This window comes from Pleurodeles waltl, chromosome 12 (assembly GCF_031143425.1).
Source record: "Pleurodeles waltl isolate 20211129_DDA chromosome 12, aPleWal1.hap1.20221129, whole genome shotgun sequence".
Lineage (NCBI taxonomy): Eukaryota > Metazoa > Chordata > Amphibia > Caudata > Salamandridae > Pleurodeles > Pleurodeles waltl.
In genome coordinates, this window is record NC_090451.1 from 97273452 (window position 1) to 97345540 (window position 72089).

The following is a 72089-nucleotide window of genomic DNA, read 5'->3' on the forward strand; positions in this document are numbered from 1 at the left end:
TTTCACCTCAATCGGTCCATTGAGCTCCCAGTCTTTTTCCCGCAAACAAATTCTGTTGCGGAAAGAGCACTTCATACTTTAAATGCAAATCCAGCACATCCAGATTAAGTCACAAGTGTATACACACTTGCTAAACTAAGACCTTTACCTTTTTCGCCCACAGCACACCCTAATTGTAAAAAGTGAGCCACTATGACCTTTCTTTAACTTTCCCTTAGCGGACATTTGTAGGGCAGCTTCATGGTCCACACCTTCACTATTGAATGGCTGTCTTAGCACACCAGTGTGGGCCAGGCAGTGTTAAGAACACCTTTTCTTACACATACCTTTCACTTCTTTCTCAATTGCCTGTGGGAAAACAATCTAACAGTGGAGTTGATGCACATGCGCAATATCGCAGAGATGAGTCACTCTACCTTGTGACTCTAAAGACTTCTTCGAAGGAGAAAAACAACTTCCACAACTCCGGACCCAACACTAGATGGCAGAAGTATGCAGAACATGTGAACGTACACCTCTACGAGAGTTAAGGAATTCTGGTAAGGTGGTGGAGGTTGGTTAAGGATGACTTTTAAGAATGTTGGGGGAAGATTCGGCAATGATGATGGAGGTGAGGAGAAGAGAACAATGATATGATGTCTGACATGCCAGGGGTTGTTGTAACTGAGTGGAATAAAAGTTCAACTTTATTTACACAGCATCTAGTCACTTCTTAAAATGTTCAGAGAGAACCCAATGTTGATCGGTTACCCACCACCCCAGGACTAATCATCCTCTCTTCCATTACCTAGTTCATAAGGGTACTAGTTGTGCTTCAGTGATGACGGGCACGTGCTACTACCATGACCTCCCAAACAACCCTACTAAATTCACCCTCATTTATCTCACCCTGCTACTATGATCTCCCTAACCTTTCCACAGAATCTTCCCTCCTCCATCCCACTTTACTCATCCCAAGCCCCTGGGATGAGTAAATGAGGGATATACTCCCAATTAACACTTCTGGATTTCTTTCCTCCTCCACCCCTCCATTACTCCTGTCAGTCTAACTAACAAACTCTCATATCCACGGCTCAAATTAACTCATAATAATACTAAAACTGTACTCATATTTCCCGATAATAATCCATCACTAATTCTAGTTGGGTTCCGGAGCAGCGTGCTACTCGCCAAAAAGCGCTGCGATGCCTCGTCAGGGGTAGTAAGCGCTATATAAATACTATTACAATACATCTGACGGGTTTCATGTATATTGCGCACTTCGTTTCTGGCATCAGGAGTGAAAGGAAAAAATATGCTGTCTGCGCAAATGTGTTTGACATCTGCACACTGCCTTTCCTGTAAATATGGCAATTTAAGAACTGGGAAGCAAGGTGAGGGAGAAGTGTGACGTTTTGGAAACGCTGGGCAGTTGAGGGGAACAAGGAAAAGCAAGCACAAATGAAAGGGGTTGCCCCGTAATCAAACGAACAGTGGTGGCGCAGAAAAGAAAGCCCATTTATTTTCACTAAAAATCCAGTAAAGTGCAGATTTATTTTTATTTCATAAAAGTCAAAAGCGTGTCTTGCAGTTACTGCTTGAATGGGCACAGATATCAAATTAATAAAACAGAAAAGGATTATTATTTTCTTATTTGCAGTTTTATATGGCGCAAACACAAACCAAAGGCGTTGGAGTGCTTTACATGAGCAAAAATGAAATCACACAAGGACATGGTTTGCTGAGAATTGAAGGATGTTAAGATGAGGCAGAGACTCGAAGCAAGTCCCCCAGTGCTAGTCAGCAGCTCTGCCCATTACGCCACGTCGTCTACTCTTAGTGGAGACTGCCATTCCTCCTGGGTAAATTGTTTGTGAAGAAGATGAGCGTGGAGTGTAAAGTGACGCCACATCTCTAATGATTTTCATCTTGCACAGTATGTTTCCTCAACCGTACATTTGTGTTTGAAACTGGAGAAAAGTGCATTAAGTAACAAAATTGCTTGTAAGTGAGACGATCCCCAGGTATTAAACAATCTCCTGGAAAAGGGGGGTGGGGGGGTTTAACCAGGTTTGAGTCTCGCAGTCTGCTCAGCAACCTGTGATTCTGGGCAAATCACTTAATCTGCCCTTGCCTACCAAAAATTAATGTCTCCTTCTCTTATGAAACCCGTGCTCATGTAAAGAGTTCCAATACCTTCGGTCGACGGGAGCAGACACCATAAAGAAACAGCGACATGCCCAAACAACATACCGCCACGGAGCGCGAAGCAAAAGAAAAAAGTAGCGCGCAACAGTAAGGTATATGGCCGATCGTGCAATAATCCATGTAACAGAGACAGTCTCCAAGGCAGTAACAAAACAGCCTTAAGGCACAAACGCAAAGCATTTACCTAACAAGCCAAAGGAATTTCGAAAAGCAAGCCAAGGAACCAATTAAAGTGATGGGTGTGGTGAAAGCCAACAGAAATTAATTACAGCATGTCAAGCGACAGCGCATGCGCGCTGCCTATGCTCGACTAAAAGGATGTGGATTTCCCTGTGTGGAAAAAGTGCTAGCCATACCGTTACATCTGAGAATAGCTGCCTTCGCTATAGGATTCTTACAGATTTAGGGGCATATTTATAGTGCCGTAGCGCCACCTTGAGCCACATCATTTTTTTTTTTAAAGTTCATGTGGCCCAACGAGGCCAAAAGCCCCACGCCTTATTTACAGGGTGGTGCAATGCATGCATTGCGCCACTCTGTAACCCTTTGCATTACATTATGCCTGTGCCAGGCATAATGTATGCAAAGGGGGCGTTCCCTCGTTAGGGGAGCTCGAAAAATGGTGTAAGGAAATCTATGAGTTTTCCTTACGCCATTTTTTATGGCACTTTAATGAAATATTGCAGGACCAGGATGGTGGGTTCTGGATGAAGAGGACCTGCAAAAGGGGGTCCAGATGGGTGGCAGGAGGCACCTTTTTGTGGGTGACGATCCAGGTCAGTGGTGATTGAGAGAGCCCAGCTGCAGAGTCCATGAGCTTCAGGAATCCCTGAAGTCACCTAGGAGCTGTTGATCGCCGGATTGCAGAGGGGTCAGGACACCCAACAAGCATATTCAGTGGAAGGTGTGGGGGAGATTTGCAGAGCTGAAGAGAACCAGCAAGGTCTTGGGGACTCTACCCTTGGAGGTGTGTCCGGGCTGACCCTGAGAAGACAGGAGAGTCAGCAGAAGCAGTCAGAGCCCACACGAGCAACCCACTGGCAGGAGGCACAGTGAGGCTGTCACCGCACCTGAAGAGACCCACATAGCTGGAGCACCAGAGAGGATACTGTCCTTGCAGAGGTGGATTGGCAGGGGCTACTTGGAGCCTGAAGATCCCTCAAAACAGCAGTCAACAAGTCTTGGTTGCTACAACAGTCACGGTGTACAGGGGGTTCGGTCTTGGAGGAAGAGGCAAGGGCTCACTGTCTCCCAAGTTGGACAGAAGGCAGAGAGGACACCATTCTCTCTCTCCCCCCCACCCCTTCAGAACCACCTCCTGCACTGGAGAATCTTTGCAAGTCCAGAGGGCAGCAGATCCCAGCAGCCAGACGTTACTGCCTTATGTTCCTGCAGATGCAAGGGAGTGACTCCTTCACTCCAAGATAGATTCCTCCTTGCTTCTTTGGTACAACTGAAGTCTTGCCAACCCTAGAAGATGTACAGCTGTTTGCTGGCAGGACCCGTGGAAACAATGTTGCAAGGAAAGGTCATCTCTGTGTAGCAGTCTTGTTCGGTTCCTGGAAGTCCAGCAGTGATTCCAGTGGCCAGGAGCAGAACAGGTCTTTACAGAGCAGTCCTGGTAGAATCTTGCACAACAATCTGGGGACCCACTGGCAAGGGAAGCCCAAAAAGGGGCTTAGTCACTCTGCAAGGTGACCATCTATCAGAGGAAGATACTGACGTCAGCTATGTACCTTGACCAGTCAGATGCTCCCACAGTCCTTTGCACATCTTGATTTCAATATGGCGGGGCCATCTGGAGAAGCTCTGGGAACCACCATGGGGTGGTAATGGACAGGGGAGTGGTCACTCCCCTTTCCTTTGTCCAGTTTCGCACCAGATCAGGGACCAGGTGTCCCTGGACTGGTGGTGTGGGGGAGGCTACCCCTCCCTAGCCCTGTAACACCCATTTCCAAAAGGAGGAGGTTGCACCCCTAGCCCATAGGAAATCCTTTGTTCTGTCTTCCCCTGCTTGAGCTGGTAAAGCAGCAGGAGATCGACCTGTTGCTGGATCTGTGGTCAGTACATAGCTAAAATGGCTTCCCCACACTTATGAAGTCCTGGGAACTGGAGATTGTAGAGGCACCTCTGCTCAAGCAGGTGTACCCACACATGCAGGGACCTGCAACCTGCTCTTTGGGGTGGAAGGGCCTACCATAGGGGTGACTTAGTAACATGGTGTAGTTACCAGCAGTGAAAGTTTGCATGCACCTTTTCATGCATGCTGCAAATGGCGGTAGTAGGAAAGTACCATCTTTCTTGCCATGTTACCCGCAATTTCTACCCGTTTTGTCAGTATGTTTTGCCTGTCTCACTGGGATCCTGCTGGTCAGGACCCCAGTGCTTATAGTTTGTGGCCTAATGTGTGTATTGTCAGTAGTGCTTAACTTTCACTGAAGTTCTGCAAACCAGAATGTCAGTGCTTATGCGCTCTCTGCTTCCAAATTAGTCACTATAGTTTAGTGACTTCATATTCCAATTGGCACACTAGGCCCACCCCCCTTGTAAGTCCCTAGTATATGGTACCTGGGTACCCAGGTCATTGGGTTTCCAGGGGATCCTTATGGGCTGCAGCATTTATTTTGCCACCCAAAAGGGGCTCAGACAAACCCTTTCACAGGACTGCCACTGCAGCCTGTGTAAAATAGTGCACACACTATTTCACAGCTATTTTCACTGCACTTAAGTCACCTATATGTCTAACCTTAATCTACTGAAGGTTAGGTGCAAAGTTACTAAGTGTGAGGGTACACTTGCACTAGCAAAGGTGCCCCCATGCTGTCCAAAGAAAAATCCCCAGACTTAGTGAGTGCGGGGATACCATTACACATGTGCACTACATATGTCAATACCCATATGTAGCTTCACAATGGTAACTCCCAACATGGCCATGTAAGGTGTCTAAGATCATGGACTTGCCCCCCCCTTTCCAAATCTGGTATGAGGGGCCCAAACCCATGCATCCTGGGGTCTCCACAACGGACCCCCAGTACTGCCAAACCAGTTCTGAGGTTTGCACTGCAGCTACAGCTGCTGCCACCTCACAGACAGGGTTCTGCCCTCCTGGGGTCTGACCAGTTCAGTCCCAGGAAGGCAGAACAAAGCATTTCCTTTGGGAGGAAAGTGTTACACCCCTCTCCCTTTGGAAATAGGTGTTACAGGCTTGGGAGGGGTAGCCTACCAGATACCCTGGAAATGTTTTGAAAGGCACAGATGGTGCTCTCCTTGCATAAGCCAGTCTACACAGATTCAGGAAGCTTCTTTTGTAGTGCTGCAGCAACTGCAATTTGCACCTTCTTTGTCCCAGTGTCCTGGGGCCTCCGTGGGTATTGCCTGGTCATCTGTGGGTTCCCTCCAGTGTTGCGAGCCCCCCTGTCAGAGTTGAAGCACCAGGTCCCTTCTAGTTCCAGGCAGAGCCATTTTGACACTAACCACGACATTGCTTGAACCAAGGCTTGTTGGACGAATCCAGGGCTGCAACTCACCTGCATCCAACATCGACGTGGGACATCCTTTTCATCACACAGGAACCCACAGCTATCTTCTTTGGTGCGCTTCTGCAGACTTCTTCCAACCGGAGAATCCTCTTTCACACCATCTTTTAGGTTGGCAGGGCCTCCTGTCCTTCCTGGAATCTTCTGCAACTTCTGGACTTGGTCTCTCTTTACAGGTCTTCAGGTCCAGGAATCCACCATTTGTCGCTTGTAAAAACTTATCACAACTTGTAGTGTGTCCTCAGGAAACTTGCAGTACTTTACTCCTACTTTCCTGGGCGGCGGGATAGTTTACTTACCTTTGTGGTTTTCTTACACTTGCGGGGGGGGGGGGGGGTGATACTTACCTCCAGTAGGAGTATTGCCTCCAAGATATTTTTGGCCTTGTGTCACTAAATGAAAATGTCACTTACCCAGTGTACATCTGTTCGTGGCATTAGTCGCTGCAGATTCACATGCTGTGCATAGTCCGCCGTCTGGTGTTGGGTCGGAGTGTTACAAGTTGTTTTTCTTCGAAGAAGTCTTTTCAAGTCACGAGACCGAGGGACTCCTCCTCCTTGTTTCCATTGCGCATGGGCGTCGACTCCATCTTCGATTGTTTTCCCCGCAGAGGGTGAGGTAGGAGTTGTGTATGTTAGTGATAGTGCCCATGCAATGGAATGAATAAGTATGTACAAAATAAAGTTTAAGTAATATATTTACAAATGTACAAATGTTGAAGATTACTTCCAAACGACTACAGGCTCCCGGGGAGGCGGGTGGGCGCATGTGAATCTGCAGCGACTAATGCCACGAACAGATGTACACTGGGTAAGTGACATTTTCAGTTCGGTGGCATGTGTAGCTGCAGATACACATGCTGTGCATAGACTAGTAAGCAGTTATCTCCCCAAAAGCAGTGGCTCAGCCTGTAGGAGTGGAAGTAGTTTGAAATAAAGTTCTTAGTACGGCTTGACCTACTGTGGCTTGTTGTGCGGATAGCACGTCTACACAGTAGTGCTTAGTAAATGTGTGAGGCGTAGACCATGTGGCTGCCTTACATATTTCGTTCATTGGAATATTTCCTAGGAAGGCCATGGTAGCACCTTTCTTTCTGGTTGAGTGTGCCTTTGGTGTAATGGGCAGCTCTCTTTTTGCTTTAAGGTAGCAGGTTTGGATACAGTTAACTATCCATCTGGCTATACCCTGTTTTGATATTGGGTTTCCTGTATGAGGTTTTTGAAATGCAATAAACAGTTGTTTTGTTTTCCTAATTAGTTTTGTTCTGTCAATGTAGTACATTAGTGCTCTTCTGATGTCTAATGTATGTAGTGCCCTTTCAGCTACTGAGTCTGGCTGTGGAAAGAACACTGGTAGTTCTACTGTTTGGTTTAAGTGGAACAGTGAAATAACTTTTGGTAAAAAATTTAGGATTGGTTCTTAGAACTACCTTATTTTTGTGTATTTGAATAAAAGGTTCCTGTATAGTAAACGCTTGAATTTCGCTTATTCTTCTTAGAGATGTAATGGCAATGAGAAATGCAACCTTCCACATTAAGAATTGCATTTCGCAAGAATGCATGGGTTCGAAAGGTGGACCCATGAGTCTTGTTAAGACGATGTTGAGGTTCCATGAAGGAACAGGTGGTGTTCTTGGTGGTATAATTCTTTTTATGTCTTCCATAAACGCTTTAATAACAGGTATCCTAAATAGTGAAGTTGAATGGGTAATCTGCAGGTATGCAGAAATTGCTGCGAGGTGTATCTTTATGGAAGAGAAGGCCAGATTTGATTTCTGCAAATGTAGTAAGTATCCTACTACATCCTTTGGAGATGCATGTAATGGTTGAACTTGATTACTATGGCAGTAGCAAACAAATCTTTTCCATTTACTTGCATAGCAGTGATAAGTGGATGGCCTTCTAGCCTGTTTTATGACCTCCATACATTCTTGGGTGAGGTTTAAATGTCCGAATTCTAGGATTTCAGGAACCAGATTGCTAGATTCAGCAATGCTGGGTTTGGATGCCTGATCTGTTGTTTGTGTTGTGTTAGCAGATCTGGCCTGTTGGGTAGCTTGACATGGGGTACTACTGACAGGTCTAGTAGTGTTGTGTACCAGGGTTGTCTTGCCCATGTTGGTGCTATTAGTATGAGTTTGAGTTTGTTTTGACTCAATTTGTTTACTAGATATGGAAGGAGAGGGGGAAAAGCGTATGCAAATATCCCTGACCAATTCATCCATAGAGCATTGCCTTGAGACTGCCTGTGTGGGTACCTGGATGCGAAGTTTTGGCATTTTGCATTCTCCTTTGTTGCAAATAGGTCTATTTGAGGTGTTCCCCAAATGTGGAAGTGTTTAGAATTTGGGGGTGAATCTCCCATTCGTGGACTTGTTGGTGATCTCGAGAGAGGTTGTCTGCCAGTTGATTCTGGATCCCTGGAATAAACTGTGCTATTAGGCGAATGTGGTTGTGAATCACCCATTGCCATATCTTTTGTGCCAGGAGGCACAGCTGTGTTGAGTGTGTTCCCCCCCTGTTTGTTTAGATAATACATTGTCGTCATGTTGTCTGTTTTGACAAGAATGTATTTGTGGGTTATGATGGGTTGAAATGCTTTCAACGCTAGGAATACTGCTAACAATTCGAGGTGATTTATATGCAACTTCGTTTGATGTACGTCCCATTGTCCTTGGATGCTGTGTTGATTGAGGTGTGCTCCCCACCCTGTCATGGAAGCATCTGTTGTTATCACGTATTGTGGCACTGGGTCTTGGAAAGGCCGCCCTTTGTTTAAATTTATACTGTTCCACCATAGAAGCGAGATGTATGTTTGGCGGTCTATCAACACCAGATCTAGAAGGTGACCCTGTGCCTGTGACCATTGCGTTGCTAGGCACTGTTGTAAGGGCCTCATGTGCAGTCTTGCGTTTGGGACAATGGCTATGCATGAAGACATCATGCCTAGGAGTTTTAATACCATCTTTGCATGTATTTTTTTGTGTCGGATACATGGCTTGTATAACCTTGTAAAAATTTTGAACCCTTTGTGGACTTGGAGTGGCTATCCCCTTTGTTGTGTCGATTGTCGCTCCTAAGTATTGCTGTGTTTTGCTCGGCAAAATGTGTGATTTTGCATAGTTGATGGAGAAACCGAGTTTGTATGACATACTCTGTGTGGTGTGAACACTTTGTTAGGGAGTTGGTTTTGATTAGCCAATCGTCTAGGTAGGGGAACACGTGTATTTGCTGCCTTCTGATATGTGCAGCTACTACTGCTAGGCATTTTGTAAATACTCTAGGTGCAGTTGTTATACCAAACGGCAACACTTTAAATTGGTAGTGTATTCCCTTGAATACGAACCTTAGGTATTTCCTGTGCGAGGGATGTATCGGTATGTGGAAATACGCGTCCTTTAGATCTAAGGTTGTCATATAGTCTTGTTGTTTTAGCAGTGGTAATACGTCTTGTAGCGTGACCATGTGAAAGTGTTCCGATTTGATGTAGATGTTTAGTGTTCTGAGATCTAAGATTGGTCTCAGTGTTTTGTCTTTTTTTGGTATTAGAAAGTACAGTGAGTAAACTCCTGTGTTCCTTTGTGTACGTGGTACAAGTTCTATTGCGTCCTTTTGCAGTAATGCCTGAACTTCTAATTCCAGAAGGTCTAAATGCTGTTTTGACAGGTTTTGTGTTTTTGGTGGGACATTTGGAGAAATTCTATGCAATAACCATGTTGGATAATTGCTAAGACCCAAGTGTCTGTTATTTCCTCCCAAGCTTTGTAAAATTGGCTGTCTTCCCCCCACTGGTGTTGTGTGAAGGGGTTGAGTGACTTGTGAGTCACTGTTTGGTTGTAGGGGTTTTGGGACCTTGAAATTTTCCCCGGTTTCTAGGGAATTGTCCCCCTCTGTACTGGCCCCGAAAGCCTCCCCTTTGGTACTGTCCCTGGTAGTTAGACGGTGTTGATTGTGAGGTGCTGGCTTGTGTGGCTTGACCCCGAAACCCCCCTCTGAAGGGTGTTCTGCGAAATGTGCCAAAAGTGCCTCTGCCCTGCGGGGAATAGAGTGCGCCCATGGCCTTGGCTGTGTCAGTGTCTTTTCAATTTCTCAATTGCCGTGTCCACATCGGGTCCAAACAATTGTTGTTCGTTGAACGGCATATTGAGCACTGCCTGTTGTATCTCGGGTTTAAACCCGGATGTGCGCAACCATGCGTGCCGTCTTATGGTTACCGCGGTATTTATTGTTCTTGCAGCTGTATCCGCTGCATCCATAGAGGAGCGTATTTGGTTATTAGAGATATTTTGTCCCTCCTCAACTACTTGTTTTGCCCGTTTCTGTAATTCTTTGGGTAGATGCTCGATGAGATGCTGCATCTCATCCCAATGGGCTCTGTCATATCGCGCTAGGAGCGCCTGAGAGTTCGCGATGCGCCACTGGTTTGCAGCTTGTACAGCAACCCTTTTTCCAGCTGCGTCGAACTTGCGGCTCTCTTTGTCCGGAGGTGGGGCGTCGCCTGATGTGTGCTTTTGACAGGATCTTTAAAGATCTGTTTTGCGTGCCTTAGCATTCCCGGGAGCATAGGCAGGCTTTGATAGGTGCTATGGGTGGAGGAGAGGGTGTTGAAAAGGAAGTCATCCTCGATAGGTTCTGAGTGTAACGACACGTTATGGAACTCTGCTGCCCTAGCTACCACCTGTGCATACGCTGTGCTGTCCTCGGGTGGTGAGGGCTTGGTAGGGTACGACTCAGGACTATTGTCGGATACTGGGGCGTTATATAGGTCCCAAGCGTCCTGGTCATCTTGGCTCATGGTGGTATGAGCTGGTGAATGTGACGGAGTTTGTGCCGGTGATGTATGAGTTACAGGTGGAGGAGAGGGTGGTGGAGTTACTTTCTTCACCACTTTTGCTTGTGGTGTTTGTTCTTGTGTTTGGAACTCGAGTCTCCTTTTCCTCCTGATTGGGGGAAGAGTGCTGATCTTCCCTGTCCCACTCTGTATGAAGACCCGCTTCTGGGTGTGGTCTACGTCAGTGGATTGTAACTTTTCTTCAAATCTGTGTTTGCGCATTTGAGAGGACAGTGATTGTTCCTCTGAATACGAGCTGGCAGTCGGTTCGGTTGCAGGGCGTTTTGGCACCGAAACTGTGTCTTTGCTTGTTTTCGGCTCCGAGGAGAATTCTCTTTTTTGTAGTCGAGCTTTCTCGGCGTCGATCATCCTCGGTGCTGCTGTCTCTGCGTCGAGCAGCTTCGGTTCCGCTGTCTCGGCATCGACCCTTTTCGGCAGCACTTTCTCGGTCCCGAGATTGCTGCGTGCCTGTGTCTCGACCCGAGTCGGACGATCTCGGCACCAGTTCGCCCTTTTTCAGTGCGGATGGACGGTCACCTATTTTATGGGTTGAGCCATGGCCTGTTGGCAGTGGCGTCCCCTGGGCCTTGTCTGTTTTCCCGTGTGGTGCTTGTTTCGACGTCTTACTCACGGTTTCTTCGACATCAAACTCCTCTGAGTCCGATTCATGGATGGAGAAGGCTTCCTCTTCTCCTTGTTCCTCGAACCCACGTTGTCCTGTCGGCGTGGACGCCATTTGCAACCTTCTGGCTCTTCGGTCACGGAGCGTCTTTCGGGACCGGAACGCACGACAGGCCTCACATGTCTCTTCCTTGTGCTCGGGCGACAGGCACAAGTTACAGACCAAATGTTGGTCTGTATATGGATATTTGCTGTGGCATTTAGGACAGAATCGGAACGGGGTCCGTTCCATCGGTGTCGATGTTACACGCGGTCGGGCCGACCAGGCCCCGACGGGGGGTCGAAGTTACCCCGAAGGGCTACCGGAGCTCTTCACAATTCGGTGTCGATTCTATCGAACCCGATACCGAACGAAACAATACCGACGTAGTTTTCCGAAGTTTTGACTATCTTTCCGTCCCGAAACCCGGAGCGAAAAGGAACACGCCCGAACCTGATGGCGGAAAAAAAAAAAAAACAATCGAAGATGGAGTCGACGACCATGCGCAATGGAAACAAGGAGGAGTCCCTCGGTCTTGTGACTCGAAAAGACTTCTTCGAAGAAAAACAACTTGTAACACTCCAACGCAACACCAGACGGCGGACTATGCACAGCATGTGTATCTGCAGCTACACATGCCACCGAACATAAAGTACCTTATTTTTGGTAACACTAAGTATTGTCTTTTATTGTGTATACATACCATGTAACTATAGTGTTGCAGGAGCTTTGCATGTCTCCTGTAGCTCTGCTACAGCTACCTCTAGCAGCCTAAGCTGCTAGAACACTACTAATTCACTAATAAGGGATACTGGACCTGGTATAATGTGTAAGTACCCAAGGTACCCACTACATACCAGGCCAGCCTCCTACATGCAGGCCTGCAGACAGTTTGCATGAGATCCTATGAGTGAATACATACTTCAGCCCAGGGGGTTGTCCATCAGTAACTATCTTTTAGCCACTCTTTCTGTGTTCCTTTGGGAGGTATTGAGGACTCTCTCCATCTTGTCCTAATGGGCACAGTCATATCTCGCTATTAACCCTTGAGTATTTGCTATACGCCAATGGTTGGCGACCTGTTTACCGGAGGTATCTATAAGCTTGTTCTGTGAATTTGACCTGTATCTTAGCTGGATCTTTAAACCCTTCTGTGCAGAGGACAGATTGGCTCCATCGCCAGCTATGGTGCTTGTATGCAGAGGACAGAAGAGTTCTGTCCTCGGCCCAGAGCGGGCAACCACTCTGGTGCATGCACCAGAGGGATTTCCTTTCTGCAAAAACAGCCTCAGGAGGTGGAACATCTTCCCATGCTGTTTTTAGTTTGCAGGGAATTGACAATCAGCATGTGTGTGCATTGCCATTCCTTTGAAAACAAAAGGGAAATGAGCAGATCAGCTCATTTCACTTTCTCCACATCAGTACACGTTGGGGGTATTTCAGCCCCTCGAGCACCAACCCAGACAAGAGAGGTATTGTTGGAATGGGGAAAATCTCACTTTACCACTGGTACTTCTTGGTGGATCCCTGCTTGGGGAATCACTGCAGGAGGAAGATTCCCCAAGCCCCTTCCCCGGCATCTCATCCCAATGGCAAGCAAGAGGACATTTGATTCTTGGGTTTTGATTTTACATATGGGCCAAGAGAGCTTGGCTAACTCAATATTGTACCACTTGCAGTGGTGAGAGGCTGTACTTTTGGACTTGGATATGCTGCTACCTGGAAAAACTTACCAAACCCAGACACTTCTGAAAACTATCTGGGTAAGTTCGGGGTGCTGTGCTTCCCATGTACCCTCCCCCCCCAGCCCCCCCATCCCCCCTTCTACCAGGGTGTCTTCTCCTTCCACCACCACCTTAGTTTCAATTTAAATATTTGACTGCTTTGACTTTATAACAAAGTGCTTAGCAGTAAACCACAACATTTAAATGAGTACTATTCATAAAAAGCTTAGAAACCACAAGTTATTTGGTGAATGCTGATATAAAGTGGGAGTTGAGAAATGACTGGGTGGCCCGCAAGGTGAATGTTACCCATGAGGGTGTAATCTCTGAAGGTCAGCGCACACTCACTAGTAAACACTCTTCCCAGGCAAGCAGCAGTGAACAGACGTATATTCAAGGGTGACTTCCCAGCAGATATACACCATTCTACCCAGACTGGGCATGGCACCATAAATCCATATAATTAGATCTGTATAAAATGTGTACTCTGTTCTAAGAGCTGCTGGCCAGCTACCTGCCATTTAAATCCCTCAACATTTCTCGCACCTTGGTATCTTATTGCTAAGTGCAATGTTTGCACTGATATTTTTGCAATGTGCCAATACCCTGGGCATTGTGGCGTATGATTTAGGCAATTTGAATCCAATAATGAATTTGATACAGAGGTTTGTTGTTTTTCTCCTAACATTAAACAAAAGCTCCAAGCATACAATTGGGCAATATACATCATAAACAGTAGTACAATTTCTTTCCTCTTAGAAAAAAATGTGTAGAACTGCAAATAGTTACAGTAACTAGCCACTCATGAGGAGTTTCCTATATAATGCGCAAAATTTGGAGAGGACAGGCTTTGCGTTAACATGTTCACACAGGAAACTATGGTCAATACTGTACAACTTATTTAATGCTGCCTCAGAGCAGGACTGAGAGGAAGACAACAGCACCCCTCATAAAAACCCACATGTTGCTTTATTTTGGCTAATTTCTTGGGTCTCCTGCAAGAGCGATCCACAAACCATGCGTAACGTCCCCAGAATGGTGTTTTTTTTGGGGGGGGGAGAGAGTATGCAGAGCATGTGTATCTACAGCCACAGAGGCAAAACCAATAATTCTTATGCAAGAGATGGAAATTTAGACTAACGGCTCTTCCAGCCTTCACCTAACAGAAGGTATGGATTATGTGCATTTCATGGGACAGAACGAGAGGTAAAACGGCTGATTCTGCTGTCATGAAATAAGCCCTATACCTTTAAACACCTCTGTGAGTCAACCTCCCAAGGCAGTTATAACACAGGTGGGATGAATAAAATGCCAAAGAAATGCCTTGAATGTGGTTGAATTATCAGCATCACTGAATCCAAATGCAGATTCAAGCACTATGATATTAGCTCATTTCTCCAGGATACATGATAACACTGATTCAACAACCTGTAAAACAGAAGGAAAAAAAAAAAAAAAGTCACTCAACAGGCAAGCCCTCTTAACAAGTTGCACCCTAGCAGCCCAAATATATTTGCCATACCAGTAGGTGTTTTTTTTGTTTTTTTTAAATAGCCTTACTCTCCCCTAAAGCTACATTAATCTTCTTAAGTCCAAGCCATAAACCTTTTGAACACTGCTGTGACGACTAAAGCAAATGTCAAGAATCTAACACTCTTGTGAGTCATTAACTGAAGCAATCGCACCCCGTCTAAAGACCGCAACAGCAGATCTCAAGTGATGGCCAATAGCATAAATTTCATATGGGAGCAATATCCTAAATATCTAGTATTGCCTGTCTAGATACAAACCAGACTCCGCTTACGGCTCATGCTTGGCATAACCACATCATTCTTTTACTAATCCATAACTTGGAAGGCCTAACCCAATCAACCAATGTGTAAGGTTTAAGGCCTGAACAGGAGGAACACTACACCTGCTTGTTCCCCACTTTGCATGACCTACTAGTATGTGCCACCAACCAGTGCCCTCATGCAGTTCAAAACCAGTATGTAATTTCCTAGTCTTAATTTCATCCCTCAGACTCCTGAATAAAATATGAAACACTACATAGAGCATACGGAGACAAAGGTCCAGCACTGGTAGATCTGCAGTCTTCAAATTGTATCGAATAGAACCATGACAAGCCATTTGACGTTTCAACCAATTTTGGCTGGACTAATTTTTTACAGCTTTTGTTTCATTTTTCAGCACTCTGAAGTGAGCAAGACTAATAGTATGATAGTATTGTATAAACTCTGCTTTAGTAATGGCTTATAAGCGGAATCAATTAATGCCTCAGTATTCTCTGGTACCTTACACACTTTTAGAACGCTGAATCACAATAGCAAAATAGGACATAATTACAAACGGGATAGATTAAAACATTTTACTGAAATGTTCGGATGCACAATCTTGAAAGTTAATACATTCTAAATTAACATATGTAAATACTTCAGTGTTTATAACGATATCCGGTTTGTACAGGGAATGGATCACAGAGACAGTCTGCACGTTTAGGAGGCAAAACAGTAAAATGTTGTGTCTTTAAAAAAGTACAAGATATCCCAAAAAAAAAGCATTTTCACATTTTTTACATCCATCCAACAATTAAAACAAAAATACAAATTGATAAGAAAACAGTTTAAGCATTTCGGTCCATGCGGACATCTATTTCTCTGCCTGCAAGTTTAATTCCATTCATCAGCCTGCATGCTCGTTCAGCAACTTCTGGAGCTTCGAATTTAACTACACCACAACCTTTGGATTTGCCATTCTCCATCTTGATATCAGCATATACTACATGACCTATAGGGAAGAAAAAAAGTTAGTAAACCAGAGAGCCATTTTTAACTGCTACATGTCCCCTCCCATGTTTACTCATTTGCTTTATTGGGTCTTGAGAAAAAACTATGACATCAAAAACTGCATTAGATGTATCTGAAATAATGCTACTTGTGTGCAGTATCTTACAATTCATGAGTTTGAATACAAGACTACCCGCCCTACCTGTTCATTGGACTCAAAGTTGAACCTGCACCACTGCTAGCCCAAAGTAGATTTTTTTTTTTTTTTTTAAACTTCAGTTCCAAATTGACATAAGCATTGACCGCTTTGAAAGACATTTCGCTGTTTGAAGAACTGAACATTCACTTGTTGGAAATAATCGCATAATCTTAAAACGAGAAGCAAAAGTCAATCTGATCATCGTGCCACATTATCCTATAGATACGGTTTTAAGAGTACTTACCACATTCGTTAAATTTGTCTTTCAACATTTTCCAAGTGAAGTCAAAAGGAAGCTAAAAAAAGAAATGCAACTAGGTTAGTTTACACCGAAGTGTATACGGTATTCAGGATTGTTCACTGGTTGAGGGCTTGGATTACAGTGCACCCAAATGTATAGACCTGTGCAGTGTTTAAATACCCAATGTCCTGGCAGGATCAACATTATAAGGCACATCTACATTATACAAGAATGTGTTTAAGAAAACATTTATAATCTGATCAATTGACATGTCAAGAAATCTGGATATCTAGCCCTAACCATGTCCTATCAGAGAAATATATACCATGTTACAAAGCAAATTTCACTTGTTATCCGGCATTCCTTCCGTTTTCATTCATGAAAAATTAAGGGCATCCCGAATATCAGTAATGAATAGAACCAAACTTCAATCGCAGTTAGACGCAGAGCGAGATGCTAACCAGGGCTGGTCAGACTGAGATAGTCATTGACCTCTCTACATGGCACTGCATTGCTGCCTAGGACTGTTTGTCATTCACTTCAGGATTTTTCTTTTGAATGGCAGAACCAATCCAGGCAGTTGCTCAGATTTTCATGTAGCTGGTCGCTATCATTCTATGCGCCAAAAGTGTAATCGAACCACGAACCAAGCAATTTTCATGCAAATTCAGAAGTTGAAATCTCAGAGGAGTCCCCAATGTTCATTTCCTTGACACCCCCTACAAGGTAACTAGAATTTCAAATTACAATTTATTCTCAAGGATGCCTACATTGATTTTTGATGACTAATGGCTAGCTCACTTCCTTGACAAGCCAAAAGTGAATACAAAATTCAGAACAAAATCTAGAAATGCTGCCCCTTATTTTAGTATTCTAGCATCAGGACCTAAATCTACATGCCTATTTGTTAGGACTTATCGCAAAGTTTATGCACCAAACCTCAACTGTGAGGAACATCCCTCTTCAGTACACCTCTTCTCTTGTGAAATATATAGAGGGGGGGGGGGGGGGGGGGGGGGGGTAGGGGGAGGGGGAAGGAGACCAAGTTTGCCGCTCTGTTGATTGCTTCTGCTATTAACCAGTTTAGCCAAACCCAAGCAGATCTTCGTATAATGTTGCTCGATTTCCCCAATGTTTCAGTTTAATATTGAAGGAATTCGCCTACAAGCAGGTTGTAGACCTGTGCTGGACAGCATGGATGACTGCAAAATAACATTTTTAAAGTGGAAGCACTTTTTATTTTTTATTTTTAAACATCCATGGCAGATTTAGAATTCTCTAAAGGTTAGCATGTCCTGGACGAGGTCAGATATATGCAAGTTCAAATCAGCACTTCATTATCCAACTTTTTCCCATGAGGGAGCTAGCCCAAACTAGGTTTCACTGAAACTGGAATCTCAATGGAGAAACAGCTTTATCGTTTTAACAAAAGACTTCTCTCCGGTCATATGCTCAATGTCTTAATATAAAGGCATAATCTATCATTCTCAAATGTCACAAGTTATTTAGGAGTCAGAAAACGTGTCCAGCAGCTTCATACTCATGGTCTTGACCTAGTGTTGGTTAAAAACGAAATTGATCTTGGCTTTATCACAGGATGGTCAGTCCAAAGTGATCTTCCACAATCTAATAGTGTCAATATCAAAGTTGAGAAGAAAAAGAAAAGGAGTCAGAATTGGGTGCAGATACGATGAACACTTTCTTGGAGCAGTGTTAGAACTCTTGACATGGACGATTTCCTGCAGTGTGTAAGAAGATTAAATGAGGCAACCACTTCAAACCACCTGTAGAGCAAGGAGCCACTAGTTCCATGCATGAAGGCAACCATAAATTGAGAGATTGCTTGCAAATAAAAACCCAACCATCCAACTGCCTATTGTCCCTAGTAAGCATATTGAAGAGCCACTTACATTTCTGACAAAGATCTGGCATCCTTTTCTTGCAACTCCAGAAGCTCCAGCAGTATTTCCTCCAAAGCCACCTCCAAAGCCGGCATTAAAGTTTCCACGCTCCATTTCCATTGTTCTGTCAAAACCAACTCCCATTGCAAGTCCCATGCGATCCATTCCTGCCCCCATTGGCTGTCCCATACCAGCTGCCATTCGATCCATAGCACCTGCACTGACACGATCTAAACCCATTCTACCCATGGTCCCTGAAGCCAAACGATCTACTGGAGCTGACATTCGATCAATCACTTGACCCATACGATCCATTCCAGTGGCCATTCGATCCATTGATGAAGAAACCATGCCCACACCCATTCTATCCATAGTTGCTGAACCAATCCTATCTACAGATCCCATTCTATCCAAAGCAGAAGCTACACGTTCCAAAGTAGAACCCATTCTCTCCATCCCAAACCCCATGCCAGAGCCTATTCTCTCTGCAGAAGACATTCGGTCCAGGCTGTGGCTCATTCTTTCAACATTGGGTGCCATAGAATCCATACCAAGGGAGCCTAGTCTATCAATCCCTGAACCTGCTAACCTATCACCACTGGAACCCAAGCGATCTATAACTAAGCCCAGCCTATCTATATCTGAAGACACCCTGTCCAGCCCATGGCCCATCCCAGAACCCATTCTGTCTACCCCAGACCCGATACCAGCACTCATTCTGTCTATTCCAGCAAGGCCACTCCCAGAGCCTGCAAAAAGGGAGAAAACAAAAAAAAAACAAAAAAAAACAGAACATTATAACTGTGAAGGTCACAAACATTTTAGGTTTGAAAATTACACCACAAAACAAAATTCTAAATTGTTTACATGCAATGTAACATTCCCCTAATCTCTCTATTTTGGTGGTCAATTAAACCTAATACTTTTTGTGCAACAATGTAATGCTTCCTGATCTTCAACTTTGAGATCAAAGTACAGGATGTGGAGTTACATCCTGGAACGCTTTCTCGGCCATTCTTCCAACTTGGGTTTGAAAATTACCACATGCAGTCTCACATGTCAGCTACCAGTTGGAATGCAAGTATTTTCTGATTGGTACGGAGACTTACTCCTGCATGAACATTTTCTTACCAGCACTCGAGTTCCTGTTCAGGTCTACCCCTTTTGTGTAAGTAATCCTCCTGTTCATGACACTTTCTCCAAAGCTTTAAAAACCCTAGCAGTAAGGCACACTCCGCAATCATTTGGAGTGCCCTGAGAGATCTTCAGTTAAATATCGACCTGTAGTTATGATCTGAGGTACCTTCGTGGCAAAAGTTCAATCTCTACACAGTTTTTCCCCTATCAGGTTTAATTTTCAGATTACTTGCTTAGCACAATGACAAAGCAGCAGCAAAGCAAGACTGCCCCAGTCTCACTATAACAAAGTAACTCCCACAGAAAGGTTTTGGCAAGAAGTCCAACAGAACAAAGGTACTACACTGCACCAAATTATGTGGGAATGGCCACTTAATTTGCTCTCACGTTCACTATGTTTTTTAGCACTAAGTTTGTAGACCGGTGTAGAACATCACTTGAAGCAGTATTCTTTCACTGCCTGGCTAGCACTCCTGGTGCACCATCATAAGCTAATTCAAGCAAGTTAAGACTAGTTCAGCTGTTAACTTGTGGTCCAGGGACCCCTGGTGATCCCGTGACTTACTCCGGAGTCCACCAACGCTTAGAAAATTAATATAAACAGATTAAGTGTATATAATAAGCAACATTTTAAAAATAAAAACGTTAACTGAAGGGGTTTTAAATTGGATTAAAAATTGTTCAAGATTGATTCAGTGACTTTGTGAATTAAATATTTCATTTGTGTATTTGATAAATGCTGATTTCTGTAAGTGTATTTTTTGTGGTTAAAATCATTTAAATTGCTTAGGCTGGCGTCCCCGGCTAGTGGGGGTCCCTGGACTCCTGTAATGATTAAGTAGGGATTCACAGAAGCCAAAAAGTTCAAAGCCACTGCTCTAGTGTTGAAAAATACAACATTTACATTAATAAAACAAGTGCTGCAAGCCTACCAACCAAGAACGAACATTCAAACATTGAACGAGGACAGAATGCTGTAAAGGAAAAAAAAAAAACGGACAATTAGAAAGTAAGTGAAACAAGTAGGAAAGACTTACTTATCACTCTGTCCAGGGTGTCTCCAAAACCACCAGATATTCCCATGCCACTTCGGCTAAACTCTCTCTCAAATCCTGCACCAGCTGCACGATCAACATCTAAAAATGTCAAAAGGAGAACATTTCACTACCAAGAGAACACAAAAGCACATCAATTTCCCAATAAGTACACATCGAAGCCACAAGTGCACAACATTACTATAATTAAGGTGACATGCTTGGGCTGAATCCCTGGATGGATTTAGGTCAAGGAGGTTCAAGTGTAAGGGTGTTTGGCTGAAGAGAAATCTATATCAAGCTTCTCACTTAGTACATCAAAAAACAGCTTTTAAGATCACAAGAAACTACATTAAGACTCAAAACTAATTTCTGTAAGTAGATTTTATGCTTATTTACATTTTAGGTTTACATGCACCTATAACTGCATCTATAAATTCTCATACCAGGTAATCTTCCCATGCCAAGTCCAGAAGCAGCAAACCGATCAATGGCACTACCCCCACTGCTGCCACCATATGGTCCATCCATACCTGAAAAATTACCATTGTTATTTACAAAAGAGATGCATCTAGTGGTCATGATATACAAAGGAAGAGCTGTCAGACAATTTAAGAATATACACAAGAAAAGTTTGTTGCTAATGTATAAACCAATAAGGAATAGAGTCAAACATTTGATGGAATACATAAGTTAATAATGCAACTACTCTGCAGCAAAACGCGGCCATAAGGACAATATGCAAGTGGTTAGGACCAAAGATGTATGGGCACTTCTGGAGATGCAATTACCTACACCTGCAAGGTAATGTACAGGAACAAAGCAACATTTGTACTCCAGTATGAGTATTCTAGTACCACTCTGCCTTATACAAGCATAAACTTTCAAAAGCACTTTAATAAAAATCAAGTGACCTACCCAAGAAAACATGAGCTTAAAATAGCCAAACTGAGCCAATACGTGGCTGAATTCTTCTATAAAAGGTGAAAGGCAGGTCATGACAGACTAAAAATACATTAGTGCTAACAAAAGACCAGTCCCTGTATTTCTACAAATGGAAAAGTTAACTAAAGATGTCAGTTTCCAGAGGAGACTGCTGGGCAATCCACGTCCTGGTAACCTAACCAAGAAAATAGAAGGCAGAGTGTGTAGGAAGCTGGCCTGGTGCATGGTGGGGACCTATGGTACTTACACCTTGTGAAAGGTATCCCCTTCTAAGTAAAGTGTAGACAGTGTCTAGAAGCCAGACTCTAGCGGTAGCTGTGGACGAGCAGCCAAGGCTCATCTAGGAGACATGAAAGCTCATGCAATATCACTACAGTCACACAGTACTTACACACAAGAAAGAAAACAAGTGGAATACAAACACAGGGACCCCTCCCTAGGTAAGTAAATCGAAAAGAGGAGCTGGGAGTACTAAGAAACCACAAAGGTAGGTAACAGTAACCCCAGCGACCAGGAATGCAGAAGTAAAACACTGGTTTCCCCAAAACCACCCCAAAGGATGAAAAGAAGCAAAAAGACCCAGAACAGACTGCAAGGAACCAGCAGTGGAAAACCAATGATGGAGACCAATTCCAGAAGTGTCTGTTGAGTCCAGAAGGAGTAGGAGCTACTACCCAACCAGAGGTACCTTTTGGAGTTGGTCCACAAAGAAGGAAGACCGGTCAGCACTGAAGCACAGAAGCCGGAGAAGAGTTCCTGATCCGTGTAAAAGGTGTCCTATGCTGGAAGCTGGTTTGCAGATGGTGTCAGTGAAGGATTTCCATCAAAAAGCCTTGGCAAAGGCAAACTCTCGGTTGGAGGAAAAGGGGTGCTGCAGTGGACCAGCAAGGTCCTGGACGACTATCCCGGGGGGGGGGTGGAGAGAATCACAGGGGACCCTCCGTGTCGCAGAAGCAGCAGCCATAGGTGTGCAACTGGACAGGGACACAAGTCGCAGAAGCAGCCCACGCAGCACCACAGAAGTTGCTCCCATGTAGTCAGGACCACACAGAGGCCCAGGAGTTGTAAAAGGGAGTGCTGGAGCTACACATCACCTAAAGTTCCCCTTGGAGGTGAAGCAAACAAGCCTTGGCAGCTGCAAAGGACAGTGCACGCAGGTACTGTCTGGCGTGGGGTGGAAAGGACTTACCAAAGTGTGACAGTTGGTAGAGAGGACCAAGGGCGACTCTCCGGACGACCACCTGTGATGCAGGACCCACGCCCCTCAGGATGCGGGAAGATCCACACAGCCAGTCATCATTGCAGCCAGGTACCTGTAGTTACAGGAGTAATTCCTTCACCCCAAGGGAGATTCCTTCCTCTTGTGCAGGCTCAACAATAGCAGTCTAAAGATGCACAGCCAGGGGAAATGTTGCAAAGCTGGCCGGAATTCTAGATACGAAGTTACAGCAGAAGAGTCTTCCTTGTGGATCTGCAGACTGTAGGGCCCTGGAGGGTCCAGTCACGGTTAGGGAGGCCAGAAGTCTAAACAGAGGTTACAGAGGAGCCCTTCTGGAACGTTGCAAGCCGAATCTGAGGACCCCACCCCAGAGAAAGACTATATAGCCAAAGAGGGGGCTTGGTCACCTAACCATGTAACTACGTATCAGAGGGTGCCTCTGACGCCACCCCCCCTCCGCCACTCAGATGCTCCTAGAGTTCCCTGCCAACCTTGGTATCAAGATGGCAGAAGCCAGGGACCCTCTGGAGGAGCTCTGGGCACCACCCCCGGGGTGGTGGACAAGGGAGTGGTCATTCCCCTTTCTATTGTCCAGTTTCGCACCAGAGCAGGGACTGGGGATCCCTGAACCGGTGTGGACTGGTTTATGCACGGGGCACCAAATATGCCCATCAAAGCAAAACCAGTGGCTTGGTGGGCTACCCCTCCCACACCAGTCACATCTATTTCGAAAGGGAGAGGGTGATACCCTCCTCTCCCAAATGAAATCCTTTGTTCTGCCGTCCGGGCTTGATCAGATCAAGCTGCAGGAGGGCAGAAACCTGTCTGAGGGGTGGCAGCAGCTGGGCTGCCTGGGAAAACCCTGTAAGACTGGTGGTAGCAATGCTGGGGGTTCTCTAAGGAGCTCCCGGAGTGCATGGAATCATACTTGCAAAAGTATTGGGGTATGACTGACGTGTGATACCAAACATGCCCAGGTTCAGGGTTACCATTATGTAGTTGGACATAGGTCACTACCTATGTCCAGTACACATAAGATGGCATCCACGCTCACGAAGTCCAGTAAAATGGAGCCGAGTTTGTGGAGGCACCTCTGCTAGTGCAGGAGTGCCCTCCCAGGTACCTGCACCCTGTCCTCTGGGCAGGGAGGGCGTACCATTGGGGTGACTTTCAGTAACCTGGTGCAATGACCTGTAGTGAAAATGGGTGCGTGCACCCAGTTCACGCAGACTGCAATTAGCAGGCCTGCAGAAACCTTTGCATGGGCTCCCTATGGGTGGCAGAGTAACTGAAGAAGCCTATAGGGATCCCCTGGAACCCCAATGCCTGGGTCCTTAGGTACCATATACTAGGGTATTACATGGGGGCACCAGTATGACAATTGTGGGGAGAAGTTACCAGTAACCAAATTTAGGAGAGCAGTCACTGCGATCCTGGTTAGCAGGATCCACACAACACACAACACACAGACAAACACACAACACACAGACAAACACACAACACACAGACAAACACACAAACACACAACACACAGACAAACACACAACACAGACAAACACACAAACACACAACACAGACAAACACACAACACAGACAAACACACAACACAGACAAACACACAAACACACAACACACAGACAAACACACAACACACAGACAAACACACAACACACAGACAAACACACAAACACACAACACACAGACAAACACGCCTAAAGTGGGGGTTACCAAGGTAGAAAGGTTTCTTTCCTACACTGAGCAAATGCACACAATTTCTTATCTTTATCTCATGCTGTGACTAGGTCCGACCCCAGGAATGGGTGTCTTGCATTAGAGACCATCACCACCCCTTGCAAGTGAAGTGGCATGAGGAAAGTCATAACGCAGATAACTTAAGACCCAAGTTTTTCATCAGAGAAACGTTTATCATAAGTTGTGGTCAGTAACCTAGAGTACAACTAGGGCGTATTAAAAGGTTTCTCAAGGGATGGAGGAGGCTATAGTTGAGCGGTGTGTCTCAAGGTAATGAAGCACTCCGGCCATGTAAATGCAACATGTGAAAAGAGGTTAAACAAAAATAGGTTATGTCAAGACCAGAATCACCAAAACTGACAGCACAGAGAAAAGGCTGCTGCACATGCAAAAAACAAAAAACAAAAAAAAAACTGTGAAACAGAATTTATGGGGCTTGAGCGCCACTTTCCACTTATGAAAACGTGCAGTCTATACGTGTAACTTGTGTGTTGCAGTTATTGTAGTGCAACACAATGCAGGCATCAGTAGAAAGGGTCTTTAATTGTCTAATACTCGTTCAGTACTAACGCAGTTGGTACTAAAGTTACGACAAAAAAAAAGCAACATGTGTTGCTGCTTGGTGTAAGGGCCCTTGCGAAAGTAGGCTGCTTTGTTGCTTACTGCTGCATTTGGTTGATAAACTGATACTCAGGAGGTGAAACCTTTGCCCAGTGGTTACTTATGTAACAAGCATCTGCAACGTAATAAGTATCGCATTTGATAGAGTTAGAGCTATTGGCGCTGTAAATGACAATGTCTACCCGTGTTTTGGAGTGTAGCTGATGTATGCCGGGTGCCACAGCAAGGCCAGTCGCTGCAGGAGAGTGGACACAACAAGGTCGCCATCTTGGGAGTGTTTGCCACATTCCTAGAGACTGACATACACAGGAGTCCAGAGGGTGATGGGGGAAGCACCTGTGACAGCAACTATTTGGGAAGCACTGTTTTAGACGGCACTTTAAGTGACATCTGCAAGGTCAGAGTAGATGTGAGGGGTCTGTCAAAGCCATGACACCAGTGAATTCTGAGAAGTGATGAGTTTGCTCCACTTTTGTGCCTATAACCTACTGCTCCTCACACTGTGGCACCCTTATATTAGCTTCTTTGTGCTATAGGGCTAGGAACATTTCTGCCTCAATTAGCTTCTCTATTTTAAGAGGCCCAATTCACATCTGAAAGCTAGATGTTTTTGCTATGAAGCTTAAGGCCCTGGAGTGCTTGGGTCTGGAGTCACAACTCTTTTTCCACCATTTTGGAGACACCTTTCACCACCTTCGACTAGAACTAACCTATGTGCTTGGTTGGTTGCCCTCCGGAGGTTTTAAAAGCACATGTTAAACTTGACAAGTCAGCTGGTTAATCCACACTGCAGAGGTCTTGCAGAAACAAGAATGCCACAGATTACAATCCTGACATGGCTTTCGCCTCTTCATCTCTGCAAGGTCGATGCAAATTAGCCATTTTGTTAATTATGCCACCTGTTTTGCAGCGGTATGAAATGGCAAAGCCTGTATTACCTGCCCCAACACACACCAAAGAACCCTAGGGGAGATGATGTGGCGTAAGGGCCAGAGCAGGCGACCTTGCAGCTTGGGGACACAGTCAAGTCTCTGAACCAACTCGAGATCCTGGGCAGATTGCTTCAATCACCTTTTGCCACCAAATATGAGTGTTCTTGTGTAATTTAACCGGTGCTCATGTAAAGTGCTGCAATACCATTGGGTTGAGTTTACGCTACATAAACTGAAAAAATAAATAAAGATCCCACAGACATTGCAAAGAAACGGCAAGATGCCTGAAAACAAGGAAGAGGAAGAAACATACGGCAATGCAGCACGGAACAACGAGGCAAGAGAAATAGCACGCCACACAGTTACATGGCCTACTGTGCAATAATCCATTAACAGGTCAGTCCCTGAGGAGGTAAACCACTCTTGAGGCAGGACAAACTTCAAGCACTTAGCAGCACGATCAAGGGATTTTTGAAGGGCAGGATCAGGAACCAATAAAAGTGATGGAAGTGGTTTGACTAGATCACGTCAATAGAAGCGCTTGCGTGCTACGGTCAACCTAAAAATTACAAAATGCACTACATCTAGCTGCACTATTGCCATTTCCTACTGAATATTTTGTTCCTCCCTGCCACGATTCCAGTGCCCTGAAAACGGACAGCTTCCTTCCTCCATCAAAGATCTGCTCAAACAAAGGATATACCTTGTGAGCCACAATGTGCCAAGAGGTTAGTCAGCCTTGCCACTTAATTCAGCCCTCAACTGATTCAAATGAGTGGCCTAGACTACACATCAACAAACCTATCTACACCACAATATTTTCCCAGACCTGTCCACAAACGCTACTTTCTTGTGCATATTTTACATGCTGCAGTCATATCTAGGTTGCCTTGTTTCTGGGACTTCAAGGGACCAAAAAAAAAAAAAAAAAAAAGACAGGGACACATTGTTGCCAAAAGTAAAGCTTACCGGCCATTTTGTTCATGCCATACCCGATGCCATCAATTCCTAAAAAGGAGAAAAAGCAGTTAAGTCTTAAAATAACCTATAGCACTAAATTAAAAACTATATTTAATTTTTTTTAACAAGATGAAATGCACTTACCGCCTGCTGAAGGTCCAAGAGCACCACCTCTATTTAGTAAATGAGCATCAAGAGGTTGGCCACCAGGTCCTAGGCCCATACCAATTCCTCCTAATCCACCTGCAAAATTAAGTATTGGATATTCAGATCTACCCTAATGAACAGCAATACGCACAAAAGAAACAATTGCCTCATCATTTAAATATGTACTACCCAAATTCACTGCTGGTTGTAAGCATTGGGTGCACAGCAACATATCATCAATATGAATGCAATAACTGCACATTTATCACACATTGTGCATCAAACCGTCGTAGCGCGCACAGCGTCATTTACCAAGGCAGTCCAGGGCAAAGAGTCTGTGTAAGGAAATGCCTCCTTGGCATGGTTACCCCCTGACTTTTTGCCTTTGCTGATGCTATGTTTTGAATTGAAAGTGTGCGGAGGCCTGCTAACCAGGCCCCAGCACCAGTGTTCTTTCCCTAACCTGTACTTTTGATTCCACAATTGGCACACCCTGGCATCCAGATAAGTCCCTTGTAAGTGGTACCCCTGGTACCAAGGGCCCTGATGCCAAGGAAGGTCTCTAAGGGCTGCAGCATGTCTTATGCCACCCTGGAGACCCCTCACTCAGCACAGACACACTGCTTGCCAGCTTGTGTGTGCTGGTGAGAACAAAACGAGTAAGTCGACATGGCACTCCCCTCAGGGTGCCATGCCAACCTCACACTGCCTATGCAGTATAGATAAGTCACCCCTCTAGTAGGCCTTACAGCCCTAAGGCAGGGTGCACTATACCATAGGTGAGGGCACCAGTGCATGAGCACTGTGCCCCTACAGTGTCTAAGCAATACCTTAGACATTGTAAGTGCAGGGTAGCCATAAGAGTATATGGTCTGGCCAGTAACAAAGCCTGCACTGGGTGGAGATGCTAACACCTCCCCCAGGCAGAAGCTGTCACACCTGGCGGTGAGCCTCAAAGGCTCACCCCTTTGTGCCTGCACAGCAGGACACTCCAGCTAGTGGAGTTGCCCGCCCCCTCCGGCCACGGCCCCCACTTTTGGCGGCAAGGCCGGAGAAAATAATGAGAAAAACAAGGAGGAGTCACTAACCAGTCAGGACGGCCCCTAAGGTGTCCTGAGCTGAAGTGACTAACTTTTAGAAATCCTCCATCTTGCAGATGGAGGATTCCCTAATAGGATTAGGGATGTGACCCCCTCCCCTTGGGAGGAGGCACAAAGAGGGTGTACCCACCCTCAGGGCTAGTAGCCATTGGCTACTAACCCCCCAGACCTAAAGACGCCCTTAAATTTAGTATTTAAGGGCTCCCCTGAACCTAAGAATTTAGATTCCTGAAACTACAAGAAGACTGCTGAGCTGAAAAACCCCTGCAGAGGAAGAACAGAAGACACCAACTGCTTTGGCCCCAGACTTACCGGCCTGTCTCCTGCCTTCCAAAGAAACCTGCTCCAGCGACGCTTTCCAAGGGACCAGCGACCTCTGAATCCTCTGAGGACTGCCCTGCTTCGAGAAAGACAAGACACTCCCGAGGACAGCGGCCCTGCTCCAAATGAACTGCAACTTTGTTTCAAGTAGCAGATTTAAAGACCCCTGCAACTCCCCGCAAGAAGCGTGAGACTTGCAACACTGCACCCGGCGACCCCGACTCGACTGGTGGAGAACCAACACCTCAGGGAGGACCCTCCGGCGACTCCAAGACTGAGTAACCAAAGTTGTCCCCCCTGAGCCCCCACAGCGACGCCTGCAGAGGGAATCCCGAGGCTCCCCCTGACCGTGACTGCCTGAACTCCATTTCCCGACGGCTGGAAAAGACCCTGCACCCGCAGCCCCCAGCACCTGAAGGAACGGAACTCCTGTGCAGGAGTGACCCCCAGGAGGCCCTCTCCCAGGTGGTGGCTACCCCGAGGAGCCCCCCCCCTTGCCTGCCTGCAACGCTGAAGAGATCCCTTGATCTCCCATAGGAAACTATTGGAAACCCGACGCGTGTTCCCACACTGCACCCGGCCGCCCCCGTGCTGCTGAGGGTGTACTTTGTGTGGACTTGTGTCCCCCCCGGTGCCCTACAAAACCCCCCTGGTCTGCCCTCCGAAGACGCGGGTACTTACCTGCTGGCAGACTGGAACCGGGGCACCCCCTTCTCTCCATTATAGCCTATGTGTTTTGGGCACCTCTTTGACCTCTGCACCTGACCGGCCCTGAGCTGCTGGTGTGGTGACTTTGGGGTTGCTCTGAACCCCCAACGGTGGGCTACCTTGGACCAAGAACTGAAACCTGTAAGTGACTCACTTACCTGTGAAACTTTACCTCCCCCAGGAACTGTGAAAATTGCACTAAGTGTCCACTTTTAAAACAGCTTATTGTGTTTTATGTAAAAAGTATACATGCTAATGAAATTATTCAAAGTTCCTAAAGTACTTACCTGCAATACCTTTCAAATGAGATTACATGTAGAATTTGAACCTGTGGTTCTTAAAATAAACTAAGAAAATATATTTTTCTATAACAAAACCTATTGGCTGGATTTGTCGGAGTGTGTGTTCCTCATTTATTGCCTGTGTGCATGTACAACAAATGCTTAACACTACTCCTTTCATAAGCCTACTGCTCGACCACACTACCACAAAATAGAGCATTAGTATTATCTCTTTTTGCCACTATCTTACCTCTAAGGGGAACCCTTGGACTCTGTGCATGCTATTCCTTACTTTGAAATAGCACATACAGAGCCAACTTCCTACAGTCTGTACTAAAGAAACCGTTTTATAGCTTCGTTTCACCGGGTTACATATAACCTTAGCTTTTAACAGGAATGATTGCGGGCCAGCATTCCCTCATTACAAGAAATATAGGAAAAAATGAAAAGGTGTTTTTTTTGTAAGACGCGACGCGCCTCCCCCCCCCCCCCCCCCCCAACTCTTCAATTACCTGCCCGGGACCTCGCTTTGCAGTTGAGCTATTTAGTAGACTACTCATTCACCACAATTCTTAACACTATCAGGAATAACTCAAACGCAAAACACTTACGTGGGAGTTGAGATGGCCTTTCGGGAGGGAAATTATCACCTTTTGGCATTGCTTTATCATCCTAAAAAAGAAGAAATCAATTGTTGAGCGTCGGGAGAGAAACTAATCTGATGGTGCAAGCTAATAGGCCAAGGAAGCATGTTATATAAAAAAAAAAAATCCACACTACGTTCTAAATAAGGCATTTAAAAGCGACCACACTAAGCACAAGAGCAGCTACAATCCGAAGGATGCTTTCTAGACTTCAGAGGCACCTACCCGTTAGCCTTAGCAGTCATTACACGTACCCCACACTTCCAATGCATCCATTCTGTTTACATCTGGTTTAAGGTACGAAGTTGTTCCTGCGCATGTATTGTACCCTTCATTTACATACTTATGTACCCATTATCAATTACCGGTTACGCACGCTGACTTTTTTTGGCAGAAAGTCACTGACAATCCTGTTTTTGCTCATTCGCAAAGTGTGTTTTGCGCCTGCTGTAATCACATGTATACATGTCGCATTTATGAGACGTAATCCTAAATTGCAGTAACACGCCCTTTCCCTATGCTGGGACAGTTGACAGTAAAGTGAGAAGCCCTGCAAAAGGTGGTGGATTTGGTAGGGAGCACTGCAAAGAAAGCTGGACCTGTGCAACAAAGGAAATTCAATATTTATGTTCGTGACAATCCTTCATTTTCAATATTACACGAGTTTACAGTAGTTGTTGGGGATAGGATACAAGTTCCCAGTACTTCGCCGATATGAAGGGCGCAATAAAATGAAGATTAACTTGATAAGCCTGTTCCAGGCAAGGCATCAATATATCTAAGCCGTCTTAAAAACATCCGGCATGACACAGGCACCGGTAAACAGTGGCTTAACTTGTGCCACGGCCATAAATAGACCTCCCGAAAGTAGAGATTGTATGATTTATAGCAAAACAGTAGTTCTTAAGTTGCATTTTGACAAACCCCACTAGCAAACAATTTCACTTACCATCTTCACAACCATCGGTCTATCAAAAAGCAGTTGGCCGTTGAACATCGCTTATTTTAAATTAAGGAAAAATTAGGTTTGCTTTGCAATCTGGATATGGCTGCGTTTAGCAGCGTTATTCGTATGTCGCCGTTCGTAACATGCTCAATTGATTTTACACCACCTTTCACCAAGGAGTACTTGTTAACTGGAAAGAAATGGAGTGCTTAAAGATTTGGGTCAGCAACCCCTAAACTTCACCCTCCAAGATAATCCTTTCCCTTATTCTTAAAAGGGAACTTTAAAGTGACTGATACTTTGGTCTTGGATTCTTGTTAACTTTGTGCAGCACTATCATAGCACAGGATTACCACTTCAATACCCAGGTTGTTAGGATAGCCTAGTCGACATAGTACAAACATCGTGCTGTTGTAGAATATCTAAATAGATAATACGTTTCTTCAGAGTTTTAAGCCATAAAAGGATACAGATGGCCTGCACAGCTTCAATAGGTTGTTCATAAGTTACTGTGCCGATGCCACGGCTTTTCCCTTCCTTGTCTTCCAGAATATCGGCTCGAACCACAACACCAGCCATACCAAATACTTCCTTCAACTTCTTCCAACCAACGCTGTAATCCAACTAGAAAATAATTACATAAAACATTATCAAAGAGCTGTACATAATAGTGCAAATCAGGTAACAAAACGTGAGTCATCCCCAAAACACTTTGTATGTGTAAAATGTACACACTATTTTCTTTCCAGATAACTTTGCCTCTCCCATTGAGCAAACATTTTACCATCACTTGATAGCCTTGCTTCTGTGCTCCCACTGCCTGCTTTTCCAAGCACTATTTTTTCCCTGTGGTTATGCATTTCCACGAGTGCGTATTTTTCTAGTTGTTTCCACTATCTTCTCCCCTTTACACTCGCGTTGCTCAGTCGAGATTCTACGATTCTTCCATGCCTACTTCATGTAATCTCCTTCGTGTTCTCCCCTATTGCTCTCCCACCAGTGTGCTTCACTTCACAGTCTACAGTCGACAACTTCACCCACTGCTTCTCTCCACCACCAACTTGGTTGTCCACATGTGCGCTTCTTTAACGCCCACTCAACATTGCTCTAGTCAAATGCTGCTCCACCTCACCACACCGCAATTTACTTTGAAAAAAATTACGAGACTTCTTCACTAAGTAGACAAAGTCAAGCCTCTCACACTGCTGCAGAGTATCCACAATGCTGTGCAGTGTTGCTTTTAGTGGGCTTTGGTCCGCCAGCAGCTTATCACTGGTTTGCTTTGTCAATCATTTGCTTACGTCTCTATTTCTTCTACATCGTATGCCTGGCCATCCCTTGGAACACAGTTTTACTATCATTTGGTTGGGCAACTTGTACACTTTTACTGCTTCCCGTTCATGATTTTTACCATTCGCCAATAGTGGAAGGATACAACACAATTCGACATAGTACAGAAGAAATGCTACAGAAGTAATAAATGCAACGGGTATGAAAATCCATGAAAGGAGCAGGGAGTCGAAATACTGAAGTCATAGTTATGAGCAAATTGGTGACAAAGCCCACAATTGTCTTCATTATACTGTAGACAAAAGTTTCGAGAAAACTGATAAACATTTAAGTGAGTGGTCACCAGATCAAATAAACTGAAGGTAAGAAAACATTTATTTACTAAAGGTTTTGACTTTCGTAATAGAACAAGGGATTTTCCCGCACCTATAACAAATTAAAAAGAAACATTGGACTTACATTTGCCACAAACACTGTGCTCCCGAGTCTTCCGGCTTGCAAGGCATGGATGATTTCATTTGCAATGTTTGGGTTATTGAGTATGCTCGGTGGGATGTGGATTCCAGGGCCAGCAGGACCTGGCCCCAAAGGACCACCTATACCATTCGGCCCAGCCATACCCATCGGCCCTGACATTCCGCCTGGACCGCTCATACCCATGGGGCCGCCCATGCCCATGGGGCCGCCCATGCCCATTGGACCTCCCATTCCTGCAGGACCGCCCATCATTTTTTGTGCTGCCCTTCTTGCATGTTCACCTTCAAGATCCTACAAAAAAAAAGTTATGGAGAAAAGAAAGGTCATCACTTGCTACTGCACTATCCCCATATATTACACATGACAGAGTATGCTCACACAAAAAAATAATAATCCAACTGGTATACACAGAAAGCTATAGTGTCCACAGTGCTAACAGTCACCTGGCCTCCAAAAGTCTTTCATTTACAAGTCATGTTTCCCCAGTGATGCAGGAGAACACAGAGCACCGCAGCACCTATACTACTGACATATGAACACCCTTCACATTGGTGTTCAAAAGGAAGACATGTGCATCAGAATTATAGAAACTGGAGAGACACCTCAACGTACCATGGGGCAACTGAAGTGCCGAAGGAGCACTTATTAGGTTTGGCTACTAAAGAGTAAGGGGTTTAGGCTCCACCCTCATGTTGGTTCTCCCAAGCACATGCCATAATTGGGCCAAATGTGGGTGCTTACACTAAAGACTGCATGTATTGCACTTTTTGGCTTGCACCAGAGATTATACTCTCTAGAACAAGTCAATTATCATGGCTATAAGCCTCATCTGTTTTTTATGACGTTGTAATAAAAGCACTAAACATGACATAATATGAAAAGCATATGGTACAAGCCATTTTAAGTGTGGTTTGTCATTACTCTAATAGTAAAGCCTAGAGGTAGAAATTCCACGTGAAAAAGACAATTAACATTTATGTAGAAGGCAATGATTTTGGTGTTGGTTACCCGTGTGTAGCAAATCATGGATACAGAATGCTTACATTGTCTAATGCCGCAGGAATGTTTTTTTTTTTTTTAAATATGAAAAAATGATGAAGGCAGTTGGTCTATCTTATCGTGTGAGCATTTATTAAAGCCAGTAAAAGCTTAGAACAGTTTATCACATTGTACTACAGGATACTGATCCGAGGTTGCTTCCATTAAAAACCGTTTACTGTTGGAAAGCACGGGTTTTGGCATTATCCAACCACTCTGCCAAACCTTTGAGGTTTCACTGTTATGCGTTAAGACAGTTCAGAGGGTGTTTGTTTTGCAACCTACATTTTCTACATACATGATTTTATAATCCTTGCTAGGTAGTTTTAAGGGAGATAGTATTTTGATTTGCCAACCGTCATTTTGGATGCATCTGTACTTTTAGGACTATGCTACATACAGTAGGTGAGTTGGTTAACACGACAAGGCACTAATAGACTGATTAGGACTTGCAGGCTGTAGAAAGGTATTGATTACATGTAGTGTCTCAGATTGCTTCAGACGGAGTGTTTTGGTTCGGTCATCCACTGACAAACCCTGCTACAAGTCTTTCAATTCTTCTTAAGCCCAATTGAGAGGGGTTCCACCTCCAATTCTGAACATTTGTAATTTTATAAATGTTAGCCTTATTTCCAGCTTACACACACCAGAGCAGGCGGCTTCTAGTGTATAGTGTCATTCCATTGTTAAACGCTATAAAAACCTTATCCTTTCATGGGGAAAAGTTACGTCAGATTTCTTAGGTGTGCCACGTTTAAAATAAAAATACAAGGCAATAGGCCTTTAGGCAGGGCCACTGGAATTATGCAGGAGTGGACCAAATCGAATAGCAGGGTTGGCTATATTATGCAGCAGAAAAGGCATATATAATCCAGCACTTTGTGATAGAGCTTTCTTTCTTTTTAAAACTTACGGTAGAACTGCATTGCAAAGGTGTTCTCATTAGTACCAGTTCAACATCAATAGGTGCCTTGAATATGGACCAGTCAATCTTTGTGATGGGCCTTCCATTGTGTGGTAGCACTTGCTGCATCTTTTTGCAGCAGAACAGCCATAACTGATGGCTGTTAAAAAAAATAAATGCTGTGCGACACCTGAAAGCTGACATTTATTGAAATTTGAGCGACTCAAATGTCTACATATGTATATGGTGGCAGCATTGACTCAATAATTTGCAATGCACCTTGATGAGACATGCTGTTTGACTGATTTATTCAGTAAGCGCCAATAAACGTTGATTGGCGAAGTTTATTTGATTCATTTACATGAAAATTAAAAATAAAATGTTTAAAATAGGATTTGCGCTAAGATCATGCGAGGTCATCTTAGGAGGGATAGTATTTTGTTCTGCCAACTATAATTGTATTACTGTATGTCTAACGGTTACATTTTGGGAACGATTAAGCGCAGTATAGCAGGTCAGTCAGTTGGTTGTGCTGATTGGTTCACATGGAAAATTTATTTGATGCCATGGGTCTGATCTGTTTATTGTGAAAGGTTCAGCTAAACAGACATTGCTTGTGGATGCTTTGTTAGTAGGGATTTTTTTTTGTTGGGGGTGCTCTGTATTAATGCCTTTCAAAAACAATACCCATTGGCATACCAATGCTTGCTAAAATATACTCAATATGGAATAGTAAATTGACATCATGCCAACGAAACGACTATAACTGCAGAAGATTAAGAAAAACTCACTTCTTTCACTTTTAAGGGTCGCCCACTAAGCACATGCTTGTTTAGAAGGTTTACAGCTTTCTTCAAGTTTTCTTCAGTTTTGAATTCAACAGCTCTGTTGAGTAAAAATATAATTCTTCGATCATACCAATGTTCTGGACCTTCCAAGGAAGCACCATTTATTGTACAAAGAAAGGACTTACGCGCATCCCTGGATGTGCAGATTGCCAGGTCACCAGATGTGGGGCAAGAAAAAACAGCATAAGAAGGAAGAATGTTAGTGTAAAGATCATTTAAGAGAAAAAAAAAAAGACCTATCTTTTTACCTAGGTGTAGGAATTTGCTGGTATTTAAGACTCAAACATCGCATTCTGTGGGATCAAAATTCAATGAAAGAAATACCAGGAGTTGCTGCACCCACATATCTACACCCTCCAATGCTACTACCCTGAGCCCAGAAACCTCAGCTTCTCAAAGGATACACATTTTCAAAGAAATGACTCAAATTTAAGTGTCCTACAAAGTGTCCTTCAAAGTGTCCTTCCAAAACACTACGTCTACAACAAATACACAACAGTAAAACAAAAGCTGCTGGTTTCAAGTCCCATGCGTGATCTATAACCCATAAATAAAATACTGCTCATTACCTCCCCCAACGAAGTTAAAGTAAATACCAAATCTAAACCCCAGCAACCTGCCTTCCCAAATTCGGCGCTCCATATTTACATTGGTCATGTATTTAACCACAGAAGAAATGGTCTCACAAACACTTACCCTTGACTTTCCTTCTGCGTCCATTAAGAGTTCCACGTATGTTACCTCACCAACTACAAATCAGATTCCAGACGATATATACCAAGGGAGAAAAGCCAAGAAAATAATGGGAATTTAGAACAATCATCATCAACTTTCCTCGTTAGGAGGCTGAGCCAATAGCAGCCTAATACACTCCAAGAACCCTAATCTACCACGTTGGACATTACAGGTGTGCAGTAAACTCAACATGGCAAGTCCATAACCACCATCCACTATTGATAGGTTAACCAATCAGAACCAGCGGAAGTTTGTACAAGCAAAAGCAAATATGGCTGCTGAGTATCAAGCTGACATGATGTTATAGGTATAGATGGATGCCGCATCACCAAAATGTTACACTAAGACCATCAATCCCGAAAAAGAAATTGGTGTCCCTCTACTACAAACCAGAACGCCACCGAGTGTGAATGGCAATAAGTACTCCTGCTGCAGTCACTGGATACATAAACTGGGGTGTTGTATCCCAAACTACCATGATTGATACAGTAAGCTCTGAAGGCAAAACACGATCAACCTGCTTTGTTCCTTAATGTAGCTGGGAAGTTTCCATACAGCCAGCAAGCACTCACTAAATGTTATGATGTATGAGTATAGGTACAGTAATGTACCAATGTTGGCTTTCCCACATAAACTGGAGGGCACATAGAAAAGGTGCAATAAGCACTATTACATTGGTCATTTACCTCACTCATAAGATATCTATCAGCTTAAACACAGTACCATCTATAAGGAAAAAATAAAGATAGTATCGAACTATTTAAGGTGCAAAGCAAAAAATGCAGGGATAACTTCAATTTTAAAAAAATCCACCCTCTGAAAAAATAGAAAGTGACTGGTTTAGGGGCATATAAACCATGAATAGAGGTGTTTGATAAAGAAGAACCTATACTTTTTGGTATGCTCATTTTTTGGGCGGATAGACAATTGTACGCTTTTATACATTTAGTTTTAAAGGAAAGCAAACTTCGGTATGCGAACACGTTTTTCAAAGATGTATTCTTTCCTTGAAGGACTGATTCGCCACAGGCTGCTTTTAAAGGTTAATGCTAAAACAAGTGATGCGGTATCCATTTTTAAACCGAAGCAAGACAGCAGCAGCAGCCATTATTCGCAAAAGAAAAACAATCTGTTGAATTAACTACAGTTCTTTTGTGGAAAGAAAAGATCGGCACAACACGCTAATTTTCCACAGCCTGCAAGGACAACAGTGAGTGCAAAGCATCAAGAGATACCAGATTCCCAAATGTCCCCACAGTCCCCATGGCTATCATCAGCACCTGAGCTTCCTTCCACTGATCACACCAAGCACATCAGTTCAACCAAGAAAGAATTCAGAACCCTGGTGACTTTACGGAAGTACCAAACACAGCAAAGCCCGAAAAAGAAAAGTGGGCTTCGCATGCATTTATGTTAGAGTCTCATGTATTGAGAAAAAAAAAACTCAACTTGTATTAAAACTGGAAGGTTCATTCAATAAAATAAAACCACTGAATATTGCAACAAAGCCCACTAGAAGTTGCCAATTGCTGCCAGCCTACCTATAATTTGCACTAGAGAACAGTATGGACAGCATTTTAGTCAACTGAACAGTCAGAACACTGCCTCATTCCCCGCCCCACATGGGGGTCCCATTTAAAAAAAAAATGGGGGGGGGGGGGGGAACAAGTAGGGCTAAATACACTGTCTACCTACAAGTAGGTAAGAAGCACTTAGTTTATAATACTGCATTGTTAAACTTAAAACGTGAGCCCAATCAAAGCCCTGAAAACCCAATCATCTGGACAAGGTTTTTGATTCTTCAGGAAATAGAATTATCCGATAGGAACTCGAGTACACAAATGGATAGCCTTTCATGCACTGGTTACACAACTAATTTGAAAAAATGGTGATGCCACATGACGGTTTGGCAACACAAATTTAAAACAACCAAAAATAAGCCGCCCACATCCTCCTCATTCTAGGGCAGCATTTTAAAAATGAAGCATTCACGTGGTTAACATAAAAAGCTGCCATCTACTGCACACCTGTAATCCAAATCAACGCCGAATGACAAAATAGGTGAACCAGACATTTCTCTGAGAAACATGCCAACTTTAATTTGAAATAGAATCTGTTTCAGAGCTCTCTACATCCATTGCACTCACATTTACACAAAACATGTATTAAAACTAATGATAGGCAATGATCAGAACTGCTGGTCTACAAGCCCACAGTAACAGGGTACCGCCATAATAGACATGGATTTTGAAGGCAAATCTCTCAAACCAGATGTAAAAGGGAGCGGGCAACATATGTTGCCTTTCAATTCAACTTGGACAGTATAAAAGCAACCCAAAAGCATTAAAGGCTCATCTGTTTTTTTTTTAGACGTAAACCGTGACAAACCTAATCTTTAGAGTAAGTAGTGCGATTTATGTTTCTCTGTACAGACAACTTAGGTTTGACTAGGCAGAGAAACCCAAGGGGCTCAAATGTCTTCTAGTAAAGGAAGGTCTATAACCCAGTAGGTCTGCCAGATCACTCGGTGTCTATTCGGTCACTTTGCAAGTATCCTGAACGGATTTTGTACATTTGTCTTGTCGAAACTATATAGGAGAGTGGATTCATCAGTGGTTAAGTGACCTGGAAGGCACAGGGCGTTTCAAAGCAATATGCTAGATTTTCTGCGGGAAGAGTAAGTTTTGGTCTAGCCTGTTCTACCTAATGTTCTGACTAACACTGAACTTTCAACTGACCCAAATGTAAATAGTTTGCTCGTAGTGTGGTATGTTACTGTTAACACTGATTATATTGATGTGCTGTAAATAACACGTCATAACAAAATGCAATGTAAAGGAGTCGATGTAAATGACCCGTAGTATAAGTAACAACGTAGGAACTCCATCAAAAGTGTGTGTGTATATATATATATATATATATATATATATATATATATATACACACATATATATACATACACACACACATATACAGGGAGTGCAGAATTATTAGGCAAGTTGTATTTTTGAGGATTAATTTTATTATTGAACAACAACCATGTTCTCAATGAACCCAAAAAACTCAATATCAAAGCTGAATATTTTTGGAAGTCGTTTTTAGTTTTAGCTATGTTAGGGGGATATCTGTGTGTGCAGGTGACTATTACTGTGCATAATTATTAGGCAACTTAACAAAAAAAATATATACCCATTTCAATTATTTATGATTACCAGTGAAACCAATATAACATCTCAACATTCACAAATATACATTTCTGACATTCAAAAACAAAACAAAAACAAATCAGTGACCAATATAGCCACCTTTCTTTGCAAGGACACTCAAAAGCCTGCCATCCATGGATTCTGTCAGTGTTTTGATCTGTTCACCATCAACATTGCGTGCAGCTGCAACCACAGCCTCCCAGACACTGTTCAGAGAGGTGTACTGTTTTCCCTCCTTGTAAATCTCACATTTGATGATGGACCACAGGTTCTCAATGGGGTTCAGATCAGGTGAACAAGGAGGCCATGTCATTAGATTTCCTTCTTTTATACCCTTTCTTGCCAGCCACGCTGTGGAGTACTTGGACGCGTGTGATGGAGCATTGTCCTGCATGAAAATCATGTTTTTCTTGAAGGATGCAGACTTCTTCCTGTACCACTGCTTGAAGAAGGTGTCTTCCAGGAACTGGCAGTAGGACTGGGAGATGAGCTTGACTCCATCCTCAACCCGAAAAGGCCCCACAAGCTCATCTTTGATGATACCAGCCCAAACCAGTACTCCACCTCCACCTTGCTGGCGTCTGAGTCGGACTGGAGCTCTCTGCCCTTTACCAATCCAGCCACGGGCCCATCCATCTGGCCCATCAAGACTCACTCATTTCATCAGTCCATAAAACTTTAGAAAAATCAGTCTTGAGATATTTCTTGGCCCAGTCTTGACGTTTCAGCTTGTGTGTCTTGTTCAGTGGTGGTCGTCTTTCAGCCTTTCTTACCTTGGCCATGTCTCCGAGTATTGCACACCTTGTGCTTTTGGGCACTCCAGTGATGTTGCAGCTCTGAAATATGGCCAAACTGGTGGCAAGTGGCATCTGCACGCTTGACTTCTCAGTTCATGGGCAGTTATTTTGCGCCTTGGTTTTTCCACACGCTTCTTGCGACCCTGTTGACTATTTTGAATGAAACGCTTGATTGTTCGATGATCACGCTTCAGAAGCTTTGCAATTTTAAGAGTGCTGCATCCCTCTGCAAGATATCTCACTATTTTTGACTTTTCTGAGCCTGTCAAGTCCTTCTTTTGACCCATTTTGCCAAAGGAAAGGAAGTTGCCTAATAATTATGCACACCTGATATAGGGTGTTGATGTCATTAGACCACACCCCTTCTCATTACAGAGATGCACATCACCTAATATGCTTAATTGGTAGTAGGCTTTCGAGCCTATACAGCTTGGAGTAAGACAACATGCATAAAGAGGATGATGTGGTCAAAATACTAATTTGCCTAATAATTCTGCACTCCCTGTACATATACACACACTTAAGTAGTTCCTCACTAACCCGAACTACCTCAACTGAATAGAATTAAACACTGATCCAACAGATGCAGAATCAATGTTGGTCTTTACATTCCACACTCTGACCGTACAGTAAAACTATACATTTGGATACTAAAGTGTTGTCCAGGTGTTCTGTAATATTCTGTTGATACCGGCTCGCGGCATCGGCACGCAGCACTTTCTTTTACTTGCGTGCCGCTCTCGCGAACCGGTTCAACACGACGTGTTCGGCGAACGTTCTGTGTGGATAAGCTGTTTTTGAAAAAACGGGGACGTTCGAAGGAAGCTGCGATGGAGCTTCCCGAGTGTCGCCAGGGTGGTTTCCTAATTACTAATAAATTCACAACGAATCTGCTTACCTTTTGGAGTCTGAATATCTCCTCTCTACATTTGTGGCGACGAGAGAAAGAGGAAACCACCATACAACGAACCCACAGGACTGGAAGAACTTTCCACACGTCGTGAGCTGCACAGTGAGTGAAAACCCCGCCTCAACAACTAGAAGGCTAACCTTAGACACAGTAACTGTTTTTATTTGTGTCCAAATCCAGTCTTTTTTTGTTGCTTTCACTGCAGCTACAGGTTATTTAACAACTAGAGTGCAAACCTCTTTAATGGATCTGTTGTGGAGCAAACCTAACGCCATCTTAGATTTCCTAAAGAATACGGATTAATTTATTTTATTCATTAGAGGATTTTTATAATATTCAGTCAAATTGTTAGTAAACTAACACAGCAAAATTGCAGTATGCAGGCTGTTACACCACCACCACCTTTCCTGGAGACTCCTGGTGAACCACCTATTACATGGAAATGTCGGTTTGATGCATTTGAAACATTTGGGGGCGTTAGGAGCTACAAGATTTAGACCAGAAAGAAAGAAATGTCTTACTACACTCACTTGGCTTTGAGGGGAGATCTACTTTTAAACATCTACCAGACATACAAATACAGCAAGACGAAGAACTTGATGAATTCCAAGAAGCAGTAAAAAAAAAACTGGAAATGAGGTTCAATGAGACAAGTTTAGTCGTTTTAAGGCATAAATTCTTCAAACGAACACAGAAATCCAATTAAGACATTGATACGTACATTTCAGCTTTAAGATCTTTGGTGGCAGAATGTGAATTTGAAATTTTTTAGTGATCAGCTAATTAGAGACCAATTTATTTGCCACTGTTTAGACAAAAATATTCGTCAGGAGCTCTTGACTGGGGAATCCAAGTCTTAACAAATGTATCAGAATTGCGAAAAGCACTGAAACATCTGTACGATCAGTGAAGAAACTTGAAGACAAACCTCAAGATCATGTCTGTCCTCTGTACAATAAGGAGTCTTCGGTCATTCAAAAAAATGGAGATACCTCCTTGAGAAACACCAACTCTAAAGCATTTTTTTCACAGTCCAAGTTTTGTTTCAGATGTGGAAACAATGTTCACAAGAAAGGAAGTAAACCGTGGCCAGCCAAGTTCGTTGCTTGCAGATTGTGCAACAAAGTGGGCCATTTTGCTAAGGTTTGTCAAAGCACCACTATTAAGAAAACTAGTGTTAGTGCTGGCAAAGAAGCAGCCCAGGATCTTCAAGAAAGTGATCTTGTCTCTGATATACAAGACATGGTTTTGGTGGTTAATGATGTTGTCAAGTGGCGTGAGCCTTCAGACTGTCGATCCATATGTGGAATTGGGTGTTGGAGAAAAAGTTTGTCTGTTAGTCGATTCTGGTGCACGTATTACAATGAGCACTAAAGAACTTTTTCAAGCTACGTGGAACAATAGAGTTCTTCATCCTCCAGACAGAGCTCCAGTGTCATATGAAGGACGGAAAATTGAGTTGTTGGGATATTTTGAAGATGTATTGAAGTTCAAAGGAAGAGTTCTCTGTCAAAATTTATGTAGCTGTCAAGGGTCTAAATATCCTTGGTTGGTTTCACCAAGGATTGTTCGGTATGATATTAAGACCGGGTACCACGCAAGCAAGTTCTTGCCGTGAGAGATTCAGATGTAGTGGAAAATTTATTAAACGATTTTCCCAAAGTCTTTTCCAGAGAACTTGGGAAAATTAAAGTTTTTAAGCACAGAATTAAAGTAAAAGAAGGTGCCCTTGCTATTAAACACACGATGAGGGGAGTACCTTTTAGTGCACGGGAAGATTTGGAAAAGGAATTGATTTCTTTAACTAAGTCCGGTATTATTGAACAAATTGAGTCTTCACTTTGGCTTTCTCCTTTAGTTGTCGCAAAAAAAAAAAAAAAAAAAAAAAATGGAGAGCTTAGGGTATGCATAGACTTACGTGCTCTGAACAAATATTTGGATTGATTCTCACCCTTCACCGAAAATCAATGATTTGTTAGCTCTTGTTGCCGGTGCTAAGTTTTTTTTACTAAATTAGATTTAGCATCTGCATACCACCAAATTGAATTGGAGCCTGAATCCCGGCATTTCACAGCTTTTGTTTCACCATGGGGAACCTATCAGTATTGCAGGTTACCTTTCGGTTTAGCATCAGCTGTGTTGGTTTTCCAAAGAGTAATGGAGAATTTACTCAAAGGCATTGATAGAGTAGCCATTTTCCAAGACGATGTGTTGATTTTTGGGCCAGATTGTCAATCCCACGATGCTACACTCAGACAAGTCCTGTCTGTTTTTCAACAACGAGGTGTTGTGTTAAAAAGGGAAAAGTGTGAATTTCTCAAAGAGGTTGAATATTTGGGCCATGTGATTTCTAGTTCGGGTGTCAAACCAAAACCTGGTTTCGTTCGGAACATTCTCGAAGCGCCTCCTCCCACTGATAAAAGCGGTGTTAAAAGCTTTTTTAGGTTATTGTGAATTCTTTTCACGGTTTATAAGGGATTTTGCTTCCAGAGTCAGGCCGATCTCTAACCTGCTGAAAGCTAAAGTGGATTTTGACTGTAATAGTGATTGCGTTGAAGCTTTTGAGTGGATTAAACTCCAGCTTCCCAAATGTGTGGGGCTGAAACCGTTTAATCCTGAGCTGAAGTCTGTACTCACTGTTGATGCCAGTAATGTTGGTTTAGGTGCAGTTCTTACGCAACAAACCCCTGAAGGTGAAAACACAGTAGGATTTGCTTCCAGAGTCCTAAGAGATTCAGAATGCCTTTATTCTGTTATTGAAAAGGAGCTCTTGGCCTGCTGGTGGGCGATAGAGAAATTCCGCACTTATCTCTGGGGTACTAAGTTTTTGCTCCAGACAGATCACACACCTCTCATTTTTATACTTAGTGGGAGGAATGAGAAGAATTGTTCACCCAGGATTGCAAGGTTCTCAGCTCGCCTTCTTCAATTTCAATTTGATATTCAGCACATATCTGGTGGGAAAAATGCACAGGCTGATTATCTGTCCAGGTTTCCCGCAGTTTCTCCGTCTCATGTTTTAAAAGATGAATGGGACGATAAAAGTTGCATAATAGCGTCTCTAGAATAAGATGCAGGTCCATTTTCTGAAAAAGAGTTGATTTCTGCTACCGACAGTGATCCTGTTTTGAAAACCGTTCTAAATTTATCAGCAGAGGATGGCCGAAGGAGAAATCACTGGAACCAAGTATTCAACCTTTTTTCAAAATCAATGAGGAATTATCGTTGGAGGGTGGATTAGTTATGAGATCTGACAAATTGATACCTCCTCATGTTTTCAAACATCAAATCATAACGAAAGCCCATGAGGGACACCTAGGTTCGACTTTCACTAAACGTAGGGTATGTTCCTTTTTCTGGTGGCCCCAAATGGATACAGAAGTGGATGATGTAGTCAAGGGATGTGTTATTTGTGCATCTAGTGATAAAGTCCTTAAAACATGTGTACCACCCTTAATGCCTATTGAACTGCCAGAGACCCTGGGTGAAAGTAGGTATTGATTTGATTGGTCCCTTTTACACCCTGCCGTCAAATTCTAAGTATGCATTAGTCCTATTAGATTATTACTCAAAATGGCCAGAAGTTAGATTTATTAGTGAACCCAATTCAAAAGCTGTTGTGAAATTCATCAGAGATGTGTGCATGAGGGAGGGTTTCCCAGAGTGCATTGTTTCTGATAATGGGGTTCAATTTGTTTCCAATGAAGTGGAACAGTTTTTCAGGAGTAGTAGTATTAAACATCTAAAAAGTTATTTGTTTCATCCACAAACTAATGGCCTTGTAGAACGCTTTAACCGGGTCCTGGGTGATTGTATAAAATGGGCCACACAGAATAAGTTGATATTCACTCTGCTACTTAATCAATATTGTGGTTCTATAGGACTACACCACAATCTTCCACTTTGGTATCTCCATTCGAATTATTACGTGGAAGGAAACCAGCCACTGAGTTTAAGCCTGCGTGGATGTTCAAGTTGTTGAAACCAGGTGTGTTCAAAGTTTAGATCATTTTGTGAGAAGGAATGTAGCAAGTGCTCAAACTTCACAAAAACTCCATTATGACGAAAGGAGGAAAGTGTCTGATTTGGCTGTGAAGGCTGGAGATTTTGTGAAAATCAAGTTTGGGGCTTTCATCAAGAAAGGTGACTCAAAGTTTTCGTCTCCTGTGTTAGTCAATAAAGTATGTGGAAATGCTGTCAGGGTTGAGGGTGGTCATTGGTGGAATAAGTCTAAGGTTGTGAAAGTTCGTTCACCAGCCAATACGAGCTTGTTAGTCGGTGAAGCTGATAGTACATGTTCACTAACAGCTACCTGGGCACATCCACAGGCAGTATGCTACAGGGCCCCAACTACGTGAATTAGCACGAAACATCCCCATTAGTAAAAGGTGTTAAGAGCACAGCCTTTTCTATATGGCCTAATTGTGCATGAATATTGCTATATTATTCCACTCTCAAATTTTCGTCTGCTCAACAAAAGGGTGCGATAGAAGGCAACAGTACTGCAGAAATATTTACCTGTGATTGCATAAAATTCTGAGTCATCCCCGTTTACAAGAATGTAACTGCCCCTTTCAGGACTACTGCGACACCAACGTGCGAAGGCAACTTTGGCCCATTAGCGTGTGCGATTTATTTTCTTCTAACGTAAGGTAGGCGTTATATGAACAGACCACAGCAATTTGATCAACAATACTTCAAAGGTTTACAGAAATTAGCCATCAAAAACCATGTCAATGCAACAGACGTCAATTGATTTACATACTGACAAAGCCTCGATGTGTGCAGAGAAGTAATGAAGACAGGCCCCCTTCCTGTTGTACAAATGGGATTCACTTTGCCCCATTAAAGTGACCTTTTGCAAAACATTACATTGACCTTTGGCCCATTGCCAATTTTATGATAAACGTATGGACCACATTACATGAGCAACAGTTGCCACAGCAAAGTGCCAGCACGCTTTGATGGAGTGCATCAATATTCTTCAAGCTGTATGCTGGCACAGGAACCAGTTAGCACATGTAAGAACTTAACTGTGAAGCAGTCAGATCTGTCAGAATTCATGTGCCAACAAGCAAACACTGCAAGTAAACAAACGATTGCAGGAGTCCTCTACAATTCATTCATGGCTTCGTTGCCAGTTTAGAAAACAGCACCTTGCCTGAGGGTATACTATACACTAGAGCAATGTATACATTAGATGCAATGAATTCCTCCCTTCTAAATAGCAAACATAACGATTATTTTGATTTTGAAACCACCACTAAACAATCTGGATATGAAGGAACCCTGCAACCAAACTGTAGAGCAGTCTAATTCCATTGCGCTCATGTGCAGAAAGGCGGGTATTATCGAAGTCAGGAAACAACCCTTTGTCGGAAATGTTGATCCATGTGAACTGAAGAGAAACTACAAAAAAACTGGTAACAGACGTGAATAAATTTATAACTTATGGTTGCATACCAGTACAAGATACTACACAGCAAATTATTTTAGGAATAATTTTTATAAGAATCCATCCCAAACAAACGGTTTTGCTATTGTAATATAAAAGGCTACTACCTACAAACGCCATTTTAACCAAAAAGGGATAAAAATGGACCATGATTGGTCAACATCTCAAAACTGAGAAGCATAACCCTTATTGATTGCAGTTCAGATGACGAAATAAATTATATTTTTCTACTACAAATTTATTAAAAAGTGCACCCGAAGTTTAAAATCGTGATTGATTTTTAAGACAATCCACAAGAACTACAGAACTGTACTCCATCACATAAGCCAAACAGCCACACGTTGACAACAAAACGCGCACACCAATTGTGACCGATGTATAATTGTGACAAGTGAAGAAAACCTAATTTCCCACAAAAAAATATATTAAAAAACACTAATCTGTGAAAGACTTAGTAGGCCATCTGGGCGATCAGGCAACAGATGTTATACCCGACCATATTAGCCGGGATTCCAGACCAGTTGGTGGGTTGTGGCGAGTTTGGAACCGAAGGATGTCCTATTGGAAGTGTAAACGTAAAACCTACTTGATGCCTTACCTAGCTCTTTTATCAAGTCCTTCAGCGCTTGCCATTTTATGTCAAATGGGATGTTTGAAATGAAAATCTTGTTTCTTCGGTGAGGATGGCTGTACGGTTCAAAGCGGTTAAATGACCTTTTGACACTTCTCTCTTTTCTTTTATCATTTTGGTTTGAGCGGTCATTTTCGCTGCAAAAATAAATAAATAATAGTGGTCTACTGGGGAAAAAACATGTGAGCAAGCGATACAGGGCAGTGAATCAAAAAGGAATGTTATGAGAAGACAAAAAATACCGTGCTTTACAATGTAAGCTCTGACATGGGTTACTGCTCTGTGCCTTTATGTCACATAAAAGCATGCAAAATAACTTTAAAAAAACACTTATCAAAGTAGTCGAGGCTTACGGGTCGGCAGAATGCCACTCCCCCTAGATAAAAGAGGAATCAAACTACTACAACACCACAGATCATTGCCACCAAATGCTGGACGACGACGGTCAAATGAGCCAGTGTACAGGTGGAAAGTGGGTGATCTAAAAACAAATAGGAATTAACGTTCCCCTCCACTGACGAACACTGAATGGGGACAGCTCCCTGGCTTTCGAAACTGGGTACCAAGGTATTTCAGCATTCCAAAGTGAATACAAACAATCCCGAGCCCCTACTCATGGATTTTAAAAGAAGAAAAGGGAGGGGCACAATACGTGCAGACAGTGGTCCTTCAACGGCCATTGGGAGTGTGTGTATAGCTAACGGATCAGCTTTGGAAGACCCTTCCGTATTAACGGCTCTAAGAAGCCTAAAGCGTTTACCATGTGCCCCCAACAATGACTATTCCATATCAACGAGAGACATGTCACGGAACTCCCATGCACACCAACCCGCTCATCGGGGGAGTCCTTTAACATTAGTTCTTCTCCACCCCACCAAAAAAAGTAGAATTTACCTACGGCCTCCAGTCAGTTTCTCTTAGGCAGCCGAATCAATTCTGAGCAGAAATCCCGTTTTCCGTGCAATACCCAACACCACCCAAGGCCGTTAAATGCGTCCGCCTCTCCGCCCCTGGATCCCACCGCTGCGGGCCCACTCCGACTTTTGACTTCCGGAAGGCGCCCAGCTATAACTACGGTTATACTTTTTCGCATCGCTTCTTCGGCCCGGGTCTTCGGTCGCCACAAATCTACGGCTGTGTATTCTACCCGTTAAGTCCCTCAAAGCGATGCAACACTTTCCTGAATGGCTCGTTAAAGGGGCCCCTCCCTCATCAACCTTCCGGCTGCCACTGTACCTGGCCTTGCAGCACTAGCTGGCTGGCTGTATCCCCCCCAGGCCTAGACCACCCTCTGGCCCGGTCTATGCTCTAGGTCTCCTCAAGACTACATTGCATTACAAATATGTGATGCGGCTATCTCCAGGAAACGTTAAAGCTCCGTCGCCACAAGGCCAGCTGTCACATCCAGCACGCCGTGTTTATCCCGCCGCCCTCCACGCCCCCCGCCTATAGCCGCATTTTAGTCGTCTCACCTCTTGGCACTATCCTTGGCGCCCTTGCTCTCGCTTTTGCCGTCGGACGCCATTTCCTACTCGTTCCGCTTAGAGATCAGAGAGTAAAATGGAGGAATGAAACGCGCGAGGCACAAAGAAGAAGCCGCTGTGAACTCTGGGAAGGCTTATAGTTACGTCACAAGAGAAAGGGGAGTGGAAAGGCAGTAAACAGAGACAAAAGACCATTATTTGTACTCAGAAATGGTGAACGTTACCACGGTAACGACGGATGATTTGAAAATGAACAGGGGTGTATGGCCTTTTTGGCTATTATAAATATATATCATTTTAGCAATGTAAATATTTATAGTAAGATTTCAACATGACCATATATTCAGCAGCGTATAATAATAGTATGCATTGAAAAAAATCACAATCCCGACAAAAATTACTTCTCAGATAATCGAAACATTTTAACAAGAATTTTGTATTGAGGACGAGAAGGCGATGATTATGGTTTATGTTATGATCAAACGAAGAATTTTCCACACGATGAATGTGTTCACTATGCGTTTATTTCTTCACGATACAGATCCACCTCAAAAGAGTGCTGACCTCCGCCCCAACCGCCGTCTTCTCCACTCTTCACTCCGTCCGCCTCGTCATTCCCCCAACATTCCAACCTCCCGTCATTCTCCCACGAGCCCCGCATTCCACACACCAGGTTCCAAACACAACATACCATCTTCCCCTTTTTTTTTTAAAACAAAAAATACAGAGAATAACAAAACAAAATACTCCCTAAAACACACAAACACGAAAGGTACAACAAAATCGAAAGAACTAGTGCTCAGGTCTTAATTTCCATGGTAAAAATCTTTCACAGGAAGATCGGCGTGGAAAGTCTACCAATCCATCTGAAGCAGCCTTATGAGAATCCACTTTATGTGAATCTTGGGCATATAAATTAAAATTCCCACCATAGCTCCTTTCTCCATCCACACTGTCATCACGCTCACTACAAGCCCCCGAATCTGAATCTTCAGAAAGTTTTACAACTTTGGATAGATTCCACCAACGACCATCACCAACCATAACTGCATTCCCATAAACTTTTCTCACTCTGACTGGATTACTGAAACAAACATCACCTTTTTTAACAGTTACACTTTTCTTTATACGCACCCAGTCTCCAGGATTAACCATACACAATTTGGTGGCTTTAATAGTATCAAATCTTCTTTTCATGCGCTCTTGTCCTGACCTCACATTTTCCCACTCAACCACACTCATACCTCCACTGGATGTTTTGTTTTTCAAATTACTCGCTAACCACGACGGGAACAGGACAGTATTAGGTTTTCGACCTCTTAGTGCCTCAAACGGTGAGATATTAGTCAATGAATGAGGTGTTGAACGATATACCCACAACATAGTGCTCACAGCCTTAGCAACGTCATAATTATTGCATCTCGCCCATTTTATACAGTCACCAACCACTCTATTCATCCTCTCAACCAAACCATTAGTTTGGGGGTGATATAAAGAACTCTTCAAATGTATAATACCAGATTGTCTTAAGAAATCTTCCATCTCAGAACTCACGAACTGTACCCCATTGTCTGAGATAATAGTTTCTGGAAATCCCTCATGCATAAACACTTCTTTAAGAAACAAAACAGCATTGGACGTTGAAGGTACAGCACAAAAGCGAACTTCAGGCCATCTACTGTGATAATCCATAAGAACAAAAGCATATCGCAAGTTGTGGGGAAGAAAATTAAACGGCCCAACCATGTCTATTCCCACCTTAGACCACGGTCTTTCTGGCACTTCAATGGGATGCAAAGGTGGCGTACGTACTTTCAGACCCTTTTCCGCAGAATTGCATACTACACACCTTTTGACCACAGCATCCACCTCTTTACCCATGGAAGGCCACCAATAACTTTCCCTCAATCTCCTCTTGGTCATAGTCGCTCCAAAGTGTCCTTCATGTGCCAACTCTATCAGACCCGAACGTATGTCATAGGGAGGAATACACCTCTCACCCCTCAAAAGAATCTGATCTTCTATTGAGATTTCACTCGCAACTTTACAAAATGGTTGTAGTGGTAAAGCAACATTCTTTTCTCTCGGCCAACCATTGACGACAAATTCTCTAACTTGGACCAACACTGGATCCTTCCGAAAAGCCTCTTCCCAATCAGCTTTGCTAAAGGCTTTGGACGCTGGAAGATCCACAGTGGCAACAAAACAATCCTCTCTATCATCTTCAGAGTCAAAATCATCAAAAGTCGTTACAGGAAACCTAGATAGAAAATCCGCTCTCACATTGAATTTCCCGGGCAAAAATTTGACCTCCACATCATATTGTAACAATTTAGTAGTTAGGCGGGCGATGCGTGGTGTAGTATAGTTGGTTTTATCTCTACTAATAATATAAATTAGAGGTTTATGATCTGTCACAATGACAAACCTTCTGCCCCATATATAACTCCTAAACTTTTCACTCGCCCAGACACAAGCCAATAACTCTTTCTCTATTACAGAGTAGTTCAACTCAGCTTCTCTCAATACTCTAGAGGCATAACTGATGATAGCTTCACCACATTCAGTGTCCTGCACAAGGACAGCACCCAAACCGTACTTACTAGCGTCAACCATTATTTTACACCTCAATGCTGGATCATATGGACGTAATGCCTTAGCCTTAATCATTTCAGATTTTACCAAATCAAACGTGTCCTGACACCCCGCATCCCACATAAATTCAACCCTTTCCTTCAACATATTGGATAAAGATTTCATTTTGGAAGCGTAATTAGGAAAAAACCTAGAATAAAATTCGCACAACCCAACAAAAGAGCGAAGCTCGTCCTTGTTCTTTGGCTGAGGACACTCTCGAATAGCATCCACCAACCCAGGTCTCGGCTTCACCCCTTCCGCAGAAACCACATGTCCCAAAAATTCAATCTCTTTTTTCCAAAATTCACACTTGTCCTCTTTAACCACCACCCCATTCTCCTCAAAAATCCGTAAAACAGACTTAAGCACAGTGTCATGTTCAAATAGCTGTTTGGCAAAAATCAACACATCGTCCTGAAATACCAGGACCCCGTCAATATCTCTAAGGAGATGTGACATGATACGCTGGAAAACTGCAGCCGCCGAGGCCAGACCAAACGGCATCCTACGAAATTGAAAAGTACCAAAAGGTGTGTTAAAGGCCGTGAGATGTCTGGAATCTTCATCAAGGACAACTTGGTGATAAGCCGACGCTAAATCAATTTTAGAAAACCATACTGCCCCATTCAATTTCTCAAGCAAATCATTGATTCTGGGTAGCGGAAAGGAGTCGACCCAAATCTCTTTGTTGAGACTCCTCAAATCAACACACAAACGCATCTCGCCATTGCGTTTGCGTGCGACGACAATGGGAGATAACCATAAGCTAGACTCAATCGGCTCATTTACACCTGACACTTGTAATTTCTCTATTTCTGACTTCAGGTCATCCCTCAAACTGAAAGGTACTGCTCTTAATTTGTGCTTAATGGGTATGGCGTCACATTTGATTTTGATACTATGTTTAAAACCTTTGATACACCCTAATCTTTTCTCAAAAACACAAGGGAACATCTTATGAAGAGTCGATAAATCAAAATCACTATGATCTTTAACTACCATCAACTGTTCCGAAGTACCTGGTCTCAGTACCATACCAAAAAGACCTTGGTGGAACCAACCTAAAATATTAAGACCCTTGACCGCCACATATACCTTTCCACAAATTTTGCGCCCCTTAAACTCCAACACATCATCGATGAAACCCTCCAACTCAATCTTCCTTCCCTCATAGGAAACTGGTGCTCTGTCAGGAGGAAACAACTTCCTAGTACCCCACGTTTTCTTAAACAGGTCTGAGGTTATCATTGTGATGCGTGCCCCAGAATCCACCAGAAGATGGAGTGTTTTACCCCCCACACGAATATCCACATACGGATCCACACACTCCTCTGAATCTCCCGAAAGCACTTGTTCATCTGTGACTACCACAATCATGTCACGAAATTCATTCTCCAAACATTGAACAGACATTTCTTTGTCATCACACACACTGCTGATTTTAGCATTCTTATTTCCAGGATTCGGACACACCCTAGCGAAATGTCCTGTCCTGCCACATTTGTGACACACCACATTCTTGGCAGGACAACCTTTAGAGTCTTTTGGATGTGGAAAATTCCCACACCTAAAACATATATTGCTACGTTTGAAAAATTGATTATTGCTGGTCCTAAGATCCTTTCGAGAAGAAACAACATTGATACAAGGTTTCTCTTCTTCCTTGCGTTGAGCCGAAAGTTCCTTAAGAGAGGCTTGAGCCAGTTCAATACTCTTTGCTTGCTTAATTACATCATCAAGCAACGGATCACCCGTTGTAAGAAGTCTTTGTTGGATGTGTTTATCAAAACAATTCCCTATGAGCTGGTCTCTTATCAACTGATCACGAAATGTACCAAATTGACATTGTGCACACAATTTACGGAGAGCGCTGACAAATTCATCAATTGATTCACTCTGTAGCTGAACTCTCTTAAAAAATTTGTGGCGTAATACTACAATACTCGGCAGTTTATCAATTCTCAAAATAAGTTTTTTTACTGTCTCTTGATATTCGTCCAGTTCCTCTCCATCCACCACTTCGACATCCGGAAGGTGTTTCAAAGTCTCTCGTCCTTCAAAACCCAATGAGTGTAGTAATAGAAATTTTTTCCTCTCTGGTCTAAAACGTGATGCTCCAATAGCTCCTAAATAAGTTTCAAACGCATCAAACCATTGAGGCCAAGACACCGGTGGTTCACCAGGTGTGTCAAGAAATGGAGGGGGGGCAGCCACAGATTGCATAGCGTTCAGTACAAAAATATCCCAAAAATTGCCTGGATTGGAGAATGATAAAACTTGCTGCCAACCAAAAATTGGTATAAAAGATAACAAACACGTACAGGCGCAGAGGAGTAGTCACTTAAAAGTGTGTTTCACACAAATACCCTCGTTAACCAGGTTACTATGTAACGCGCTTGAACAGACTCATCCGGAAAATCTCCAACAGAGATATTGTGCACACGCACACCTTGCTCGTGAAGTACTGAGACGTGAGGCAATTCCAGCGCTGAACAGACTGAGATCTCGACTCGCGCGCAGGCTGTATTCAGTTGGGGGCCACACAACCAATTTCTGAGGTCTCAACTCGCGCGCAGGCTGCCAGTTGGGGGCCGCACATACCAATTTCTGAAAATATAGACACCAGGACGATCGCTGCGTCAGCACATATCTCACCTTAATGGGAGAAGAAACGCTAACAGATGGTGAAGTGTCCAGCCCAAAAATGGCCGAAAATCCGAACGTGAGTTCCGAGGTGGCTCTTCAAGTACCACTCGTCGCCAAAATATGTTATGATCAAACGAAGAATTTTCCACACGATGAATGTGTTCACTATGCGTTTATTTCTTCACGATACAGAGCCACCTCAAAAGAGTGCTGACCTCCGCCCCAACCGCCGTCTTCTCCACTCTTCACTCCGTCCGCCTCGTCATTCCCCCAACATTCCAACCCCTCGTCATTCTCCCACGAGCCCCGCATTCCACACACCAGGTTCCAAACACAACAGTTTATTCACCTTGCTAGTTATTTAACAGGTGCCAACATGAGTGTCAATTAAAAAAAAAATTAAAGCATAACTAAAGGACTACAATAACCATCGTACATGGAAATAGATCAGAATCAGGCGTGAGACTCTGGATTTTTGAAGAAAAATGGCTTTATTTCGGATTTCTCCCATCTGAAATTGACACTGCTTAAATATATGTATATGGGGAAATGTAATATTTTCAAAATCTCCCACTTTACTGCTCTAAAATGTTGCCTGAAACCATATAGAATTTCATTCTATGTCAGGGCCGGAGGCTCTGATTATGCTTCTCTTTCCATCCTTTAATTATCCAGCTGCCAATCAGAGAAGATTTAAAAACAAAACATATCCCACAAACCCTCTCAATATCACATGACCAACCTGTGACTGGGTGTTCCCGGCAACCGCGGCTCGACATGACGTATCGGACCAGGCCGATACGTCATGTCCGCGTCTCCCCGTTGCCGGGGCGACGCGATACGAGCGAGGCAGGAGGAGGGCCGTTGCCGGGGAAACCGGGTGGGTTTCCCGGTGCGGCGTGGCCAAAAGAGAGGACGGACCCGGAACAGGGGAGGAGGAGATCGAGGAGAGGAGAGCCCAGGAGAGACGACCGGAGGAGCAGGAGAGGAGAGCCCAGGAGGAAGGAGACCGAGGAGAGAGAGCAGGAAAGGGAGACCGGGGAGAGGAGAGCCCAGGAGAAGGAGACCGAGGATAGGCGAGCCCAGGAGAGGAGACCGGAGGAGCAGGAGTGGAGAGCCCAGGAGAAGGAGACCAGGGAGAGGCGAGCCCAGGAGAGGAGACCGGAGGAGCAGGAGAGGAGAGCCCAAGAGAGGAGACCGCAGCAGAGGAACGCCACAACGCCAGCCACGACCCTGGAGGGTCGTGGCTCACCAAGGTACGGTCCTTGTGGACTAAAACAAAGGCCATATCAGACTAGGGACTGGGAGGGGATATAGAGGAGAAAAAGGGAGGAAAGGGAGGGAAAAGAAAGGGGCACAATAACGAGCACGTATGAGCACCCCACAAATCTATGACTAGAGATTGAGAGCACCTATCCCCCAACTCCACACAGACACCCACCCCTCCTTATCGTTCCTACCCATGCCCAGACAAGACTACAGAGAAAGAGTGAGATAATCTTGGTTAAACCCCATACTTACCCGGGTGTTGTTTTCCTTTGTTTTCCGGTATCCTGGAATCCACCTGAGGAACACCCCAATGTCCCAAGTTCCGTCTTGCAAAAATACCAAGAAGGGGAAGATCCCGAATCCTTTTTTACTAATTTTGAAAGGGTGGCCTCAACCGCACAATGGCCGGAAGATAGATGGGGCCAGTATGTCGCCCCCCTACTTACGGGAATCCTACAAGCCGCGTATCAAGCAGCGAACCCCGGGGGAACAACCCCATACTACGACATAAAGACCAGTATATTAGAGCGGGTGGGGCATGACACGGAATATTATAGAGTCAAATTCAGGAAAATCAAATGGGGACCGAACGAGGATCCCCGAACCTTCTACTATCGGGTAAACGATTTGGCTTTAAAATGGTTGGGTCCGTCAGGGAATAGCCGGGAAGAAGTAATCCAAACAATTGTACTCGAACAATATTTAGATGCCTTGCCTACGGCTACAAAACACTGGATCCGTCAACATCCCAAGGTGAAAACGGAGATGGCGATTGACTTAGCATGTGCATATCATCGTTCGGTGGATGTGCGAAATATGCCGACCCGCCCCAGCATAAAACCGGGGCTCCCCAACCCGAAAAGCACTCCCAGAGTCCTTTCCGAAGAACCCATACCTCGCAGAACCTACGAGCATCCACCAGTACCGGGTCCTCAGTGTTATAACTGTGGGGAATGGGGGCACATTGCCCGTATGTGTCCAAGAAAACAAGACAATAGTGAACCCATGGAGGTTGGAGTTGCCCGACGACGGGTGCTGTGTACAGGCTGGGGCAACCCCAAATTTAAACAGTCCTTGAACGTTAATGGTCGAGTGGTTTGGGCTCTTATAGATTCCGGGTGCAGTCAATCCGTGATAAGGAAGGATCTCCTAGCCCTAGCAGACCAGGAAGTCGAACATTGGGTGACTATTTGCTGCATTCATGGGGATAAGGAGAGATACCCCTTACAGGCCATGACAGTAGAGTGGAGGAATTACAGGGACATCCTTCCTATGGGTATAATGTCAGACCTGATAGAGGAATGTATTATTGGGACTGATTACGAACATTTCCAGGAGATCCTGGACCACGTTCGACAACCAACCCTGACCCAGGATTGGTGGAGGGGTGCTCCTTTTTTTGACAGCGACCTAGAGCCCCCCTCTACCTGTAGGAAACTGTCACGTAGGGAGAAGCGTGTCGAAAAAGCAAACCACCGGGAGACAGAGGCACGTGGCACACCCTCAGGTCTGATTGCCGAGACACATGAGGTGCCTGTCGGGTTTCCCCAAAGACAGAGAGAAGATCCTTCTCTCGCCCAAGCTTGGAAGTCAGCCAAATCAGAAGAAACCGAAGAGGTGGGTCCCTACTTCTTAATTAGAAAAAACCTCTTATATCGAATAACCACTAATCGCTCCGGGGACCGTAAGCAACAGTTGTTGGTGCCCGAGCACTATAGAGAACATGTTCTAACCTTAGCCCACTGTCAACCCGGAGGAGGTCATTTCGGAAGGGAAAAAACAGAGGAGTACCTCCTCCGGCGGTTTTATTGGCCAGGGGTTTTCGCCCACATACGAAAATTTTGCTCCCAATGTTCCAGGTGCCAACTTACCGAACCTGGTAGACCTAGGAAAGCGCCTCTCATGCCATTACCCATCATAGACGTTCCATTTAGTAGGATGGGAATGGACTTGATAGGTCCCCTAGTACCCTCCACGAAAGGGCACACATATATCCTAGTCATGGTAGATTATGCCACCCGATACCCAGAGGCCATTCCTTTAAAAAGTATGACAACCAAAACAGTAGCCCAAGCAATGATTAATGTATTTTCTCGAGTAGGATTTCCACATGAAATACTCACTGACCAGGGAACTCCTTTTATGTCTACACTCATGAAGCAGGTGTGTAAAACGCTAGGTATTTCCCAAATTCGTACCTCGGTGTACCATCCACAGACCGATGGACTGGTGGAACGGTACAACCGTACCATAAAAACCCTGCTAAGGAAAGTAGTAGAGGAGTCAGGGAGAGACTGGGATCAAAGGTTGCCACTGGTATTGTATGCTATACGTACACATGAACAGGCGTCCACCGGACACAGTCCTTTTGAACTCGTGTTCGGAAGACAGCCCCGATCCCTGCTGGACATGGCCATAGAAGCGTGGGAAGAGGAGGCGGAGGAAGGGGGGAAACCCTTATTAGAATATGCCCACAACTTACGGTCTCAGTTACAAGGGTTATGGGATACAGTCCGAGTAAATATGGAACAAGCCCAACAGAACCAAAAACAGTATTACGATCGAGGGAGTAAATTAAGGGTTCTACTACCAGGGGATCGGGTACTTATAATGCGCCCCACGTCCGAACACAAATTGGTTGCAAAATGGCAGGGTCCACATAAAGTGCTACGAGCCGTTTCCCCGGTCACTTACCTAATTGAAATCTCGACCACGCCGCAGAAAACCCAGATCTATCATATAAATCTCTTAAAGAAATGGGAAGAACCAGAGAGCTCTAACTCGACCGAAGCCATGGGCCGGTTTCTATGTCCTAATGGGAGGGTACAAATTTAATTTTGCCCGACCGAGACCACTATTGAGGAGAGTCTGCCCTCAGTGAACGCCTCCTTAACAAAATTAGAGAGGGAACAGGTATTCAGTTTACTGGACCATTTCAGAACATTTTTTTCCATAGTGCCAGGCAAAACCTCTATGATTGCCCATAAAATACGGACTGCACCAGGTACAATTGTCCGGTTACGACCATATCGTATCCCAGAAGCCAGGAAACAGATTATGGAGGACGAGATCCAAAAGATGCTAGAATTAGGAGTAATAGAGCCTTCTACTAGTCACTGGTGCTCCCCAGTTGTCCTGGTACCAAAACCTGATGGTACTATTAGGTTCTGCATCGACTTCAGGAAACTCAACGAACATTCCATGTTCAATACTTATCCAATACCCAGGGTGGATGATGTATTAGAAAAACTAGGAAAAGCAAAATACATGTCCACCCTAGATTTAACTAAAGGATATTGGCAGATTCCACTAGCCACAGAAGATAAAGAGAAAACGGCCTTTGCCACGCAGTCCGGTCTGTACCACTTCACGGTGTTGCCGTTCGGACTGCATGGAGCCCCAGCGACATTTCAACGGTTAATGGGCAGCCTCCTAAACCCCTTTCGACATTTTGCAGCTGCTTACTTAGATGACGTAGTTATTTTCAGTGAAACATGGAATGATCATCTACTGCATTTGCAACAGATATTCCATACTCTGAGACAGGCAGGGTTAACTGCCAATCCAAAAAAATGCGTTATCGGACAACCTGACATATCATACTTAGGATACAAAATCAGTCAAGGGAACCTCCAACCACAATCTAAGAAGGTAGAAGCTATTCTCAATGCACATAGCCCTGCAACAAAGAAAGATTTGCGTTCCTTCCTAGGGTTGGTCGGCTACTATCGAAGATTCATTCCCAATTATTCCACCCTGGCCGCCCCCCTTACGGATCTTCTGGCTAAATCTCGTCCTAATCACTTAGCCCCTTTTTCGGATCAACAGGAGACTAGTTTTGACCAACTAAAAACCTTTCTGACTAGGGAGCCCATCCTACGGTGCCCAGATTTCTCAAAACCATTCCACCTCTATACAGATGCCTATGATGTCGGGCTAGGAGGGGTACTGACCCAGCCCGATGGGGACGGTAGGGATCACTCGATAGTGTATATTAGCAGGAAACTGTTTCCTCGGGAGCGCCACTATCCCACGATCGAAAAGGAATGTTTGGCCATCAAATGGGCTGTAGACACCTTGCAGTATTACCTTTTGGGTCGCCCTTTTATTCTCTATACAGATCATGCTCCTCTCACTTGGTTGTCGACTCATAAAGATACGAATTCACGGATCTTGAGGTGGTTCCTTGAACTCCAACCGTTTTCATTTCAGGTCCGTCACATCCCTGGTCCCCAGCAGGCCCCGGCTGATTATCTCTCCCGATACCCAGACTCTACCTCGGTCCTCGATCAGGACCGTTCTTGGGAAGGGGTGTGTGACCGGGTGTTCCCGGCAACCGCGGCTCGACATGACGTATCGGACCAGGCCGATACGTCATGTCCGCGTCTCCCCGTTGCCGGGGCGACGCGATACGAGCGAGGCAGGAGGAGGGCCGTTGCCGGGGAAACCGGGTGGGTTTCCCGGCGCGGCGTGGCCAAAAGAGAGGACGGACCCGGAACAGGGGAGGAGGAGATCGAGGAGAGGAGAGCCCAGGAGAGACGACCGGAGGAGCAGGAGAGGAGAGCCCAGGAGGAAGGAGACCGAGGAGAGAGAGCAGGAAAGGGAGACCGGGGAGAGGAGAGCCCAGGAGAAGGAGACCACAGAGAGGCGAGCCCAGGAGAGGAGACCGGAGGAGCAGGAGAGGAGAGCCCAGGAGAAGGAGACCAGGGAGAGGCGAGCCCAGGAGAGGAGACCGGAGGAGCAGGAGAGGAGAGTCCAAGAGGGGAGACCGCAGCAGAGGAACGCCACAACGCCAGCCACGACCCTGGAGGGTCGTGGCTCACCAAGGTACGGTCCTTGTGGACTAAAACAAAGGCCATATCAGACTAGGGACTGGGAGGGGATATAGAGGAGAAAAAGGGAGGAAAGGGAGGGAAAAGAAAGGGGCACAATAACGAGCACGTATGAGCACCCCACAAATCTATGACTAGAGATTGAGAGCACCTATCCCCCAACTCCACACAGACACCCACCCCTCCTTATCGTTCCTACCCATGCCCAGACAAGACTACAGAGAAAGAGTGAGATAATCTTGGTTAAACCCCATACTTACCCGGGTGTTGTTTTCCTTTGTTTTCTGGTATCCTGGAATCCACCTGAGGAGACCCGCCAGAAGTCACCCTGGAAAAGAAACAAGAGACCTTGAGACCCAATCAACACTACAGGAAACTGAATAATAACACCGCAAACCCTAAGGAAACCCCGCCCGCTTGGTTATAAACTTCATGTTTTTTTTCCTTTATTCCACCTTAAACTTAGAATAAAAATCCCACCATAAACTAAACGCATACCTTGCACTGAAAATATTCTCGGAGCTCACGTATTCTAAGTGGAGTGGGAGCAGACAACGGCATTTTGCGCCGTGAGTCCTATTTTTTGTCTCATTGGGACCTTAAACACGTCTCCGAATAGCGCGTGCTCATTTCGCGGCGGTATTTCGAGACGAACGTATAGCAGATGAAGAGGCTAAAAATAGAACAAAGACAAAAAATAGAAGTGTTTGGCTCCTTCAACGTGCCTGCACAATTATTTTTGCACTTTTTCATACGTCTCCTTTGAATGCTCTTTGTTATTTGCTCCCTGACACCCTGTGAATTGGAAACTTCACAGGGTTGGATAATTGGCATTGGCTCTGCCTAGAGTGCTGTAGGCAGCTCCCTCCACGCTCTATTGATTTATTTCACGCCTGCTGGTGTTTGCACTCCCCCCCGATTGTAGCCCTCGGCTACCTTTGATACATAGTCCTGTAGTACTTATCTGAATTGGAATAATGGCACAATCATATTCTTATGATGAGGATGAGTATTTTGGTGGTGATGCCCCTTCTTTAGAAGAAAATTTAGTAGGGGCCTTAGACAATAGTGTTCAATTCTCTGTTAATAAATCCTTGGCTAAGGCTTTGGGTCCGCTTACCCACCATTTTGAAAGCTTTGCCTGTCAAAAGGGTTGGTTACCACCACTCACCTCTGATGAGACTCGGGCTTCCGTCTACTTCCAAAGGTAAATCTAAGGCCAAGATATGGCCTCATTCCGACATTTTTGATCGCTTATCCGCCTCTATCCAGAATGAACATGGTTACAGTACTTCTCAGCTCCAGGAATGGCAGGATGCTGGTTCAGCCTTAGACAACTCTACATCTGATTCTAGTTCAGATTCTGACTCAGGCTCAAATCAAGTGGCTCGCCCCAGCTCCGGTAAACAAAAGAGGGCAGACAAACCAAAGGAACAGTCACAGAAAACTCCAAAAGTTCTTAATTTCACCCCAGAGGACATTGTCCATCCTCGCTCTTCCTGTTGGTCCCCTCCTCCGGAAGTAGCTCTCTATATTTAAGAACACATCAGATCTGGCTTAGATGAGGAAGTAAGGGCTAGACTCCGGGCGGAATGCCCTAGACCCAATTTTGAAGGGAAAGTCACCGATACCCCAGAGATTGATCCCACTAGGGTCACCTTTATGAAAAAATGGACGAAGGACCATAAGAAAGGTCTGGACCGGGCCTGGAGGTCATGCAAGGATAAACTTCTTGATCTTGCAGGTCCTCTAGCAAAAATCCTGGAGTTAGCATATTTGGCGAAGAAGTCTAATGCCTCTATTGACCCTGACATCTTAGTGGGATAGGCCCAAAGAGCTATTTGTCAGTTAGGCAATGCCAATGTGGCAATTTCTATGGAATGGAGACAATCCATTCTTATGAGGATAGATCCTCAACTGAACGAACTCGCTACTTCGGAGGTGGGTCCTTTGGCCCAAGGGCTTCCGTTTGGAGCTCCTTTCATTAAAGACCTCTCCAAATTTGCGGCCACCTTTAACTCTATGGATAAAGCCCAACTGTCCCTCAAAAGGTGTTTTGTGACACTCTTTTTTGATGGGCCGGACGTTTGCGGGGTCGCTTGTCAGGCCGTTACTACTATCAAGGCCCCAGACGAGACTAAGTTCGTGGACGAAGATACGATAGAGGGCAATCTACAGACTCTACCTTCTACCCTTCCTGATCCCGTGGCGGACGCTCAAGATACCGCAAAAACTATTACAGAGGACAGCAAAATACAACTCAAAAGTCCATTAACGCAGGTGAGAATTATTCCTTATTCAGAAGTGGTTCTTGGGGGAAGGGTCCAATTGTTTCTGACAGAGTGGCAGAAGTTGACCAAAGATCCTTGGATTTTGGAATCAGTACAGGGTTTCAAACTCAAATTTTCCCAATCCCCCTTTCAGGTTTCCCCTCCTCCTTTTCTAAATTTTTCCCTTCGAGATCAAGAGATCATATCTGGAGAGATTCAGGCCCTCATTACAACCCTGGCGGTCGGTGATGAAGCGACGGTCATACCGCCAACAAGCCGGCAGTAAAAAAAAATTGAATTATGACCACAGCAGAAACCACTCACACAGACAGCCACTTTAACATACCGACTGCCTGGGGAGTGCAAGGCCCCAGTCTCTAGTAGATGCCTTCTTCCACTGGTTCTGGAGGGGGCCTTGTGCCCAGTGTGCTTCATCCTGGCAAGGATGCAGTGAGTGGATGCCTTCTTCCACTGGTTCTGGAGGGGGCCTTGTGCCCAGTGTGCTTCATCCCGGCAAGGATGCAGTGAGTGGATACCTTCTTCCACTGGTTCTGGAGGGGGCTTTGTGCCCTGTGATGCAGCACTTGGGGAGTGCAAGGTCACAGTCTCTCACGTGTGTTATACCCACAAGATTTGCAGTGGGCAGGATGCATAACACTCCATGGAGGAAGGACTACAGCCCCTCTGCCGGTGATGGCTGCACAGTGGTGGCAGTACCGGTGCTGGTGTCGGTGCTGCCAGTGCTGGGGGGAGGCTCCAGCCCTTCCCCTGCAGCCTCAGACTGCTGCCCACTGGGGCTGCAGCTGCCAGTGGTGCTGATGGCGGTGCAGGTGGCGGTGCTGGTGGCAGTACTGCCAGTGGGTGGGGGGGGGCTCCAGCCCCTCCCCTGCAGCCTCGGACGGCTGCCCATCGGGGCTGCTGCTGCTGCCAGTGGTTCTGGTGATGGTGCATGTGGCGGTGAAGGTGGCGGTGCTGGTGGCGGTGCTGCCAGTGGTGGAGGGGAGGCTCCAGCCCCTCCCCTGCAGCCTCAGATAGCTGCCCACTGGGGCTGCTGCCAGTGGTGCTGGTGGCGGTGCAGGTGGAGGTGCTGCCCGTGGTGGGGGGAGGCTCCAGCCCTTCCCCTGCAGCCTTGGACGGCTGAAGCGCCATGATTGGTGGTGGGGGCTCAGATCCTTTCACAGCACCAGGCCTCCTGTCCATCCTGCCTGCAGGGGAAGGCCCTTTGCCCTCGCCCTTGGCAGCTGGTGGTGCCGCCTTGCCCTTGGCAGCTGGTGGTGTCGCCTTGCCCTTCCCCTCGGCGGCTGGTGCAGGCACACTGCCAGTGCTGATGGGTGTCTCCTTGGAGCCTGCAGTAGCTACCGAAACTACAGTGGCCGTGGACGGGTGGCTATGGTACTGGCCTGGGTTCTGCCCACCCTGGCCTGAAGTGAAGGATGGGGGGAGAGGGGTAGGGAAGAGGTCAAGGGCGGAGAGGAAAAGCTTCTTAGGGACAATGGGGCGGGAAGAGGGTGAAGGTTTGGGAGTGGAGGAAGAGGAAGTGGTTGTAGGAGGTGTCTACTGTGTTTGGGTGCATATGCACAGGCTGGATGCTGTTGTGAGGTGGATGGCTGTTGGGTGTCTGAGTGCTTGCGTTTGGGTACTTTATAAGGAGGGGGCACAGACACAGTGGGAGAGGACACAGGGGACGTGTGCATGGATGTGGGCGTGGTGACTGCCAGCGAGGGGCGTGTACTGATAGGTGTGATGGTGGTAGTCGATGAGGATGTAGTGCATGCAGGTGTGAGTGTAGACACTACTGGGAGGGAGGTGGATGACGAGGATGAGGGGGATTCAGTGGAGGCAGTGGATGTTGGTATGTCTGCTTCTGGATGGTGTTTGTGTGAGTGCCTGTGGGATGATGTGTGTTTCTTGTGTTTGCCTGAACCACTCCTGTGTGTTGTCCTGGGTGCATGCTGGGCTCAATGTGTGCTTGGGATAGGTTGGGGTTCAGGGGAATGGAACTGGGTAGAGGAAGTTGGAGGGGGGAGACTAGAGACAGGGACAATGGCTGCCATCCGGGAGGAGGCCAGAGCCTGGAATGATCTCTGTTGGGCCGCCGCGCCAGAATGAATGCCCTCCAGGAATGCATTTGTATGTTGCAAATGCCCTGCCAGCCCCTGGGTGGCATTCACAATTGTTGACTGCCCAACAGAGATGGATCGCAGGAGGGCAATAGCCTCCTCACTCAGGGCAGCAGGGCAGGGCCTGAGGCGCCTGGGGCGAAGGAGAAGCCCAACCTCCTGGGTGAGCAGGGACGGGAAACTCGCTGCTGGGAGGGCAGTGCTGGTACGGGGGTGGCAGCTTTACCTGTAGTTGGGGTGGCTACAGAGCTGTCTGCCACCACCAGAGAGCTTCCATCGTAGGAGGTATCACTTTCAGAACTGTCCCCTCCGGTCTCCGCTGTGGTGCGCCCCTCGCCCTCCATCCCACTGGTGCTCCCCTCGCCCTCCGTCCCACTGGTGCCCTCACCATCGGTGGATTCGGTCTCATGGGCCCTGTGGGATGCAGCTCCCTCTGTCACTGGTGCCTCTGCTCCTCCGCCAGCTGATGCTAATGCACAGAAGGACAGGGTGGCAAAACAAAAAGGGGGGGAAGAGACAGAGGATATACTTGGTCAATGCCAGCAACAACACCACAGTTGGCGTGCACAACACACAGGGGACAGCCATACCCACTAGGCGATGCACTACCAGTCACAGTGCTAGTCACCAGGCCATGGACAGTAATACCTAAAGCCAGTTGCAGCATACCTGAGACCCACAGATCCCTGCCCAGTAGTGGATGCCCACTAGCATGTTTGGGGGTGGAGTGCCTCAGCCCCTGCCCAACATGGAACCTACCCTGCAATGTCTGGCCTGGCCTAGGGGCACCCACAGGTGCACATCCCCCACCCAGAGACCAACCCTCCACGTGCAAGTAGTATATTGGGAACTGTACTCACCCCCTTATGGCTGCTGTGATGCCCTCAAGCGCCCATCCAACTCCGGATAGGCCACCGCCAGTATGCAGAACATCAGGGGGGTCAGGATTCTACGGGCACCCCTTCCTCGTTGGGAGGCCATCCCCAGCTGGGCCTCCGCCGTCTTCCTTGCCCAGCGTCTTAGGTCCTCCCACCGTTTGCGACAGTGGGTGCTCTGCCTGCTGTAGACCCCTAGGGTCCACACATCCTTGGCGATGGCACACCATTTACCCTTTTTCTGATGGGCACTGACCTGCAGAAAAATAAAAATAGAAAATGGTATCAGTCATACCGTCCAGCCTGTTACACTCATGGCCCACCATATAACTCCCATCCTCTTACGCACATACATTGCCCACTGATAGAAATGGGGTCTCCAGATGGCAGTCGGTTTGCACCCTGTCCAAGTAGGGACCCTCACTCTAGTCAGGATAAGGGAGATACCCGCTCAGATAACCGCTGCTCACCCCCTTTGTAGCTTGGCACGAGCGGTCAGGCTTATCTCAGAAGCAATGTGTAAAGCATTTGCACATAACACACAGTAATAAGTGAAAACACTACAAAAGGACACCACACCAGTTTTAGAAAAATAGCCAATATTTATCTATATAAAACAAGACCAAATACAATAAAAATCCAACATACAGTAATAAAAATATGAATGCTGCAAGATGTATTTAACAATATAGTTCCTTGAAGTCGATAACTCCACCTGGGGCTATCACAGTGTCATGAACAACAAAACCAAAAGTTCAGGCTGGCCTCAGCGTCGCGGGCCAGCTGCGGTGTCGGGAAGACCCACAAACAGTACTGTGGATTTGCAGGGCGTCATACCCTTGCGGTGAGCTTTGGAGAGCGGCGTCGCCGGCGTCGGTTCCAGAGTCAGTGCAGGAGTCGTCGGGCCCTTGAAGTCACGCACCTCGGGGATCGAACTCCGGGCTGATGAAATCAGGTGCGCTGGCGGGGATGGCGTCGGGGCTGCGGAGCGAAGCGGGACAATGCGACGTGCGGTGCCCATAGGTCACGGTGCAGACAACGGCTCAGTGACGGTGTCCAGCGGAGTCGGTGAGACCAGGGCTGCGGTGTGAAGCGGGGTGGTGCAATGTGCTGTGTCCACGGGTCACGGTGCAGGCAGTGCCGGCGTCGTTGCGGAAGCACTGTCCTCAGTAGGCCCAAGCCAGCGGTGCAGGATGGGACGGTGCTTCGTGACCCTCACAAGCGGTGTCCACAGGCCACGGTGCAGGCAAGGATGCCTCGTGACGACACTGGAGCCGATGGTGCTGGCGTCGGTGGACCGGGGCTGCGGGACGGGACGGTGCTTCGTGCTCCTCACGAGCGGTGTCCACAGGCCACGGTGCAGGCAGCGGCGCCGGGGTCAGCAGGAACAACATCGTTGGGGATGCCCAGGCTGCGGTGTGAGCAGGTGACGCTGGAGTGCGGGGCCCATAGGTCGCGATTCGAGCAGCGGCTCGGTGAAGTCGTCCGATGACAGCGTCGGTAAGACTAGGGTCGCAGTGCAAAACGGGGCAATGCGACTCCGTGCGGCGTCGGCAGGTCACGGTGCAGGCCAGCGGCATCGTTGGCAGCGTCACAGTGGTTTCTCCTCTTCAACAGCACTTAACACACAGTTCCCAGTGCTGCAGGTCGAGGAAACTGAAGTCTTTGGTGTCCCTGAGACTTCCAACAGGAGGCAAAGCTCCACTCCAAGCCCTTGGAGAACTTTCTCAAGCAGGACACATAGCAAAGTTCACCCCTTACACTCTTTTCAGGCAGAAGCAGCAACTGCGGGCCAGTCCAGCAAAGCAACACAGAAAAGGGACAGTACTCCTCCTTCAGCTCTTCAGCTCTTCTCCTGGGCAGAGTTTCCTCTTGATTCCAGAAAGATTCTAAAAGTCTGGGGTTTTGGGTCTGCTTCTTATACCCAGTTCTGCCTTTGAAGTTTGCAAACTTCAAAGCAAAGTCTCAAGTGTTTGCAAGATCCTTCCTTGTCCAGACCAGGCCCCAGACACTCACCAGGGGGTCGGAGACGGCATTGTGTGAGGGCAGGCACAGTCCTTTCAGGTGTGAGTGACCACTCCTCCCCTCCCCTCCAGCACAGATGGCTAATCAAGACATGGAGGCTACACCCAAGCCCCCTTTGTGTCACTGTCTAGAGGAGAGGTGTGAACAGCCCAACTGTCAAACTGACCCAGACAGGGAATCCACAAACAGGCAGAGTCACAGAATGGATTAAGCAAGAAAATGCCTACTTTCTAAAAGTGGCATTTTCAAACGCACACTCTTAAAATCAACTTTACTAAAAGATGTATTTTTAAATTGTGAGCTCAGAGACCCGAAACTCCACATGTCTATCCGCTCCCAAAGGGAATCTACACTTTAATCAGATTTAAAGGTAGCCCCCATGTTAACCTATGAGAGGGACAGGCCTTGCAACAGTGAAAAACGAAATTAGCAATATTTCACTGTCAGGACATATAAAACACATTACTATGGGGGTGATTCTAAGTCCGGCGGGCGGCGGAGGCCGCCCGCCAGACTTCCCCCACCAAAATACCGCTCCGCGGTCGTAAGACCGCTGAGGGTATTTTGGGATTTGCCCTGGGCTGGCGGGTGACCGCCAAAAGGCCGCCCGCCAGCCCAGGGCAAATCAACCTTCTCACGAGGACGCCGGCTCAGAATTGAGCCGGCGTAGTGGGAAGGTGCGACGGGTGCAGTGGCACCCGTCGCGTATTTCAGTGTCTGCAATGCAGACACTGAAATACTTTGTGGGGCCCTCTTACGGGGGCCCCTGCAGTGCCCATGCCATTGCCCATGCCCATGCCAGGGGCCCCGCGGCACCCCCTACCGCCATCCTGTTCCTGGCGGGAGACCCGCCAGGAACAGGATGGCGGTAGGGGGTGTCAGAATCCCCATGGCGGCGGAGCGCGCTCCACCGCCATGGAGGATTCTGTAGGGCAGCGGAAAACCGGCGGGAGACCGCCGGTTTTCCTAGTCTGACCGCGGCCGAACCGCCGCGGTCAGAATGCCCTGCGGGGCACCGCCGGTCTGTCGGCGGTGCTCCCGCCGACCCTGGCCCCGGCCAGAATGACCCCCTATATGTCCTACCTTAACCATACACTGCACCCTGCCCTGGGGGCTACCTAGGGCCTTCCTTAGGGGTGTCTTACATGTAAGAAAAGGGAAGGTTTAGGCCTGGCAAGTGGGTACACTTGCCAAGTCGAAGTTACAGTCAAAACTGCACACACAGACACTGCAGTGGCAGGTCTGAGACATGATTATAGAGCTACTTATGTGGGTGGCACAACCAGTGCTGCAGGCCCACTAGTAGCATTTGATTTATAGGCCCTGGGCACCTCTAGTGCACTTTACTAGGGACTTACTAGTAAATCAAATATGCCAATTATGGATAAACCAGTCCACAGTACAATTTATATGGGGAGCACTTGCACTTTAGCACTGATTAGCAGTGGTGAAGTGCGCAGAGACAGTAAACCAGCAAAAACGGAGTCCAAAACCAGGAGGTCAGAAGGCAAAAAGACAGGTGAGACACGCCAATAAGCTGCCAGGTCTAACACATGTCCCCTCCAGCTGAGAGTAGGGGGAACTTCCCAACCACTGGGGAGTCCTCCTCACTAAGGCGGAAGAACCTGGACAGACCATCAGCATTGGCGTGTTCTGTGCCAGGGCGGTGTTCCACCGTAAAGTCCATCTCCTGTAGGGAAATGGACCACCTCAACAGTTTTGGGTTCTCACCCCTCATCTGCATTAACCATCTGAGGGGCCTGTGGTCAGTCTGAATCCGGAAGTGAGACCCAAACAAGTAGGGTCTTAGCTTCTTCACTGCCCAGACCACAGCAAAATCTTCCCTTTCAATTGCACTCCACCTCTGTTCCCTGGGGAGTAGTCTCCTGCTAAGGAAGACTACAGGTTGGTCTAGGCTCTCCTCATTTAGCTGTGAAAATACTGCTCCCACACCATGCTCCGAAGCATCTGTCTGTACCACAAACTCCTTGGAGAAGTCAGGGGCCAGTAGCACGGGCGCCGTGCACATGGCCTCCTTCAGGGTGTCAAACACAGTCTGGCACGCCTCAGTCCAGATCACCTGTCTAGGCTGCTTCTTAGAAGTCAGTTCTGTCAAGGGGGCAACAATGGTGCCACATCCCTTGACAAACCTCCTGTAGTACCCGGTGAGGCCTAATAAGGCTCTCACCTCTGTCTGGGTCTTGGGGGTGCCCAAGCCCGAATGGCATCAATTTTGGGTTGTAGGGGTGCCACCCGGCCACTCCCTACCTGGTGTCCTAAGTACACCACCGACCCCTGCCCTATCTGGCACTTACTGGCCTTGATAGTGAGGCCTGCGGCTTGCAGTGCCTTCAACACTTCCCAGAGGTGGTGTAGGTGGTCCTCCCAACTGGAGCTGAAAACAGCATTGTCGTCAAGGTAAGCAGCACTGAAGTTTTCAAGCCCTGCCAGGACCTGATTGACCAACCTATGGAAGGTGGCAGGGGCGTTCTTCAACCCGAAGGGCATGACACAGAACTGGAAGTGTCCCTCTGGTGTTGAGAATGCTGACCTCTCCTTGGCCCCTTCAGTTAGGGCAATCTGCCAGTACCCCGACATTAAATCAAACGTGCTGAGGAACTTGGCTGCCCCCAACCAGTCTATGAGCTCATCAGCTCTGGGGATGGGGTGGGCGTCTGTTTTGGTGACGGTATTGAGCCCCCGGTAGTCAACACAGAACCGAAGTTCTGGTGTGGCACCAGGTGCAGCAGGCTTGGGTACCAGAACCACTGGACTGGACCAAGGGCTGCTGGAGCGCTCAGTCACCCATAGAGCCAACATCTTGGAAACCTCCTCCTTGATGCTGGCCTTCACTCTGTCAGCCAACCTGTAAACCTTGTTTTTCAAAGGCAGGCTGTCCCCAGTGTCCACATCATGCATGCATAGATGGGTGACCCCTGGAGTGAGTGAGAACAGAGTGGCAAAGTGTTCCAGTAACTGGCGACACTCACTCTGCTATTCTAGAGTCAGAAAAGGGGAGAGGACCACACCTTCTACTGACCCATCCTGCTCCTTGCTAGACAGGAGGTCAGGGAGAGGTTCACTCTCCTCTTCTGTCCCATCATCTGTAGCCAGAAGCATGGTTAACTCGGACCTCTCAAAGTGAGGTTTGAGGCGGTTCACATGTAGAACCCTCAAGGGGTTCCTAGGAGTCTGCAAGTCCACCAAGTAGGTGACGTCACTCTTGCGCTCCTTCACCTCAAATGGCCCTGACCACCTGTCTTGTAGAGCACAAGGCTCTACGGGGCCATGACCCACACTTTTTGGCCAGGCTGAAACTAAACCAGAGTGGTATTCTGGTCGTACCATCGTTTCATGTCCTCCTGGCTTGCCTCAAGGTTCTCTTGTGCGAGCTTCCTGAAGCGGGCGGCCTGGTTTCGGATGGCCAGCATGTAACTAAATACATCCTGGGGTGGCTTCCTAGGAGCTTGCTCCCAGCCCTCTTTCACCAGACTCAGAGGTCCTCTGACCGGGTGCCCATACAACAGTTCAAGGGGGCTAAAGCCAACCCCCTTCTGTGGTACTTCCCGATAGACAAAGAGAAGGCATGGTAATAGGACATCCCACTTACGCCTCATGGAGTCTGACAGACCTCCAATCATGCCTTTCAGGGTTCAGTTGAATCTCTCAACCAACCCATTACTTTGGGGGTGGTAAGGGGTAGGGAATTTGTAGTTCACTCCACATTCCTTCCACATGGCCTTTATGTACATGGACATAAAGTTGGTACCCCGGTCAGATACCACCTCCTTGGGGAAACCCACTCGGGTAAAGATCCCCATCAGTGCCCTGGCCATAACAGGTGCTGTCACTGTTCTCAGAGGGATAGCTTCCAGGTACCGGGTGGCATGGTTCACCAAGACCAGGATGAACCTGTTGCCTAGGGCTGTCTTGGGGTCCAGAGGCCCCACTATGTCAACGCCCACCCACTCAAAAGGGGTGCTCACGACAGGAAAGGGTTGGAGGGGGAGCCTTACATTACATTGCCGCTTGCTTGGCAAGTCTGACAGGATCTGCAGAATGCATCAGAATGTTTTCTCATCTGGGGCCAATGAAAGTGGGTGACAAGCCTGTCAAAGGTCTTGCCTTGCCCCAAATGTCCTGCCAGAGGCACATCATGAGCCAAACCCAGTAGGAAGGCTCTGAAGCGCTGGGGTACCACCAGCACACGGGCTGCCCCAGGTTCAGCGACCTTAGGCTCGCTGTACAGGAGATCATTATCCCAGTATATCAGGTGATCCTTGGGCTCAGCATCAGCTGCCTGGTCTTCAGCCTGCTGCCTAAGACCCATGAGAGTAGGGCACACCTTCTGCTCTGTGCAGAACTCCTCCCCGGTGGGACCCCCCTCTTGCTGCCAATGGGTCAGCTCAGGTAGGTCTCCCAGTTCAGCCACTTGTTCCCCTGTAGGTGCCGGGGCTTCCCCCTTGAGGTCAGCCTCCTCCCGGACTGTGGGAACTTCTGGGGCGGGTTTCCCACACCCCTTGCCCTTTCTCGTGGTAGTCACCTGGTCCACTGTTTCAGGCTCCAGGTCTGTCTGATCACCCTGATTGGCTGCCATGGACCGAGTGGTCACGCATGCCCACTCTGGCAACCCCAACATCCCCAAGTGCGACATGAGCTCCACCTCCTTCCAGGCAGAAGTCTCCAGGTCGTTGCCCAGCAGACAGTCGACTGGCATGATGGGACTCACAGCTACCCTCAAGGAACCTGAGACCCCTCCCCACTCAAAGGGAACTTGTGCCACCTTACATTGGCGCTCTGAGCTGTCCACTGCAACTACTTGGTGGAA

General features: G+C 45.9%; 1 protein-coding gene across 1 annotated transcript; it reads right to left on the reverse strand.

Moving 5' to 3' along the window:
- Nucleotides 1-15299: 15299 nt before the first annotated feature.
- On the reverse strand, nt 15300-48733 carry HNRNPM (heterogeneous nuclear ribonucleoprotein M). The gene is made up of 16 exons (XM_069216260.1): nt 48576-48733; nt 47071-47240; nt 36066-36118; nt 35495-35502; nt 35313-35406; nt 32562-32870; nt 31283-31436; nt 30816-30865; nt 29834-29894; nt 26810-26908; nt 26675-26713; nt 20683-20769; nt 20240-20338; nt 18075-18814; nt 16168-16219; nt 15300-15725 (listed from the first exon to the last, which is right to left on the reverse strand). Exons 1-16 carry the CDS (start codon nt 48626-48628, stop codon nt 15562-15564), a joined length of 2232 nt encoding a protein of 743 aa, XP_069072361.1. The 5' UTR covers nt 48629-48733; the 3' UTR covers nt 15300-15561.
- Between the last annotated feature and the right edge of the window lie 23356 nt (nt 48734-72089).

Bases quoted from the DNA above. Each gene is read 5' to 3' on its own strand.
- HNRNPM (XM_069216260.1), bottom strand. From the start codon at position 48,628: ATGGCGTCCGACGGCAAAAGCGAGAGCAAGGGCGCCAAGGATAGTGCC. The intron at 47,241-48,575 runs GTGAGACGACTA...TTATTTTTGCAG, and splicing joins GCCAAGGATAGTGCCAAGAG to CGAAAATGACCGCTCAAACC. The intron at 32,871-35,312 runs GTGAGTTTTTCT...TTTTTTTTGTAG, and splicing joins GACCCTTAAAAGTGAAAGAA to GATCTTGAAGGTGAACATGC.